The sequence below is a fragment of the Denticeps clupeoides genome, chromosome 18, assembly GCF_900700375.1.
Source record: "Denticeps clupeoides chromosome 18, fDenClu1.1, whole genome shotgun sequence".
Classification (NCBI taxonomy): Eukaryota; Metazoa; Chordata; class Actinopteri; order Clupeiformes; family Denticipitidae; genus Denticeps; species Denticeps clupeoides.
In genome coordinates, this window is record NC_041724.1 from 9,068,482 (window position 1) to 9,126,671 (window position 58,190).

The 58,190-nt window shown below is 44.7% G+C and overlaps 1 protein-coding gene across 1 annotated transcript; it reads left to right on the forward strand.

Annotated features, from left to right (window-relative positions):
• The first annotated feature begins 15,454 nt into the window (after positions 1 to 15,454).
• On the forward strand, positions 15,455 to 56,091 carry LOC114768470 (ephrin-B1-like). The gene is made up of 5 exons (XM_028960784.1): positions 15,455 to 16,213; positions 33,875 to 34,152; positions 48,558 to 48,650; positions 51,793 to 51,900; positions 52,908 to 56,091. The coding sequence occupies exons 1-5, from the start codon at positions 16,098 to 16,100 to the stop codon at positions 53,276 to 53,278; spliced, it is 966 nt and encodes a 321-aa protein (XP_028816617.1). The 5' UTR covers positions 15,455 to 16,097; the 3' UTR covers positions 53,279 to 56,091.
• The last annotated feature ends 2,099 nt before the right edge of the window (positions 56,092 to 58,190 follow it).

The window sequence follows — 58,190 nt, forward strand, 5'->3', positions numbered from 1 at the left end:
ATGAAGGCCCACCCTGACCCTTTGTGTTCGGTCTGTCAGGAAGTCCTTAATCCAGAATATCTGCTTACGTATAGAGAGAAATATATAGAGAAAAAAAGTGAAGTGACTGTCACTGTGAAACGCTGCAGCACAGCACACGGTGACACAACCAAATGTGTCCTCTGCTTTTAACCATCACCCTTGGTGAGCAGTGTGCAGCCATGACAGGCACCCAGGGAGCAGTGTGTGGGGACGGTGCTTTGCTCAGTGGCACCTTGGCGGATCGGCAACCTTCTGATTACGGGGACGCTTCCTTAACCGCTGGGTCTAGTGCAAGTGTCACTTTAAAACATTTAGATTTGTGGCATTTACCAGACGTGGCATAAAAAGCAATAGAACTGCCATTCTTCACTCTCCATCAGCAAAATGTGGTTTCAATCATTTCAAACTCTGTCAACGGAAAAAGGGAAAACGGACAAACTGATGCACGTACACACCAGTTATCATTAACACGCCCATACACTGTCCTGAGTCAAGATTTTATAACGTTAACCGCAGTGTAATCAGAATTTACTAGCCAGCAACTCAACCTGTTTTAAAACCTGTTTCTACAGATTTACAGAAAGCTTTTCGTGGATTATGGCGACATCTGCTGGTAAAAAGACATTATTTTTCACTTTCAATCGGTAATTTATTCATTGACCCGAATTATATTGATTATATTTTTTCCTCTATTAGGAAACTTTAAACCTTCTATAGTTGTTGTCACGAGTGGTATCTAAACAGAAAAATAATGCGCTGGTTGTATAATCACATGATGCATTAATTCATGTTTTATTGTGGTTAATTGCATTTCCTGAGTGTTAATGATGCATTTTAGTTTATAAGAACTAAAGCCACAGGGCAAATGCCTGAGATCTATAAACACAGTAGGGGAACCTGGGCCATAAAGCCACGTGTTTTGGCTTTTGTTTGAAAAGAGAATACAAGGAAACCTGCTCCTGCACATAATTAATGTGAGTGTGTGTATGTGTGTGTGTGTGCCTGAGATATTGTAAAAGTAATGTTGGCAGGGGATGAAAGCACAGTTGCTTGTAGTAAACCCGGCTGAGATCAATGCTGCCTCGTTATAATGATGTCATTACAGGTTGGCTTTATGGCGTCTCTTGTGTGTGACATCTGACTGGGTCTCAGTCATTAAAAAAAAAGGAATTGGGCTTTTATACAAAGAGCAGCTATGTGTCTGTATGGGTCCTTTGGTTTGTATTAACAACAACATAATAATTCTAACATTTATTTCTATCTACGACCTTTTTTTTGGTGAATAGAGCACTGACTGCATGGGAAACTAAATTTATCTTGCCGCTGAAATTGGTCAATGTATTTCACACACTAACGCATATTATTATTCTAGTCTAGAATTATTGTTGACGTTATTATAAGATATTAAATTATTCAGTTAAAACGATGTATTTTTATTAAAGTTCTAAAATGAGGTTGTCATGTCCGTGCCGACTCCACCCCCTTCCCCTGAGTATTAGGATCCGTGTCTGTGTCAGTGTGACGTGCCACTTGTAGCCGCAGGCGCCCTGGTATCATCCCAATCATACAGTATGCACTTGGCGGTACGATAAACTCTGTTCCCCCCTCGACCGTGCCAGAGTGTTGTAAATTTTTAGTAATTATTGCAAATGTGTCTATTTAATTATTCAGGAGACTAAAGATCTCCAGTGTGTGTAATTGTAGTGCATTTTTAACTAACACTTTACTCTGATTGTGTGGAGAATGTGGTGCTGTTTCAGTGATTTGTGATGAAAAGAATAAATAAAGCATCAGGTCATGCCTCCACCCATGAGAAGCACCATACACTTACATTCACACTCACGTGCACTCGTGCCCATGCCGTCTGATGTGCTCTACTGCTGAAATGCGTACAGTAGGCACTTGTGAAGCGGGTTAATTGTTGGGTCAGGCCGACGTTGGATGCTCGGCGACAGACAGCACCCAGGCACCTTGCTGGCTGCAAGCCGATTCATTCCATGGGTGGCCCACCGTGCTGCCTCTCTCTCCCTCACCGCACATTTGGCTGCGGATCTAAGCCGCACGTTGATTAGATGTGTAATTATTCTGCATATTTTGTGCGCCTGCTGATTTCAGCTTGGCACACACCAGAGAATATTAACATTTACTCAGTGGCACATGCTGTCTGCTTTAAAAAAAATAAATAAATTGGTGCAAACAATCAAACAGGGGGCTGAAAAGGCTGCAGATCACAAATTAAACACAAGAACCCTCCAGGTGATTGACAGTTTTATTGATTGTTGCAGTGTGAGAGTTCTCTCTAATGCACTTTAAAGTGAACAGAATGAATGATTTCATTTTGTCCCGAATGGGTGGGCGACCTAGACAGATTCTGACATGGATTAGCCTCCTTCTGTGTCACTTGTAACCTGACCACACCCCCTCCTGTCATCGTGTCATCAACACCCCCAGCTCTCTGTGCTGAAGACCAGTCATCCCTCGGAGGTCACCTCCAACATGCCCTGCCCCGTCAGCTCTGGGGCTTAATGCTGCTGTCATCGCAGCTTTTTACTTGGACCATGGCAGCTCAGAGCATGGGTCTTCTGGTACAAAATTCTGCTCTGTTATTTCGAAGTCATTCATATACAGAACTTTAACATTTTTACACTCAGCCACTCATCAAAATAGAAAGAGCTTAAAATATCCAATTAAATATATAATGGATTACAACTTTCATTAAGATGCCACTTACACTGATTATAATTAGTGTTATTATAGAGAAGGTAGTATTCATATTATCATGTGGATTACAATAATAATTCTTCTTCTTAGTAGCAACACTTATATTTTACTTTTGATTGTTCCTATTGTGGGGCAGTGGGTGGCCTAGCGGGTAAGGAAACAGACTAGTAATCAAAAGTAATTATGACAGTGTCACATAGCAGAGCACCCCACACACTGCTCATGGCTGCCCGCTGTTCACCAAGAGTGATGAATTAAATGCAGAGGACACATTTTGTTGTGTCACTGCGTGCTGTTTCAGATTTATAGGATTGCTCTTAGTTTCCGTAGCAGTAGTAGTTTTGTGGATTTGTTGCTCTTATATTACTTATATAGTGGGGACTAGTATTCGTATTACTGTTCTTATTCTTCTACCCTTTTTATGGGCTGGTCACGTGATGCGCCCCTCCGTCTGCAGTGCTATACAGCCTGGTTTGGACAGGTGTGTGATAAGAGAGAACCTCCAGCGTTGTGACAGATGGACTTGTTTTGCTTGAGGTGATTGAGTCATCTGATAGGAATCAACTTCACTTGTCAGATTTGGTATTCCGCTGTTTGAGTGGGGGGTGGGGTCGGGTGTTGGGGTGGTGATGGGAGTCCTGCATGTTTAATGTGCAATGTGCATCGCTGCTGCGGATCTAACCTCACCAAGACTGCATTAAAAGCGAAAGCAAAGTCAAGGGCATACACTGTAAAAAGCCGTTCTTGAAATCGGTAAATATAATCCGTTTAAGTTGACAAAATATGCTTAACTATATTAGTCAGTGAGCTAAATCTGACATGATTGGGTAAATCATACCCACACTACTCAATTTTTAAGTATAAGAGCAACTGCATAAATCTGAAAGAGTTATGGACCACAATGTGCACATGCATCATGCACAGCATGAAGTGGGGCGGGATTCTTTTGCATGGTTTAATTTGCATGCGCCCGCCTACTAGGGATTTACAGTCATGGCTTGTGCATTCTGTGTCAGTGGCTTCGCAGCCATTTTTTGTTTCTCAAAAATTTACTTTTTTTTTTTTTACAGTGCAGTAGCATTCATTACTGCATTGTTAGCATCGGAAGGGGAGGGGATGTTACTGGGGAACACAACGTTTAGGTGATTGCAAGTTTGGTGGCTGGGTAGGTGACTGTGATCATTTGGAGTGCTCCCATCTGTCCCTGTATTATACAGCCATAGCTGAAATAGCCATCACATCTCATTGTCTTTGTGATCATTTTAATGATTAAAGATGCTGTTGTTTTCAGCCGGATATGTAAATTTACTGAATAGGTGGGGACTAACAAATGAAACAGACTAGTTATTAGTAAAGTAGTTGTCAGGATTGCCTGCAGCTGGGCTCCACACCTGACTCCAATCCTGACGCCCCATAAATGCCGGATGTTTCCGCCCCTTCTAGATCTCCGGCATTTTCGTGAACTTGACATTGTAACCGTGTGTTAGTATTTTCAGTTCTGGCAATCGCCACACGCCTGCGGGTTTGTTTACGTTTATTCCCTTTTATTTCCCATTTTTCGCCACCGCGCCATTGTTTATTTGTATTTGTTTGTTTATTTAATAATAATAAAACCCTTCCCAGCATGTCAGACCTCTGCGCTTCCTTCTCCCGTAAGCCCGAAGACGTGACCGTAGTTTTAACAAATGTGTACAAAATAAGTAGTTAGCTTCATAATGCACTGATAAGTATCAGTGAGATTTTACCAAATTTGTTTAGGTGTTTCTTATCTTGTAATTAAGGTAATAATATTTACTATTAATATGCAGATAAGTGTTAGTTGGATTGCAAATTGTTACCTCCATTATTGGGTACGTTCTATAGGTTGATTTTTATAGTGTACTCCGTAGCATCTGGGATTTCCACAACATACATTAAAATATATGAATGTCAACTGAGGGTAATAGGCTAATTAACATAAACAATGAGGCTTGTAAAAGGCTTCGAAGATTTATTGTTACACAGCAGATCATCGTATTTTCCTGATGTTCAGCATCTGCCTTTCTGTTCCTGCTTGACTAGAACGTTCAAGGCAACACAAGCAGATTAAAAAGGAAAGTCATGTGAAAACGTGTTTTTAATATTCATGTTTAATATTCATGTTAATATCTGTCATCGCAGAGGTCTAATGTAGTGTTTCCCCATTGCATAATGTACTTTTATACTCCGAACTCCGTTGTACTGAAATACTTTCCCTACAGCAGGCAACATTTTATACTTTTTCTTATGTTTGATTATCATGTTTTCATTTTTCAAGGAAGTATAATTAATGATAATTTGCAATGCTTCTTGAACAGCACAAATAATAAATTATAATGACTGTAAAGTAACAAATTTACACACAAAGCAAAAAGTTTTATATTTTAGGACTCAATAGGCTCCAGATTTTTGACTTGAAGCGAAACTGTGTACTTCATAGGATATTTAGGGATATGCAATGACTCTATATGTTTATATACATGAACTGAGACAGGAATGATAGCTCTCTGTTACTTTCTTTAGAAAGAGAATTATTTATCAGCCTAAGATTACAGATGGCCTGTCACCTCATTCAAGTTTTGTGTGCTGAAGGACCCAACTCTGTTTAAACACACACACACACACACACACACACACACACACACACAACCTGACCCTTCTTTTACCTTTGTTCAAACATGTCTCACAGCTGTCCACCACACACAGACACACACACACTCTCCTTTTATCTATTTAGGCTGCGCAACTCCTCTGTGGTAAACAGCGAATGGCTTGGTGTATAGCTGGGAAAATATCAGATTAGCGATCTCAGCCTCTTCATCCCGACCTGCTGCCGCAGCAGATTGGAGCACATGAGGATGTGGACACTTCAGACGCTAAAAAAATTTGAAAGGTGTGAGACAAGCCAAGGGATTAATCGAGTTTAGTGGGTGCAGAGGGATTCATCTGTGCAAAAACTGGATGGACGTGTAATTGGATATCATGAGAAATACTGAAATGAGGCCCGGCCCAGTGGTGCGTCACACATCTAACGTCCCTTTCCAACCCTAATCATGATGTGTGATCACCATTTTTATCTAAATACGGTGGTGGGTGAGAATAATGTCAGGTCCCAGTTGCACTCAGCTCATCGCCCCCGCCCCACGGGACGTCTTCATTCCACACAAGAGCCTCGTTAGCACTCCATTCATCTCCACTCTTTGTTCCGGAGGGGTGGCTTTGCCCTCAGGGCGTGTAGGAGATGACCCCGCTTCTGACCTCAGGACCTGCAGGCATCCACCTGGACACATGGCGTGACGCGAGTCCGCAGGAGGCGGTGTGACCATAACCGACCAATTGGGGGCAGTATAGAACCACATTAAAGGTCTGTGCACTGGGCTGCTGAAGGAGTTTAAAGTTTTCCTCACTTGAAGTTAATCATTTTATTTAAAAGACAGAGGTAGGAGCAAAGGATTATATGAGGTCTGATTATTTTTGTGAAATAATTGCATTTACAAGTCAGGATTTAGGTTTTACTTTCTTGACAAACTAGACTACACAGGATGACAACTGCCTGTTTAAAGTGTATTAATAAGAGGAACCAAGACATGCATGTTTGAGGTAAAATTATAGTGTTTTTAATTTATTTTATTTTCTGCACATTCTCATTAAAAAAGCTGAAGTCACTTCTCATTTAAAAAGCCAGAGGGTCATGTGACATCCCTGCATTCCTGCCTTCTGTGATGGTCAGAGATGCTCTGGCTGATCCGTCCACCTCGTCATGAGAGGCAAGATAAGCTTTTCTTCTACTTGAAGTCTAAGTCTGGTGAGCTCTGCTGAAGAGGCTTGTTGAGTGTAACCCAATAATGGACTGGATCACAGACACCTCCTCGGCCTCGGAGCTTGGTATACTGAGGTCGGAAGTGTTGACCCTTGCCTCTGGAAGTGAGGGGTCGGGAGAACGGGGAACGACAGGGTGGGAACAGGAGTCGGCGGGGGCTGGTCGGGTCAGCTGAGACAAAGAGGACGCTGGCAGGGCAACTGCACCGGAGCTGTTAGTTCAGGCGGAGTCTGAACACAATAAATGTCTTTCTTAAAATAGACAAAAAAGAAATGTTTTCATACCACCATGGGGTCTGTTGTGCCAGGTGAGAATGCTGGAATGGACACACCGTTAAATACTGCCACTGCTTTGGGCCTAGAGGAGTTTTCAGAAATCAAAAAATCTAATACGAAAATGACAACTTTGATATAGAAAAGGGACTTCTTAGTAAATAAGAATAAATAAGCATTATGCAATAACATAAAAATAGATATTTATTTTTCCCTAGGGGAATCAGAATTGCACTTTCAGACCCTTGGTAAACATAGCCCCTCATAACTCAAATGCAGCAGTTCATGCTAAAATTTGCCTCATGTCTTGGCCTGACACAGGCCACCCCTGTGGCATATTGATGGAACAGAGGGTGATCTATGCTCTTGCTGTGGCACCAGTGGATGAAACTCTAATCCTTCCTAGCAGAATAAATCTCTGCTGCATTTTATTTATGCCCTCTGTGAGCCTTTGTTCCCCTTTTAGTGGCTGCATTGGAAGATAAAGCAGATATTCAAAAAATTCGTCCGTTCGAGGGCTGAGATAACACAAGATTTATGTCCATGTGATGCATGCTGGGAGGAGTAATTGGGAGTCCTTTGATGTGCCAGGGACATAAGAGGTTGGGAGTCGCCCAGGACCTTCAGCTGCTTATTAACCTAAAAGTGACTGTACTTTTACCTGATGTAGAAAATACACACCACAATAGTCTAATTAGATTCTTTTGTGATATCATGAATTTGGACAATTTGGACATAAATTCAGTGTTCTCAGAAGGCATTGTACCATATGTAGTTAAAATAACCTAGCACACTACTTAATGGAATATTAATAACATTTTACTACTATTTTTATTTGAAAATAAATTCTACTGTCTGGCAAAATGTGTTAAAATTGAAGATAATGCAAAATAGAGCACTTTATTTTCCTTTAGTCCCTAATTTAGACATTTGGAAAAAAAAAAAATAAAAAAAAAAAAATATATATATATATATAATAAAAAGTAAAAAGAACATTTAATTTTTCTATTAGATAACAGCTACATTTATATAAAAAATAACACAACATAAAGATATTGTAAAGTGACAGGTTTACTTATTTTTATTTGTCCTCCCCAAGTTTCTACAGGGAAGAGAAATGCGGGTGTCTTTACATACCAGAGGTGTGGGAGGAATGAAGGGGGGGCAGGTCATTAGACTGGATCCCAAAACCAGATTAGCTTTAAGATGAACAAGTAATAAAGTCATTACGGCATCTTAATTATGGGCCTTGTCTGGCAGCAGGATTGGGCTGAATAATAACAGTTGTCTCAGTCAATCACCGGCCACAGCACTGCCACCCAGTAAATTCTGCCACAATGTAGACAAAGTCTTGCAGCTTCTGTAAACACCGCCCAGCTTTTCTCTTCATCTTTGTTAAGATTATCCCCGCCTCAGGTGGTGAATCTTCCTCCCTCTCATCTTTCACCAAAAACTTCCTCCCATTCAACCGCCCTTTTATTTTGTCTTCCTGCACAGCCGAATGTAAACAGACTTGGTGACATGTTCAGTTTGAGGGGGCTGAGGCGCAGGCCGAGCTGCGCCAGCTTCATACGCCGTCACCTGAGAGCCTTCACAAACGCCGTTGGCGCTGGTGACACTTTAATCCCGTGGTTTAGGCCTGGTAACTGAGACATGACAGGGGGAAGGCAGGAAGAAGAGGGGGTCAGGGCTCCACAAGCTCTACTAATCACACCCACTTGCGTTCAGAAGGGCCCTGACCTTTCCGGGGGAACCTTTTTCTTCTCGGTACATGACTCTGAGCTCCCACAAGAGAAAAATTATGACCCTATTCCACCCCTCTCCAAAATATGTTGACCGCAACTTTTGACCACAGTTCTGTAACAACATTTTCGGTTCTTCTGTTTTCTTCTGGTAAAAGTAGAAGGGAGGAACCCAATTAGGTTAAAGCATTCAGGGTAGCATTCGTGGCATTTTTCTGGAACAGCTTCTTGGTGGGAGTCCCTTCCTGATTGTGGTAATGTCACCGTCTGACCGTCTGGGCTGCTTCTTTGTGCAGTGTGCCCAGAGGAATGCTGGGACTTTTCTTTTTGTGTTTTGTGTGTGTGTGTGTGAAATACTACTACAATTTGTGCCAAGGCCAGATCGGAAGCGCTCTTATACTGCCGCGGCCCTTTTTTAAAATATGGGCAAGGTGGTGCCAGACAAACAGCCATTAACGCCCCCACCATGACCATATGAGCTGAACAGCGGTGTCCACGAAGGTTTGCGCAGGCTTGTTCTAAAACTGTCACCAGCTTGAACTACGGCACAGTTGCCATGATGACTTCACACTGGCCAAGCGTCCCGCCGTGGCCTCACGCATGATTTGCGTATCGCAGAAATGCGCATTAAAACTACGATGAAAAGATGGCTCAGAGGACCATCTGTCCCAGCGAGTGGGACTGCAAGAAGTCGAACCAGCAGCCTCGACTCCGGGGTCAGGCCGCAGTGCTATCACGCTGACTGACGTTTCCTCGTGATAAACAAGGGGCTTAGTGTGTATACTGAGTCTGCGCTTTAATTCACAAAGCTAATAAATGAGATTGCAGCACTTGCTGACCGCTGACTGAACCTACACTCCCACAGAAACTGCCGGAAATAAATACATTTTAAAAACCTGCCCATTAAAATGAAAGGAAACTGGACGGAACAGGCCGATGACTCGGACGCTCGGCGCCAATTATATTAGAAATGCATGTATAATTTGAAGGCACCCTTGCAAACCCACAAAAACACAGCAGGGACCAGATGACCGACAAACAGGGGCGAGCAGAGCCACATCAGAGCGCCTGGGCATCCTTTCCATCTCCAAGCCTTTTCACACAGCAGCTTTGAAGTCCCCATTCACTGCTTTGTCTCCTCCACCAAACGGCTGCAGACATCTCAAAAAAATGAGAGAGAGAGAGAGAGAGAGAGAGAGAGAGAGCGAATGCAAGATGGAAAAAAGCGCTCACATCCCTTCCCATCATTACGTCCCTGCAGAACAGGCCACTTCTCCTTAAGTGTGTATTTCATTAGCATTCTTACAGAGAGCTACAGGGCTGAGGATAAAGGAGCCACTTCTACGGGTCCTGCCAATCACACATGAAATGAAGGCGCCTTAATTAAACTGGATTAAGGCACCATCTTTTGTTGCTCTCTAATCCCCATTCTTGGGCATTCTTTTAGCCCCGGTTTCAGGAGGCAGGGCCTGGAGCCCACACAATCCGTAATTTTCACTCGATATCTCAAAGTGGAGTTTGACCTAATGTTTGACAGACACGATGCACTTCCAATGTCTTTTACTTCTATTAATATGGCATACATCCTGGTGCACACACAAAACCCATCTCCCGTTATTAACTTTACAGACAGTCACAAACACATTTGGGAAGAGTTCTCGTACCTTCTGCTTGAGTTTATTGATCTCATGGTGTGGTGGGAGAGAAGCAGATTTCTATGGTCATTTCTTGCTGTAATAATCATCCAAAATTAAGATTTTCTTAATAAATATATAGATCAGTGTTGACAGCAGTTAAAAATGGACATTTTTGACATGCACACAGCTGAGATGTACAGAAATGCTATATAAAGGGAATATTCACTTCATGCGCATGACTGAGTTTAGGGTCCTGATGTCTTGTGGATCCTCCTGAGCCAGTCGTTTCTGGCCATTAGGCTGTAGGACATGTCATGTGGATCAGTTAAGACACTGAGTGGCTGTTGAGGGAGTGTTGACAAGGTTGCTTTCTGGGGCAGTTGTGGTCGTCAGCACCGTTACTAATCCATTAGAGACAGGAAGAGGTCTGCATGATTGAGAAGGGAGTTGACAGTGCAAAATTTCACACAGTAATTCAGAAAATCTTAATATCGCTAGCTGTCAAACACAACTTCTGCTAGCTGTCTAACACGATTTTTCAGAAGAAATGATGAACAAAACCTCTCCAGACATGATACTGTATTATGCTGCACTGCATTATACCTCGTTGCAAATCGTCCCATTTTTACGTATCCATATTTAACATGCCGCTTGCTTGAAACGTTTATTCTAAAGCATAGTCAATTGTACCAAGCAAATGCAGAGCCCAAAATACACAAAAAGGCACAATAGTGTTAAGATTAATGAGTAGCTTAAGCTTGAGTGAACAGTGACAATGTGGAGGCATTTTCAAGCAAAGCTAATTGATTTAATGAGCTATCGTTCACAAAACAAAGCAAATGTATTTGCTCTGTTAACTATGAAAGCTGCCATTTCTGCACAATACTGATTTAATTTACAGCTACAATATATAATATTATGAAAGTACACGAGTATTAGGAAACTTATCTTTTGGTTGAAGCTAGAAAAAAATTTAGATTATAAAATGGTTAGCTTGGTAGCTTCAAAAATAAGTGCAAGTGATAGCTCAACAACAAGCAAGGACTGTGTTTTTAATGGAGCTAAATCCAACTTGCACATCAAATAAAGCATTCTATATTGGGGTTTTCATAAAATAATTCCTTACTGTAGTTTTGACTGGTTAGACTGGAACATGTTTTTGACTGGTTAGACTGGAACATGTTTAGTTTCTTAGCTTGTTAGCTGGGATGCTAGTCAGTGTGAAAATACTAGAACTGCTAGGAGCCAAACACCCAGGAGGTAAATTATGTCTTTAAGAAAAAATACAATATATTATAGGCTATATCAGGGATTTCATTTTTCTAGGCATTTGCTAGAACACCCAGGCGCTCTAAGAAAGAAATACAATGAATTTGAGAATAAATTATTATAGGCTATATCGGAGATTTTATTTTTGATAATCATGAAGATGTTTACCCAGAGAGACATTGGTAAAAGTGCCCCCCTGTGCAAATTCTTGTTTCACAGCAATAAAGTCTTATTTGGCAGCATGTTCTAACGTGGCAAGACCTCTCATTGCATTTTCGATATTTGAACTAAGTAGAAAGTGCACAGAAGCAACACACTGTGATGGAATAAGTGCATGAGGCTGTCATTTCTGCCTTTTTTTTTTCTCTAGTGAACATGTCAGTGCACTGACACGACTTGAATACATGTCTGCTTTCTGCTACGGCCATTTTTACCTTCCCTGGAGCAGTTGGCCTGATTTGTCTGCGTCTTTGTGTCCTGTGTAAGCCTGTGACAGCTCAGTCCCGACCGATAGGACCCACGGGGTAATCTTCACCTCCAGATAAAGAGAGATAAAGTCACTTGACCCCAATAGTGCCACTATGATCCTGGAGCCTGACTGAATTTCACCGTTTTGCAATGGCCATCAAACTGCAATATTCTGTCTTCTTCGTTCATCTTCTTCTGCTTACACATATGTAAAACATGGATCCCTCTTTCAACAATGGGCTCATTGTCTTTTAACCCTTTCAGCTTAACGTGCAATATACAGAATAACAATGCAATATTTTCTATTGTTACTCTCATTGTTTCGAGGGGGAGTAACGGAAAGAAAAAAATCAGTAAAGGTGACACTTAGCGAATGCTGAAACAATGTGGGCATGACAGAAGCCAAGACCTCTGCCTCAAGGTCAGGGTGCCGGACGTCTATTAATAGCCGATAAGCGATGCCTTCATAAACTTTCTTCAGATAGTAGAGCGCTGAAGCTGGAGATGGTGCTGTGTCTTTATTCTTTGCTATTTTACACAATGTGCCAAATATTACACGGATGATGGCTGACAACAAGAGTGGACAACCAACATTTGCTCACAGGCAAAGGCAATTCAATATTTTTGAAACCCTCTTTGCAGTTTGTGCCTTTCAACAAACTTATGAATATTGTGAAAATGGTACTTAATTAGGGGCTGTGTTTTAAACTTCAACCCCAACCAATCATTGACAGAATAAATGAAGACACTTTCCAAAAGTTGGACATTTCTGTATCGTGAATGCTGTTTTGACTGATCATTGTAATATTCTAATAATTTGAGATACTGGATTTCTGATTTGCAGGAACATAAACCCCAAAATTTCACTTGTAAAAGATTTAACATGTATGAAGATATATCTCTTATAATTAAATTCTGAAAACAAATGGCCTTTTGGAGATGCAGTAGCAGAGTGTGGACTAGAGATGAAAAAGAAACACAGAGAATAAGTATAACATAAGGGTGATCAAAATACAGTATACATTTGTACATTTTTTTATGTACATACACACCTGTGCAAATGCAGAAAACCAGTCATGGGATAGTAATAGTAATCCTGAACTCAAATAAGCAGCCATGCCTGAAGTTCACAAGGCATGAGCTTCTACATTTGTTCACACACTGTTATGGCAGATCTATGCTGCTATGTAAACAAGTCCCGTGATGATAATCCAGCTTCGGTCCCCGCATTGGCTGCACACTGAGGCCTTTTGTAAAGCTGTGGTCAGGGAATGTTGTCTCCATTATGTATTATGCAGAACACATTTACCGAACAGTGACGTTTCTCACACAACTGGAAAAGATGTTCTGTGTGTTCCGCATTCATAAAACCACGAAGGGCCATTGCATTGCCGGCAGCGCTTATGACTCATGGCCTCCTGATATGAATTATAAAACACGTGCATTAGCAAGGCTTCCATTGCAATGCTCCACCCATCAATTATGCAAAGCTTTATTTGTTTTGGAAAAAATGTACTGTTGTAATCCATCAATATATGTTAACACATAAACTCAGACTATACACAGGTTGAATACATCATCGTTCATTCAGTAATTCATTCATCATAAAATATGATTTATTGAACAAAATACAGTGATCTTAATAAGAAGACAGATTTAAATATGACATATTAACTGGGGATGGATGAGCTGCTGAACAGCCAAGGTCTGAGGCTGCATGTCGCCATGGCATGTGTAACGTCACTGATATACCCATCTCTTCACACTGGAGGTGTGAGGCTGGGGAAGGTGCCAGAAGTGTTCAGCTGATGCGGCAATGTCACAGTCCCATCGGCGGTCCATATCTAGCAACAACCCCCCCACACCCACCCACTCATATCACTTTCCCCGGCAAATTACGCTTGTGCTAAATCAATCCGGCCGCTGAGGATCACTCTCAGACCTTAACAAAGCACATTAAGCTCGGGTAGTGGGAACGCGTCCATGTCATTGCCATGTCATCCCAACCTCGGGTCTCAATAATCAAATCTGCTTGTAGGCGCTCCCTCAAGCCACCACTTCCCATTCTGCTTGAGATCAGGATCTTGCACTGCTGGTACTGCCTATGTCAGTGTCCGGTTTTCAGTGCCATTACGATGGGACACTGAAGGACCTTTTGTAGCCTCTGTAAATCCAACGACTTTGAAAAACAATCCAATGTGCCGTTAGCAGAATATGTGCAAAAGCTGTTTTTCTACTGAATGAGAAGCAGGAGATGAAGCCAGTAGGGTTCTCACACCTCCACCAAACCTTCCTTGCCTCGACACCTGAGTTGGTAACAGGACCGACTTGCCACAGGCCCATGCCGGCCTTCTTTCATGGAGGAGACGTCTTCAGAAGCATCATTAAACCACTTTAGGTCCGGCGGCCCGTTCCGGTGTGTTCTCTCGTCCTTGCCAGGCCAGGTTTGGCGCAGCTGTGAAACTAATCAGCGGCGGTGGGAGCAAGCCGAGCCTTCCCCCTCCGCCAGCTTACGGGCGGGTATCAGGTATCTCCGTAGCCTGTCTGCTGGGACATGGCAGCCTCTTTCGTCTGTGGGCCACTGTTTGCGGTCGCCATGGAAACGCGGTGCGCTCTCCCCCGCGGCGCGGGAGCTTGTTGATGCGGATTCTTGGCACTCGAAGCTCGCAGTCATCTGTTGCCACTCTGACAACCGCCAGCCACAAAGGCTTTGCCAAGAGGGATGGGCTCATGCCACCAACAACAATAACCAATGTTACTGGGAGATTATTTTTCACCCCTCCACAGATTCATACCCCTTGATTTGAAAAAAAAAATGGCCATGATTTTCGTCTGTCTGCTCACAGCATATTGTATTGCAAAGTTTGGCTTTTTGGGTGCGCTGGTCTATCGCAGAGCTGCTGGTCAATGCATCTGCTTCCATCTGCTCTGGAAGAGGTTCTTCCTCTAATCCCCGTTCATGCTCAGATGGCACCTATCTGACACTAAGGAGAACCCCCCACCCACCCTGCCTCTCGGGTTCAGCATCCCAGTCTGCTGGTAAATCAGCCCGCGACATCAGGGGGGACGACGGGTATCACAGGCTCACAAACGACCCGCCACCGGACCAACCAAATCGACCAACAGGGGGCGACATGACCTACAAAAGGCAGACGAGGGGAAATTTCTTACATTTCAGCAAAGAGATAATAATCTAGAAGACAAAGGAATATCCTTATTTTGTTTTGGAGGTTCTTATTACAACATTGTAGATGTTATTATTTAGCGACATATCAATATATTATTGTACTCGGAAGGAATTTCATTTTGTCCGATTAATGTATATTAATTATGAACTCTTGTTACTGAGCATTTTATTGCAATAAAGCAAATCCTTTTTTGTGTAATTTTTGTTATTTGGGAGTTGCAGGTTCTAGATTTGTGCGTCTCCACACAGGTGCCTCGGTCGGAATCGCCGCGAACAGCCGAAATCGCAGCGCGCCCTCTGATTGGTCCAGAGCAGACGCGCAGGGCGTCGGGTTACAGTAGCAGCTTCTCTCGCACGGCGATCCGGCGCGATCCGCCAGATCCCGCTTAACTCTCCCCGAGTGTCGGAGACTCAGCCCGAGCCGGGGGTCGCGCTACCGGAGACTCAGCCCGATCCGGGGGTCGCGCTGCCACAGACTCAGCCCGAACCGGGGGTCGCGCTGCCACAGACTCAGCCCGAACCGGGGGTCGCACTGTCGTCCGGTGCCACAGACTCAGCCCGAGCCGGGGGTCGCGCTACCGGAGACTCAGCCCGAACCGGGGGTCGCGCTGTCGGAGACTCAGACCGCCCGGAGCCAGAGACGCCGGCGACGCGCGTTTGATGGAAGTCGCATCCCTGACACCGGAACCTGCATCCTGACGATTTGGACTTTTGCGCGTGTTCGTGGTTTTTTATTCTTATTATTTATTTGTATTCATTTTTTTCGGCGCTGGAGGAGGATGCGGCCGATGCGCGTGAACTGAAGAACCGGAGGTCACCTGCGAAGTTCTCTCCCCCGGGACGGACTTGGCGACGCGCACCGCGGCCGCCGCTCCGGGCTCCAGGCGCGACGCGGACAGGGACATGCGTCCCCCGCGCCGCCGCTGACAGACGACGCGCACCATGGCCGGACTCGGCTGCTGGAAATGTTACCTCTGGATCTTTACCGTGGCGTGCAGGGCGGCGGTGCCGCTCGCCAAATCGCTGGACACGATCATCTGGAGCTCCCAAAACCCCAAGTGAGTGTCGGAAGCCCAAATTCTGTCTGGCCCGGCTCATGCTCTGCTTCATTAGACGATTAATAATCAGCTAAATAACCAAATTCGAAGCCTATCAATAAAACATAGTTCAAGGTGTCTGATACACCTTACTTGGCATTGTTGTTATTAAGTAGGAGTTGCACCCAGTTTACAACTAATGGGGTGTCATCTCTTTAAGTCCGTAAATTGCGGCCTTTCGGTGCCCCTGCTCCTCAGGAAAGGAGTGGAAGAAAAAGAAATTACAAAAATAATCAGCTTCAAGGTCAAAGGTCAGCCACATGAACTATCTTTGCGACAGTTAATTAGCTCCAACTAATTGGTAAGTTTTGCAGCCTCTCGGTAGACTTCGGCGAGCGGTCGGCCCTGACGTGCCGTCGGTAATTTCTCGGCTCGTCTAAATGGGTCTAAATTTTACGCTCCATAGAACGAGACAAACTTTACCAGCTCCCGCAGAGACGGGTGCTTCTGCAGGAGACCCGAGTCAGAGACAATTATTAATAGTCATAATCTGGCCTTGTGTGCATTCGTCCGGTGCCGTATCACAGTTTAACTTCGCCACCCGCGACCGTGTTCAGAAATGAGTGTTAGAATTGCCACGCTGGGCTTTAGGAAATAATCTTTTTTTTTTTTTTCGTAATCGTAATGCTTGCATATGGGGGGGGGGGGGGCATAAAGAGAAAGAAACCAAGAACAAATAACAGCTTAGAACCTGAAAATTCTGCATTTGTATGGTGGTCTGGGAACTTTGGAATGAATGTTCTAGGCCTGCTGTTGCACGAATCCCTGAAAAAATATTTCTAACACTTTTATTAATGTTAAATGATGACAGAGACATAAAAAATAAAAATGGTATTCAGGGCGTATCCAAGTATCCGTACACGACTTCTCAAGGGTTTGTGAAGGATTTGAACTACATCCCGTCCCCTTGATACTTTAATCCCCCCCACACACACACACTCACACACTCACACACACACACACACACACACACACCGGTTTCTGGTGCTGGCGAAAATCAATTAATATCCATTTCCCTGTTTTCATGTATGCACCTGTGAGCCGATGAGTTCCATTATCGCTCGGCAACTCATTAAAAACGAACGGCGCGTGTTCTGTAACGCCGCGCGCAGCCCCCGCATTCGAGGCGTGGCAGAAAGCATGGGGTCTACCTGCCTGCGAAGGCCTCGTTGTTGATGCACCACCGCTCCTTAGCCGCTCGGCGCAGCCAGATAACGCCGGGGAGAGTGTCCGGTGTCCCGTCTAGATTTACGGCCCGCTGGATCCTCTTCCCGCTTTAGGGACCGCTACCGCCGAGCGCAATAAATGAATCCCGCCCGGCCCCTTCCCCGCCTGAACAATAACAGCGCGATCCCGTGCCGCACTTCCAAATACGCCGTGAGTTATGGTGCCGGCAACTCTGCACCGTGGCCTTCTGCTTCCCTCCGACTCTGCAACTTTGGCAAGTTAGTCTGGATGAAGATCTTGTTTAACGGGGGGGGGAGGGATCCCTCCTATTCCCAAAAGCAGGGGTTGACTCAATTAATTTTAATCTCGCATATGGATCATTTACGGGCGTGGAAATGTAAGCACCGATGGGAAACGAGAGAAGAAGAAGAAGGAAAGAACGCGTCTCTTTTACACGGGGCTGTCAAAACAGCAGCCCCCCAGCACTAGAAAATAAATCAATATCCCAGTACACACGAGACCCGCTTATCGTAGCCGACATGTTCGTCATCATATGGGTGAATGCCTGAGAAAACGAGTCCATGATGCATGGATGCAAAGCCATTTTGGGGTTACAATTACCGATACCTTCTTGTATAAAGCCATCAGGTGGAGGGGAGGTCCTGTAGAAACGGAATATTATTAATAAGCATTAATATGTATGAATAGATGTAATATAGGATGTGTGTGTATATATATGCTGATTTTGTTGTGGTTTTGGGTAAGTAGCTGGCTGGTGGATTTGTAAGCTTTAACATGCATTAGTGAAGTGAAGGGATTGTCACATGTGATACACAGCAGCACAGCACACGATGCACACAGTGAAATTTGTCCTCTGCATTTAACCCATCACCCTGAGTGAGCAGTGGGCAGCCATGACAGGCGCCCGGGACGGTGCTTTGCTCAGTGGCACCTCAGTGGCACCTTGGCAGATCGGGATACGAACCAGCAACCTTCTGATTACGGGGCCGCTTCCTTAACCGCTAGGCCACCACTGCCCCGATTATTATGATTAATATTAAACATCTGTCCAACAATGAATCGTATAACTGGATCAGGTATCGGTACCGGTGTGCCGATCTACAGAACCGATCTACTCAGCCAAATTGTAGGCTCGTCTGTGGTATCGGTATCGGAACTGAGGAAGCCGGATCGGTGCGTCCCCAGCCATGTGTTTTTGGTGAGAAGAATAGTGAGATACATATTGTGGACATGTGGACAAAACCTAACGGCTTGTAATTCTCTGTACCCTGCTTCGATGAAAGTTGCCAAAGTCATCCTCATTTAGCTCCCCTCACATCCTTCCCCCCTCTTCTCCCTCTCGCTATTCCCTCGTTTTGGCTTCTGTGTCATATGTAATAAATCAGCCGTCACCGGCTGCGCTGTAGTTAACACATTAAAGTCAGGACAGGACGCGGAGTCCCGACACGGCCTGTGATGTTACTGTGATCACCGGTGACAGTCTGGAGATGGACTGGCCCTCGTCCAGCCATGAGACCTCCCCTGGAAACCTGTTTCTTTCCTCCTCCGTGCAGAGCGAGGTGTCACAGGACCGTTTTTGTGCCCCTTCGCCCCTGTGGCCTACTGCCCCTTCCCCCCTCCACCCTTCTTCTCCACCAGCCGGACTCTGATCACATTTCCCAGTGATACAGATCTCATTACAAAGACCAAGGACTTAGAGCCTTCTCAGTACTACTTAGCTCAGGAATAATGCGGCAGTAGAAACCAGCTATTGTGCAAGATCCTGGACGAACGGCTATTCCACTCACAGGAAGCAACTGGTCCGGCCGCTTTAAAGGGCTGCTCAGCCTGGGGCGGCCTCAGAAACAGCTGCGCCTGTGGCCAGGATGCTTTTCCCCTCAAAAAACATGAGCTAACTGGATCCAACCTTTCATGGGAGACATGGGATGGAGCTGCGATGCTAGTAAATCACTCTTAAATGTTCTTGTATTTGCTCGAATGAATATAAGAACAAATATCAAAGCTACCAATAGCCAAAACTGCAATGAGCAAGAACCTTTTGTACCCTACGTGTCCTCTTCATCTGGTTCTCAACTTATATTGCATTTGCTTGTATGCTCTTATATTCTTATAAACAATAGGCATCGAGCGGTTTGGCATGCAGTTCCTTCTGGGGCCCGGGTTTGGCCACAATACCACAATAAATATCTAGGTTCATACCAAAGCATTACATATCCAGGAGGAGACATGAATCATTGTGAGAGTTAAAGTTTTGTAGTACCAAAGCTTTAATACTTGGTGCATGTAACATTGTGCAATTCATAATAGTCACGACATGTATGTTCTATTTTCTTAAATATCTATTCTTTTAAAAATATCTAATTTGCTCATGATAAAGTATATATATATATACACACACACACACACACACACACACACACACACACACACACAGTACAAAGTACAAAGGTTTGGACACACCTTCTCATTCAATGTGTTTTCTTTATTTTCATGACCATTTACGTTGGTAGATTCACACTGAAGGCATCAAAACTATGAATGAACACATGTGGAGTTATGGACTTAATAAGAAGTGGAGACCTGACCTCCACAGTCACCGGATCTGAACCCAGTCGGGATGGTTTGGGGTGAGCTGGAGCGCAGAGTGAAGGCAAAGGGGCCAACAAGTGCTAAACACCTCTGGGAAGTCCTTCAAGACTGTTGGAGAACCATTTCAGGTGACGACCTCTTGAAGCTCATCGAGAGAATGCCAAGAGTGTGCAAAGCAGTAATCAGAGCAAAGAAACTAGAATATAAAACATGTTTTCAGTTATTTCACCTTTTTTTGTTAAGTACATAACTCCACATGTGTTCATTCATACACACACACTGGCATTACCTGCCAGCGATGGTGAAACACGGTTTCTTACTGCTACTTGTGGCTCTGTGGTCAGAACTCGAACCTTAATGGCTTTGAAAATAAGACCTCATATCTGAGCACAAACCGGCGCCGCCATGTGTAGGTGGCGGATTTTAAAGCAGGCCCACCGCGGCGCAGGAAAACAATGTGGTAGCGCTGTCTGCCTCGAGGGGGAAACTGAGGGGGTGAAAAAAATCGAAATAAAAGTGGCGGCCACCCCAGGCGGTAGTGCGAGTGCCCCCCCTCCGCCTCCGCCTTTCCCGGTGTCTCCGTCAAGCTGGAAGGGGCACTTTGCTGGACGCCATTCCGAGCCTCGGGGACGGTGGCAGCAATTTAAATGAGGGTAGCCCCGAGGACGTTTAAAGAAGGTCTCTTGCGCAGGAAATGGCCTTCAACACTGAATGTGCAAATGAGAGGCCGCGATGGAAGCGGAGGGGGTGTCAACACGGGGCCGGAGCGGCGCGGGCGCTCATCAGCTCACCCCTTCAACGCGGCGCGGCCAGATTACTTCCATGTGTTACGGCGAGGAGGAGAGAGGAGGGGAAGGAAATTCTGTGTGAAAGGGGAGGGCGGGAGGGCGTAGGAATGGCATTATGAGATCACGGCACTGTGGCCGGGCTCGTAGGGGACGGGGCTCCGTGGAACGGATGGATGTGACAGGCATTTCAAAAGCCATTAGAAGCCGCTCTTCGGCGCAGATCTAATTGAATAGATGATACCGTTCCTGCTGGGAGGACTGTAAAGTGTGTCACAGCACCAGATGGACCTTCGCTTACAATTCTTGATATTAATTATAAAACAGTGCTAATCCGTCCGCCGGATAAAGACGGAAGAAATGGAGACCATTAGGCATGCTTGGAAATAGCGTAATCCGCTGGCAAAAAGGGGAAAAAAAAAACCCAATAATTTCCCCATTAATCTGTTTTAAGGAACTTATCCCTTATTAAGCGCACTTGTCAAACGGAGCTGGATGTTTGATTTATTGGAAGTGTTTGTCTCTCTTTTTTTTTGTGTTTTTTTCCACTCCCCCCTCTTTTCTCACTGCATATCTGGTTGGAGAAGGGCAGACATCACAAAGCCCAGCGCATTCCTCCGTGTCCCCCGGCCGGGGGCTTTCTTTTGGCTCCGTTAACCCGCTTCGGCGGGACTGGAAGGCCTCAATGCAGACGCCCAGCATGAAATGGTGCTAGGTCCATTGCGGCGGGCGAAGAAAAGGCTGGATGAAAAGTCATGCTGTTAACGTCCCTGCCCGGCTCCCAGGACCGGCGGGCTCCGAAAGCGGCAAGCTGCGTGGCAGCTGTGACGGGGGTTTCAATTGCGGCGCTATAGGAGGCTGCTGTTGATCCGTACCCCCGCCTGCTTTATTTCACACTATAGAAAATCTGAAAAGCGAATCACACCCAGGCACACCACAGAAAGCCCAAAACCCCAAATCCTCGATTTCTTTTTAAGTCCCACCTCAGTCATGGGTGCATTTACATACCTTGCAGGGTATGTGGACTTGTCTCCCCCATGAACTCGTGTATTTGAGTTCTTCTTTTACTTCGTTTTAAAATACGATTTAAAACTTTCTCTATTTAAAACGGGACCACAAATCCCTTCGATTCCCTTTGCATTTGAACAATGGAAAAAAGACATCAGATTACATATATAAATAAAAGCATTGTCTCTCCATTAAGGGAGGTGGCATGTAAGCCTGTGGGGGATTTGGGGATTTCATAATTGAATTATTTTGATTGCGCCCCTTGATTGATGGACTCAAATGTTCACAGATTTTCTTTAGCTTTTTTCCACCCGTCTGAACGTGGTTCTTTCTCCAGTGGAGTCCCATCAGTCAAGCACAATGGGGATCTTTTTTTTTGGTGGTGAGGGGAGTGGAAATTAGTAAATCAGCAAAAAGCCACTGGGTTAAAAGTTCAAAGTTAAAACTCGCGCCATCCTATTGTGGCATTTCAAAATGTTTAAAAAATTGCTCCCAGTCCCACAACCTTGATGCAAATCGGCTTCACTTTTCGATTTTTTTTTTCATTTGCGCAGAACACGAACTCATTAGTCTTCCGTATGAAGATGTCACTGTCAGTTGTTGGCATGAGCCACACAGAGGTAGCGTTTTTTTTTTTTTTTCTTGGCAGAACGTGCAGTGGGACCCCCTCCCCACCTTATCCATTGGAAATGGCAGGGACCTGCCATTTCCCCTCCTTCCAGCGTGCGGAGGAAGCCGCTTCATCCGCGGCTCATCTGGTTCGGATTACTTCCCGTGTTTGTTTTTATGATGTGTTTGGGGTATTAAAGCCTCGTGTTTCCAGGAGATTTAATAGAGGGAGGAAGAGACGGTGAAAGGAGTTTGAATGCTACTAGACGAGGCCGGACAATGCGGACAGTGTAGCGGTGGGTCCCCGAGCGAACATGGACATGGCGCTCATGTGCCAATCGGACGCTGGCATCCGCGGGACACCCCGCCCCCCGCACCATAGTCTGCAGCACCGGGCCTAATCTGTTCACAGGCAATCGGCATTTCTGTCACTCAGTGTTCAACCCCCCCCCCCCCCCCCCCCCCTTCATCCCATTGTGCTCATCTGAATGGCCCGTGAGAGTCATGAAAATTAGAAAAGATGGAAGAGGATCAGAAAAGGGTGGGCGAGTGGGTGGATGGCGGCGGCGGCGGCGGTGGTGGTGGTGGTGGGGGGGGGTTGAATCCCCTTACGCTCAGATTGCTCTGAGGACTTCTTACGGATGCAGCCGCGCCTGCTAGAGAGCCTCGACATTTCAAAGTTTATACACGTAAAGTTTCTTCCCGCTCCCTCCGTCGCCGCGATAAATATTTGATATTTCCGGCTCTTCGAGAGTTTTGAGAGCCGGAGCGACGGCACACGTGCGTCCGCTCTCGTGCACGATAACGGAGTCAGACGCCGGCTGTAAATTGTCGCTCCGTAAATTCTTCTTTCTTTTTACGGCCCGCGCTCGTATTTCCTCCGATAACACTTGGCGAGTTTAACGCGTGGATCACCGTACGAGAGCCCCGGGTGGCGGGAGGCCGGGGAAGAGGGAGGGAAAATAATTTGTCCACCTTCCGAGCTTTATAGCCCTCCTTCAAAGCCCCCAGCTGCCCGCGGCCCCTCGGCGTCGGATGTGCGGCTCGAGCAGGGGCTTTGAAGGGGCTCTCGCTCTTCTGCGGGCTCTCGAGTAGGGAGGCTCTGACCGGCGGCGAAGGTGGTTGGGCCCCGGTCAAGTGGGCGAGGATGGTGCACGTCCGAATTCGCGTCGCGTGACACGAGCGCAGCTGCCGGCGCGAGCGGGAAGGCGGGAGCAGGGGCCGAGAGCGCCTGAGGTGTCAGCTGAGCCACTCGGCGGCCGAGATTAAGGCCAAGTGTGGGGCTACAGATGGCCCGGCTAATGATAATATCACCTTGTTTTCCAAGACCCCTGCACTAACGTGCCCCTTTGCAGGATATGTCTTCGGATGAGCAGGATCATTTTCCGAAAAAAGGCCGCGGTTGTCGCTGAACGGGTGCAAAACGGGGATTAGAAATAGGCTCTGAATACGAGACAACCCCTTTTCAAGACTAAAGGTCGTTGTGCGTACATACGGCCGCTGTCTGTTTCCTGCATTATTTGCGCCGGTTTTTGTGCATACGGATACAGAGTCAATACTTCAGTCATTTTATAAGGGGAAGTGTTGCGAGATCTGTACTCGAAATGATTTTAAGATACAGGCATTCATTCATTTATTTGGTTTGCAGCCTCGACACTGACCCCTGGTGGTAAGGAGTACACACTACAGATTGCGACACACTAATGTTAACGACGCAAATTTGTACGGATACGCATACGTAGTTCACAGTATATTTGTGGCTCAACACTCAGTACAAATAGAAACACAAGCAAAATGTTACCGATTCAGATTTGGTGAATTTTTGGTCCGTTTTTAATTCCAACGCATTCTATGGTGTGGACTACACAAACTGCTCTGTTTAATTGTTGTAAGTATGCAACTGGAGAGGCAGTTCGCGGATCACAGGAACAGGAAATTAGGAAACTCTTCTTAATCCCTGGAGGTAACATTGTAATAAGCGCTACTACACATACGGCATCATTTGTTCCAGTGTCTGTTTTTATTCTGTGGCATTTTTCCACAAATTAATTGGACATTTTGTCGAGCTGCAGAATGGATTGGGCATCCAGTGACTTCATAAACGGAGTCCTCATTATCTGCGACCATGGCATAAGAAAGCTGAAATTGGTTCATAGAGAAATTTAGATATTTTTTTTTTCTCAGTAGGACATTGACACTAAATGTTTTCACATTTTCACATTAAAATGTTCTAGTCCTGCTGTAAACTATTACCATGAGAATTGGTGTTAAAAAATAGAACTACAAAGCGAAATGGCAACACCCATTACCAGTGGGCTACGTTTAATGTAATATTAAGAATGCAGTACATTTTAGGAATTGAAAGACTGCAGCATTATTGATTTTTATTGTTTTGAGGAGGAATCATCTGAGCCTTTTTTTTTCCTGAACTATGACCTTTTGAATCTATTTTTCATATGCCCTTCCCTGACCTTACTACTAGAAAGAATATTAATATTGCCAAGACATGACATTGGTCATTTAAAAGTGTTATGCAGTAAGAAGAATGCAAACGTGACTAAATTAAGTTATTTAGCAAAGAAAAAAAACTTTTTTTTTCAATGTACCCACTGTGTAAGGCCAGCGTCACACACCTCTCTTAAATAAACAGGAATCACACTGGAGATCATCCTGATGACAGATTGAGAAACCATATTCCAGATTCTGCACAGTCTATCGTCCGCAGGCCGGTCTTGGCTCATTTATTTCACAGGCACTGATTATCATGCGAACATGCCTGCACAATGCCAGCAACGCCAGCGGCTGACAGATGGGCCCGCATATCATTTATCTCTGTCATTTGCAGAACGAAATAGTGTTTGCCACTGGTGTTACTGGTAATTGCTATAATTGATTTATTATTTGACGGCGCGTTCCTCCGGATCGTACAGTCCGCCCATCTTGAGTCGAACTTTTCTCTTTTTTTACGGGGAGGGTGCCAAAAACCAGGTGCTTACCAGCGAGCTGCAGGGGCAGGGGGGCGGGGCGGGTGGATATGAAAGACGCTCCTCCCTGAGAAAAGGCTGGGAGGCTCATTAACCTCCTATCAGCCTAATCTCCGCTCTAATTCATTTTGTCCTCTGAGCTTGTGTATTAATATCCTCTCCTTTCTTCTCCTTTTGGGATATTGCGTTGTATCCATGGCAATGATTGTGTGTCATTATTTTTCCGCCCGGCCAGATGATGATATCCCTGGAGGATGGCGCTGGCTGTTTCTTGGCTGCCCAGACTTGTTGAGGGGGCGATTAGAATTGCTAAATCCCCCCGGTTTGTGCTTTTATTGTGAGCTCAATATTGAAGACAATCAAGCAAATCAAAGGCTCGTCATTAGAGAGACGAGTCTCCACAATTGGCCCCTCCAGCCTTTTAAATTCAGAGGCTGTGCGGCCCGCACATATCCGCGCCCTTTGTCTGTACGAGGCCGGCCGCGCTTTAGCCAGGGAGACAGCCCGATTATGGAGCGCGAGAAACATCGTCGGAATGAAAGAGCCTGCCGCGGCAGGAACACGTCAGGCGGTGGCATACGCGGTTGCGGAGAAAAAAACGCAGAGATGCCGCGTAGCAGTGCGTAGTGCAGTAAAAATTGCGATTAATGGAGTTGTGGTTTGTATGCATTTATTTATTTATTCCGCTGACGTTTCCATTTGCTCGAAGGCGGTTTGTCAGATAGGCAAATGTTGTCGGAACCTGGACGGATCAAAAGAAACGGGCGAAACGGCGAAGACGGCTTCATTTTATTCGTCAGGTGACTCGTTTTATCTCCTCGCCTCGCAGTGAGCACGCTGTTTTCTCCTCGTGGAAATTAGCCCGGGGTTATGGGTGTTCCTGAAAGCGCCTCTGTTGCCTTTGTGCACATATTTGTGGGAAGCAGGCAAGCGAGTGATGATTTAAACAGGTAGGAAGGCCCAGCGAGAAGATCTGTCCAATCATGTTTGCACATTACTGCGGAGAGGTCCTAGGGACGTCCAGAGAGCGGTGGCATCGGCCGGCCTTAGTCATGCTATTTTAAAAATGCATGAAGGGAATGAAGGGGGGAGGAATGAAGAGGGGAGAAAAAAAGAAAAAGTTTTGGGGCCACCTCAGACGTTATTGAGCAACATTAACAAGTGTGTGAAATTGTCTCATTATGGCCCAACAAAAGAAGCAGGAAGGCCCCTCGCTTGCTTTTTAATGTCGTTTTGGACCATGTGCTCGGAATAATTTCTCAGACTGGTTGCGTTTGATTGTTGTCTCAGTTGCTTTTGCCCCCTCGCACATAGGGAGAAATGTCTGACCCAGTAACAAAAACTTAATAAAAAAATAGTTTTGTTATAAGGTAGGACAACCCATTAAATCAGCTCCTTTTATCTTTTAGATTTGTCACATTTAAATGAAGTAACATGAATAAATGAATGTGTTTCAAAAAAAGAATAGCAGTAGATGGTGCAAAAATATTCCTGTTTTTTCTAGATCCAGAATGTAAGATGACACCAGTTTTATGCATCATTCACATTTACATTTACATTTACATTTACAGCATTTATCAGACGCCCTTATCCAGAGCGACTTACAATCAGTATTACAGGGACAGTCTCCCTGGAGCAATTTAGGGTTAAGTGTCTTGCTCAGGGACACAATGGTAGTAAGTGGGATTCGAACCCGGGTCTTCTGGTTCATAGGCGAGTGTGTTACCCACTAGGCTACTACCACCCTGGCAGTTTCTCAATACAGTGTTCACTCTCAATACAGTGTTTTTACTAGTACTAAGGAAGATTTTCTTAATGTAACAAGTTTCTCTGGTTACATTTATGAATTTGGGACGATTCGGTAATCAAGTGGAACTGAATTTGTTGAAATCGAGTTGAAATTTCGAATTGAAGTTGTATATGTATGACTACTGTACTTTACTGTAGTGTACTGCATTAATTTTGAGAAACGACCAGGCACGACCCAACAGAAGGAGAGTCTGCTGTAGCCTGCAATGCTAAGAGCAGGAGAGATGCATACGAACGATTCGCCTTCACCTGTTGAGTCCCAGTATCAGCAACCGCGCCGTTAATCCCCCACGGTTGCTCACCACGGTCCGAACACAATAAATGCGGTGAGTCATTTGGCAAAGGGGATACGCATGATGAATACCGGAGGCGCACTCCTTCACCTCTTTCCCAGCGGCTGTGTCTCCGCGTCTGACACATGAACAATGGAAGCGATTTGAACTTGGGGGCAGGCTATCTTTTACTTTTGTCTTTGCTGAAGATTCAATTGAATCTGTCAAAGCGGAGGTTTTTCCCTCGAAGATTTATCGGCCGCCCCACTGCAATACCGCTGCCCCCCCCCGCGAGTCTCCGCTTCCTTTTTTGTTCTCAAATATTTTTGGTATGGGCCCGGGATTATGGGTTTTATAACTTGCCGTATTAGGTTAGCACCTGTAAAAAAAAAAAAAAAAAAAAAAACCTTCACCTGGAGCAGGAAATCGTAGATCCCGCCCGCGGAGAGGCGGTGTGGCGACTTCCATCGCAAAGGACATGGAATCACTTTGTGAGACACTGGGCACACTTTGGCAAATGCCAGTCATGTGGAATTATGGGATTTGGGACCGCTGTGCGCGCATGGGTTCCTTTTTATTTATTTACCTTTTACCAAACCACTGTCCCTTGCAAGCTGTCCCTCCCTGAGCTTTTTGCTGTTGTCCGGTGGGCCGACTGCCTCTTGTCCCTCTTTGTCTCTTCACAGTTACCAGCATCTCAGAATGTGTGCTAATGATCCAGTGTTTTTGGGGGCCTGGGGTACCCAGTCATGCACCATAATCCCCTAAGAGCTCACTGGCATCCGACGGCGTTTTTTGACGCAGAGCGGTTTTTGGCCCCGTCGTGTCCGCCTTGGCCGCCGCCGGGGCCTCGCCTGCAGCGGGGATTTTTTACAGACCATGAAGAGTCCATCTGCGGCTGGGTTCCTTCCATGATGGAAGGCAGCTGGCCTGGGCCTGGCTGCGAGGCGAGAACCGGGGAGGGAAGAAAGGGCCCTCTGTGTGTCGGGTTCAGGGAACGGGCCCCGGCCCCCGTGTCTAAATCTCGAAAAAACGGACAAAACATAGAATTCTGCCCCTTCCCGCCACCCATCCGAATACATTCTCCTCAAATAACTGGAAAAAAATCCAGGAAGAGCTTCTTCAGCGTGTTGCTTTACTTTGCTTTTTTGCAACAGCATCTGCAGAAACCGAATCTGCCATTTGTCTTTCCGTGGCGAATCGAACGTCGAGCCCTCATGTGATCCTGATTTGAGATAATGGCACTTCGTCAATTTGCGGAGATTAGTTACGCCACGTACGACTCTCGCCACAGTTCACTTCCAACTGATCTAACAGGCCACGTTCGGACATGGACCCCAATAAAACAGCCTGAGGGATGGCGTGAGTGGCAGAAATCATTTTTGTGACATCTTCTATGCCTTTTTTACTGGTCTGTCATGGTTCGTCAAGCCGCGTACGTCTGTTAAGCCTTCATGTTATACACGACTCGCACTTTTTGAACTTTTGATGCTCACTGTGTTTGCATCATACTGAACAAAGAAATGCTAATTGCAACATTAACGTCACCCTCCATTCGCCTTTGCTTGCTCATACTTACAGATGAGCGTGTGCCCTTTGTTTCAATCAATGAAGACATCAAGATTGTCATCACTGATACTCATATTGCGTTGTATGTTGTCATAATGGGCAGTGTGCATGCATTTACGCACTCATAGACATACTATGTATGTGTGTGTTCATTTCAAGGGCTGAAGTCAAGAATCAATTTCAAGCACTTACACTGTGACTATTATAAAATCCCCAAAATTGAGCTTCATTATAATCACGATACACACAACCACAGATAAAAAATGAGAAGGCATCACAAAGTAATAATATTGAACGAATATGTTAAAAGAAATTAATTAGCCTGTTTATTTCTATTCTTTACATGAAGAATTCTGGACTTTATTGGTGTTCTAGTCTGTCTGCCAGACTCCTGTGTTATTGTGAGTGTGAGTTTGCCAGTAGCTTGTGTTTGGAAGCCACTTCTCCACATCCTCCAGGTTTTATGAGTGACTTTACGAGTGCGGCATTTGTTGTTTGGACTTGTCATCAGCAGGAATTTTTCCTGCCGCTTAAACACTATTTTAATACTCGGTTTAATAGGGGAAAGGGGAGCTGGAAAATTAAATGTGGCCATTTTTCCCTCCTCGAGTCACCGCGAATGTGACTACTGCAGCTTAATTGTTTTTAGGGGAAGCCGCGGTGTAGGCGCGCCGATGTGTAAGCGAGGAACCGACACTTCTATCTAATCCACCTCGGAACGGAGCGAGTGCTGATACAGTCAGCACTAAATTCCCCTGATGACCCTCAGCACAGCTCAGCATTTCCTGCTTCTGTTCTTTTAATCCCAAGGCGGCGGCCGAAATGCCCAGAAGTGCACGCTGTAAACTGTAAAAACACTGGGATGCCTGACATCTAAATCAAGAACAGCATTTACTCTTGGACAGAAAAGCACATAAATGCCAAGCAGGGCCCTGTTCCCCATATTCACTTTGACCTACGACCTCAGACATTTTATCACGCTTTGTGATACGAGCGTGTGCAGACAGGAGCAGGAGGGGGTTGTTTGGAACTTTAAATTAGATGTGAGGACACAGAAATGCGTTGAAATGTAAGAAGTACTGAAAAAATTGGAATTCGTTGTGTGGGACTTTTGGTTGACGATGATAAGTCAGTAGTCAAAGCCAAAAGGAAAAAAAAAACCTCAATGAAAAAGGAGGTTCCTTTTACAAATCTTGTTACAAACCTTGTCCCAGAAGTACAGTAAGCTGTGGACAGCAATTTGTATGGTTATTCTTTCCAAGAATGACCATCTGCATGTTATATGGTTGTTTGTAAAACTGGGGTTGAACATACTTGACATTGCTAAAGCAAAAACCATGAAGCCATGGAAACACATTCATTTACACTTGTGGTTGGTCCATCTGGCTGATGCCTGTATTTAGAGAACAGACCAGCCAGTGGATGTATACATTACAACTTAGTAATAATAATAATATGCTTTAATTATTATATTCATTATACATTACATTGAATTTTTCTTGAAAAGTGAACTGAAAGCTGAATGAGACGTTGTAATTCACCCTTTGGGTGCAGGCATCAGCCAATAGCCAGTTTACATGAATCAGCTTGATTAATCATTTGGTCGATTAATCGAGCCGATTAATGTGCTCTGGCCATTGGTGAATGTGAGTAATTGAAATTGGCGTGTTCTCTATTTTCATTTGGCTCATATTGCGTGGCATGTTGCGGGAATAACTGAGTTAAGTGATGGCTGAGTGATGTGATGACCTTTGATAGCAAGCATTCGAGATGAATCATGACCCCAAATGCCGCAAATCGCCTGCAAATATTGCCGTCGTATTCTCTCATTTTTTCCCCGTTCATCTAATGATACGCTGTGATATTTGCAGACACGAGAAGATAATTCAGTAGCATGCGATAATCATGTTCCAGACATGCTTTTGTGTAATTCTGGAGCGGGGGTTGGGGGGTTCAATAGAGTACCTGTGTTCTCCATCATGTGCTTAGAGCAGACAAATTAACTCATCAGTGGTGGTGGTGGTGGGGGGGCTAATTAATTTTAATTGATATATGGGCCGTTCATTCCTCTTTTCAGAACGAGAAATCGGTTTAGGCTAATTTGCTTCATATGGATGTCTTTCCCTATTTAGCACCAACTGAGAGCTTGGCAGTGCTTGCCAGGCTTTGGAGACTGCCGCACCTCGCTGGGTGCCTGGGAGGGGCGGATATGAATGGATATGAATGGTGACGGTTGAAGGGGGCTCGGCTGGGCTGGGACTGCCTGTGACCCCTCCCACACACACAGCACCCCACTGTTCTTTTGTATTGCTGCTCCTGCACAGCGGCATTTTGGGTTGGTGGGGCCAAATTGTGCCAAATTTTGCTCCTTATATTCTTCCTTACAATGTTGATGAGCAAGCGAGTTCTCTTTCTCTTTCTCTTTCTTTTTTTTTTGGTTTTCCTGTGAAAGGGCAGGAAATCACATTAGCATTTCACAGGTTAACAACTGCATGCAATTAAGAGCTTTTTTGTCCATTCATATAATTATTGTTGGCGAACTGTCGCACTGGCGCGCTCCTCATCATTTCATTCTTTCCTGCGAAGTGCAGACATGTAAGCGTACGATGAAACCCGCAGTAGCAGACTCCTCATCGTGGGGCTCTGTTGAGAGCCACTGTATTTCTGGAAGGCCTGGGCAGCGGGGAGCGGCCGCATGGCGTGCCCTCTGCGGTTACGTTAGCCGCCCGCCTTGGACGCGTAGTTCGGATTACAGATGACGAGTGGTGGGCCTTTAAAGCGGGGGGTAAAGACTAATTGCTGCCCCATTTCTTTTATGCCGTGGAGCCCACATCTGCGACTGTGCTTCAAGCCTTCAGGTCGAGCCAAAGACTCATTACACTCGGCACTTAACAAAGGCCTGGGAAACGGAGCCGGCAGATTCACTTAGCAGGGTTATTTGACCCAAAATAAAGAGTGTTTATTAGAAAATGACCCAATAGGACTTCCACTCGAACCCGGGGGGAAATGGAGCATGTTACATTTTTCACGTTGGTCCTTGTAGCTTTTCCAGGTCCAAAAACGAGCTAAATGTTTGCCATGGGATGCCTGCGGTCATTAGCGGCTCCAAACGACTGGGGGTTACTCTGAGAAAAAAGTATTTATGAAATTAATCTGCAGACGACTGGCCATAGACCTGATATTTTTAGGATATTTTTTTCTGATACATAAGGATCATTGCCATTGGAATATGTGTAAGAAATATGCGTAAGCAACAGTTACAGCAACAATTGTAACAATAGAAAATACTATATATAAAGAATACCGACAGACAGATTAATTACTTAATATCATCGTTATTTAACTGTACTGGAAACCATATTATGAATATGGTAAATAAATAAATATGAGAAGCAACAGTCAGCGAGTAATCATATAGAAGAGGGAAAGAAATGTTAAGCGAGGGAGTGAGGTGAGGCGAAAGAAAGAAGGAGCATCGGAGAGAAAAACGAACGGGGGGGTTCCATCGGGGGGTTCAGCACCAAAGCTTAATGTTGCCATGGCAACTTGTTTATGCCTCACTGGTGCATCTTGTAAATCTAATTAGAGGAAGATTGAGGCCTTGTCTTCCTGAGCACAAATGGGCTGGGGAGTTTTTTTTTTTTTTTAAAAAAGGGCAAATAGCTGGAGAGGTTTGGACAAAGGACGCCTAGTTTCCTCTTATCTCTCAGTGAATTAATGGCCCCCTAAGCACTAGACAACTAACGGCCCTTCATTTGCAAGCAGTTATTCCAGCCTGATGGGACATTCTTCATATCTGCAGCTTCTTTCATCACCGTAATTTGCAGTGGGGCTCTCAGCCAGACTCTCTCCTCCATTATCTAATTTATTTGAGTTTTTTTTTTTTTATCTGTTCATATGAAGATGTTCTGTAATGCCAGCCATTTGGAAGAACAGAGTATTGTGGTCTCTGCCGGGGCTTAATCCCATAAAGTTTTTTAGTGTTCAGATCCTCATTTCATAATGGCGCTCACTTCATATGCATATTTGCCATATATTCCATATTTGTCGTTCAGTTCAATGTTTCAGAGAAATCTCAAATCCGACATTTATGTGGGTCAGTTTGGGGAAAATCCTGATTCCCATTAAGGAGTCACGTATGCCAGAGTGGTGGGATTTGTAAGGAACGGTAGATAGAGTGAGATTTATTCCAAGCTGATTTGAAGCAGTAATCAGTAAGCATGGAGGCAGTGACATGATGGACGCTTTTCCCAGTGAAACAACGAGGGGTTAAAAAAAAGAACGTTTTCTTGTTTGGAGGCGGCGAATCAACCCCAAAAAATCGACACAGACAAGCCCGAAGTGTTCAGCGCTCAAACTAAAACGTAGCACCAGCCTGTCTGGGTTAATCGCTCGGGTAACTGGGACAGCGAGGCTGAACCCTCTTGACATTTTAAGCTCACCAGAAGTCCATAACAATGATTCACCATGTCTGTACTGAATCAAAACAGCGCACATCATGGCTTTTAGAACAGGCTGGGCTTTTAGCCGCTGTCAGCCTCGCCGTGTTAACAGCAGACACCACCGCCCACCCCCCCTCCGCTGGCCCAAATAAAAACTGCAAATGCAAACGGCACACTTATTTACTCATCTGAGTTCGGGTGGTATGCTTGGGGGGGGGGGGGGGCAAGACAAAATCCATATGGTAAGGAATGTAGGATTATCTTGTAGCCTGAGGGATGATCTGCTTCTGAAAACGGGCGTGTAATCTGCACGATGTGGGCTAAACTCATAGACATGGATGTTTCTCTTATTTCTGTTATGATGCAGATTTCAAAGCGGGAAGGGCCTTGTCATCTACCCCGACATTGGGGACAAGTTGGACATCATCTGCCCTAGGGCCGAGGTGGGCCAGCCGTACGAGTACTACAAGCTCTACCTGGTGAAGAAGGACCAAGCCGAAACGTGCAGCACGGTGCTGGATCCCAATGTGCTGGTCAACTGCAACAAACCCGAAAAGGACATCAAATTCACCATCAAGTTCCAGGAGTTCAGCCCCAACTACATGGGACTGGAGTTCAAGAGGAACATCAACTACTACATCACATGTGAGTGGCATGCCTTTTTCCCTGGCTTTTTCACCTAGTTTCCCATTGGTTCATGGTCAATTGGTCAGTTTATATGTTTATTTGTGCTCAACTATCTTATATTTTGAATGAACTAAGTTTGTATTTTATTCACTCTCCCAGTGGACCCAGAGATAATTACACATAAATTAAGCAGTAATGTGCATAATGAGATCTCACTGTTGTGCTGAGGTCATGAGGATACGAGGCTGAAGGTAGAGTTCAGTGCTGAATATATCATGGAATTATATCAAATTGAGTGCATTGTTGCAATTATATTATTAAAATTGATTAGTATTTATTACTGTTATTGTGATATTTGGGGTTAGATGAACGATTTCCATGCAAATTGTTAAAAGCAATTAGGCTCTCAACACATACCTCATAGTGATTAGTAAAATGAATGGACAAAGCACTCATTGGCTACTGGTGTAAGATAATTCTATAATGCTTGGCTATGCCGGTGTCCTGCAAAGTACAGATCTTGGTCCACTGCAGTTTCCCCCTTAACTTTTCCAGCTCTGTAATGTGTAGGGTCAGGTAGGTTTGCATGGTTCAGACTGCAACATGGAGTATTCAGGGAAAAGTACTCACACGGGATAGGTTGTTGTAACCGAATCCTCAGGATGAACTCCTTATTCAGAACTGAACTCCCTGTGACGTCTTGACTTCATGAGTCCGGGTTCTCCAGTTCAGTGGAAAGATTCATGGGTCAGTAACTTGTCCGGTGTTAATTACACTTGTGAAAAGTAGCAAATAATAACATTTGACAACAGAATTGGAAAAAAAAAGTTGTTTCAGTAGAATGAAGAGGTCTTTTGTTTTGTAGTTATTTACTCCATGCACTTATATAAATGCATGAAACTCCCTTCTTAAGGAAAATAAAAAAATCGACATGCGCATTCAGTTTTGAAAAATATGAATTCATTTATAAAATGAAGAAGGAATACAGGAATAACATATGGGTTATGTACATTCACGAGTACAATAAAGAGATAAAGAGCACATTTTCCCAGAGCCATGTGCTCATCCAAGCAGCAGCTCACGGCTGGATAATACATGCTTCAAGTCTATTATTTCAGAATTTGTTCTGAGGCGTATAATATGGTGACATTTTCCAAAGCATTTCCATGCTCTGCTTCATCTTTATATTTTTTTTTCGTTTTATGCAGAAAGTTGCACACGCAGAAAAGAGTGGTTTATTTTCACCCACAAAGCTCTGTTAGTGACACACATCATCTATCTTTTACATAATGGATGTGCTTGTGCATTCATGTAAGCACAGCCTGGGCCATAATGAGCTTTGTTGCGAGGGAGCAGACATATTTGTTAGGATGCGTTCGCAAGAAAAAAATAAAAATAAAAAATGGAACGCTGAAGGGCTAAATCCTCCTGGTTACGTAAAAATGGGGAGCAGAAGCCTCGCCCCGGTGGATTAATGTGAGAATCCAGGCAAGTGCTGCTGGACGCGGGCCGCGAGCTTTCGCCGATGGTCGTGGGAGGCAGCGGGGGTGAGGTCAGGCTAATGACATTCCCTCCTGCTCTCCCCCTGGCGGGAGGGGAGCGAAAGAAAAACACCAAATGGTGCGAATGTCACAGGTTCGGGTCTCACGCGGACCCCCCGCCGGCCCCATCGCCCGGTGCATACTCGCCGGTGCTGCTCGGCGTCCTCATTGCCTCCCAGGGTCAGTTGGTCCCGGTAGGGGGTGCCCACCAATAACCACTCACTCATCACCTCACAGCCTGATCTAAATTCCAGCCCTGCTGCTGCCATTTGGCAGGAAGGGGGGCACAGGGGTCAAAAGCCTGGTGGCCCTGCTCACTTCGGGCTGGCTGATGGGTGGAACAGGGCTACTGAAGTCATAAAACTCGTTACCAAAACATTATTGCTTCCCTGTCTACCAGAGTCACGCAGGCTGGCGCCGTAGTCTGGTTTTTCTATTTAGAGACCAAGAAAACAGCTTTGTTAACAAGATCAACTTTAAATGCAGTCAGACTCCGAGATGTCAGGGGGCTAAGGGTGCCCTGTCGTCGGCCCCATGTTGATGCCCCGACAGCTGCCACTCCGACCCGCGAACCGAGCCAGCCAGGCACCTTGTTTAAAACCCACAGGTTGACGCGCCACGAATGCCGCCTGATAAGGAGGCGAGTCTCTCGAAGGGCAAGGTTAAAGCTGTCAGTGGGAATGGTAGATGGGGGGACGTTTAATGTACATTTGGATGAGGATGGATTTGAGGGTGCGTGTGTGTGTGTGTGCGTGGGTGTAATTATCTTTCTCGGCGGGTTCTGTAATAAACAGCAGAAATCTACTAACAGGTCATCTCGACACTTATTAGTGTGCATTTCCTTATTTACATTTAATTTGCCTGTCAGGGTACGTATCTCTGTGAAACATTTTTCCACCAATCATTATTTCTGAAACTGACAAAATGTTCTCTGCCCCTCCCCCACTTTGGGTCGCTTTGAACCATGACTGTGTCTTCTGATGAGGGGGGGAGTGAGTAGGTTTCACAAAAAAACAAAAAAAACAAAAAAAAACTGAGACCCTCGGAGAGATAATTCTGTGTTCATTTACCCTGTGTCAATTAATCTCGTCTCAGTATCGCAAACGCGGCCACTCATCCCCGTCTCATCCGTCCATTCACTCACGCTGATCCTATTACAGCAGTTCCCCGAAAAAGAAGGGGCAGAGACTCGGCCCTCCCAGTCTCTCTTACGAGGTAACGGGCCGTGTGCTCCACTGGGTTATACTGGTTTTAAAGCTCCCCTCTCCTGCAAAAAAAAGGAACTAGAACGTTCCGAGTGGCTCATCCATGAGTCATATCGTTCTGCATTTTGCATGATTACATCTGTGCCGCATTTTGACGACGTGCAACGGAGGTTGTCGCTGTGAGGTAACCGGCATCATAATTCCGTAGTGCAGGGGGTTTAAGCCCAGTTGCATTTTACTTTGTGTGGTTTGCTCTTTTTTTATTGCCCTGACATTTAGCCACGTTGAATTAATGAGCCACATTACACAGCGCAGCTAAACCTTGACGGTTTTATTACGTGTTATTTTGACAGTAAAACATCTCTACTTTTCAGCCGCATCAGTCTCCACGTAGCGGAAGATCCAAGATTTGCTGACCCATTTTAGGTAGCTATGCCAGATTCAACCCAGGGTGGTCGCATGCATACACACACACCACATCAAACTCCCACACCCAAACCCACTACCGCCCTACACACTATCTCATGCTGTTGGAGTTGTGAGGCCACGTCACTAAACGGCATGCCTAAACAACCTAAAGCAACCGCTACGATAGCAGACACGGGCCAGTGGTGGCCTAGCGGTTAAGATTTACATTTACATTTACAGCATTTATCAGACACTCTTATCCAGAGCGACTTACAACCAGTAGTTACAGGGACAGTCCCCCTGGAGCAACTTAGGGTTAAGTGTCTTGCTCAGGGACACAATGGTAGTAAGTGGGATTTGAATCTGTGACTCTGTAGTCTTCTGGTTCATACCCACTAGGCTGCTACCACCCCAAGGAAACAGCCCCATAATCAGAAGGTTGCCGGTTCGAGTCCCGATTCCCCAAGGTGCCACTGAGGTGCCACCTGAGCACCGTCCCCACACACTGGCTGCCCACTTCTCACCAAGGGCGATGGTTAAAGCAGAAGACACATTTCGATGTGTCACCGTGTGCTGCGCTGCAGTGGATCACAATGACTTTCACTTCACAATTAGCTTTGTTGCAAACCAGTGTTGTAGATTTCACATCATGACCTTCTGTGTTTGAAGATGTTTCATCAAGTGCACTGCTTAGTAGAGCAGGGGAGCAGAGCTGGCTGGCTGGCTGGGCAACAGGCAGGGGCTTGGACCGCCGGACCACTGGGATGTCTTCCAGTCCTGCTTTTGTTGGCTGGCGGGCTTCTTCCGTATGCCCTCCAATATGCCAAGAGACATTTCAGGAGCCTTTCATCAACAGCCAGGCTCTTAACTCCAATCGCAGCTTGAATTCCTGTCTGATTCTTTCTTCTTTTTTTTTTTCTGGATATGATTAGGAAATATCTGTTTGTTTTTGTTCACCAAAACACAATGAACAGTGCTCTCTCTTAAAACACCCAGAAAGCAAATGCATGGTCAATCTTCTCCAGGTTCAAGTCTCTGCGAGTTTTTTTTTTTTTTTTTAGTTTTTTTTTTAAATAAATAACCAAGCAGAGCGGACGTGAATAATTGCTTAAAGTGCTGGTTTGATGCTTGCATTCTCCTGGCTGGACGTGTGGAATGGCCTGCGTCCTTCTCCAGATAGACCACAAGCTGGCCGTCCTGCACCGCTCCCGTCTGGCATAATAGGGGTCTGCTGCTTGAGAATTTAGGGTTCGCCTCGCTGCCATGATTGATGATTCTGAAGAGGGAGTAGCTTGTCTCTGCCTGCATCCTCTTGTCTGTGGCTCATCACTTGTAGGGCGGTGACACGTCCATATGTTTTATCCTTGCACCGCTGCAGAACTGTCACTCTGTGGCGGCGCCACTGACCTTGCCTCCTGCACGGGGTCTGCATTTCAATGCAAGTTACGGATCCCACCGATGACAATAAAGTCTTCATTCAACGAGACTAACGAATGCTACAACGAGAGCTCCCGAGCTCGGGCAACGAAGAGGCAAACTCTGCCCGGCGCTGCCGCTTCCACTTTTTAACCATAGCCGGGATTATGTATCGCTCGGGGCAGGAAATGCTTTCTTCATTTATCCAGAAAAAAAAAAAAAAAAAACGTCCCTTCGTACTGTAAATCTATACGAGCTCCACTTGGGCTTGAAGAGGGCTGTCTGGACTTGTCACTTACTCATTCGGTAACATCGTTCAAAATGTGTTCTCAATTTCACCGCCAGACAAATGAGCACATTTACTGGAACAGAAGAGGCTTTTTTTTTCTTTTCTTTTTTTCTCTCTCTCTCTCCCGCTCTCCTTTTTCTTCAAACGCTGCATTCCACATTACACCGAGGATTCAATCAACAAGAAAATAGGTGTTGTCTTCAATTCATTTAGCAGAAATTTCCGAGAGCACGTACAGGAACCCTGCGAAACGCAGCGCCGCCACGGGCATCAGCGGTTTGACAGGCAGCATAATGTACATTAAGTCTTGGCGGGGAGAACCAACTTTCCTTGAAATTGCTAAGTTGCTCTTAGATGTCTGTCGACACATGCGGAGCAGCATGGGCAGAGGTGTTGAGCAGTGTGGTGCTGGTGTGGAACTGTTAAAAATATATATTCATACGTGTGTGTGTGTGTGTGTGTGTGTGTGTGGTGTGTCTAGATAGTGTGTATATGCATACATACATACATATATACATACATGCATACATACATATACATATATACATACAAATATATTAGTGGTGGGCCGTTATCGGCGTTAACGTGCTGCGTTAACGTGAGACTCTTATCGTGCGATTAAAAACATACATATATACATACATACATATATATACATATGTATATATACACACACACACACACACACACATACATATATATATATATATGTCACCTCTTTTGCCATACATAAATATATACATGTAAATACACATACACACACACACACATATATATAGTTTTTTATATATAAAAACTGGCAGTGGTGGCTTAGCTGGTCACGAAGTGGACCCGTAATACCCCCGGGCATCTCTCATGGCTGCCCCTTGTAATGGTTAAATGCAGAGTACACATTTTGTTATGTGAACCGTGTGATGCGCTTCACCATCACCCGTTATGAGCAGTGGGAGAGAGAGCAGTGGGGAACTAACTGTGGAAATGTCCATCCAGTACATGAACATGGGACAGACAGCAGAGGACCTTTAACATGAAGCACTGAAGACGTTCTGGCAAAACCTTTATGTCGGCCCTTCCTGTAATTTGTCACCTGTCTACTATATATTTATATATATAATTTAATAGCACCAACATGCGCATCTGTTTCCTTGAGATCCAGGGACCCCCCCCAATCTGTGCGTCAGAACCTCACCATGTGAATCTTTCAGAATTTTCATAGCGCCACATGTTTCGTATTTCTTCTCAGCCCCTCGCTGTTGTCCAGCCGTTATTCCCTTACAGGCTGTTACCCATTAAGAAGAGTAAAAAGTAAACATATTTTTTTATACTTCAGTATTGCATTATACATTTTGGGGGCGACAACGTCGCTGACTTGTTTTCTTGATTGCAGGTTAAGTTGCGGTACCTTTCTGTTTAATGTGCAACGCCCGGCCTTGCATCTTTCCTGTCTCAGTAACCGATTCCAGGGAAAGCTTAATGTTTGTATGGATTGTAATCAGCAACATCCATTCTGAGGTTGTATGTGATCCCTCGCTCCCTCGCTGGGGTCTGGGCAAGTGAGGCAACGGGGTTTTTGGGAGAAAAAGAAAAAGAAAGTTTCTGTCCTTTTTGCTGCGCATCTCGTGTTTCCCTGACGGCGCCTCTGTGTGGTTTGTGCTTCTTTTTTTTTTTAAACCGCTGTGTCCCTTTCTGTGTTCTTACTGCTTCTACTGGAGGAAATGATCATTCTCCGTCCGGATTCAACTGAGACCAGCTGGAGAGCTCAGGCACCTGAACGGCAACCCTGGAGGAAGTGACTGTCACCTCCCCAGAGCGCCACTTCATTTATCCCGGGCCCACTCGCCTCAAAGGACCATTTTCTACATCCACCAAATCTAAAATGGTTTTTCTTCAATCTTTTGAAGTTGTTTGTAATAATAAATAGCATTGAACAAAGTAAAAACAACTTTATTCTATTAGTTGCATGGTGGTTCTAATGGTGGGAAATGAGCAGCTACCTACTCAACTCGTAAAAGAAAAAAAACGTGTAAACAGCATTAATTATTTTAACATATTAAATTGTCTCCTAGTCTGACCCTTTGCAGCTAGTTGGTGTTCTGCGATTCTACAGACATTTATGTCTCAGTAGTAATGGCTTAAAAACACGTTAATACATTTTTAACAGCAGGAATGCTGTTAACGCCCTAATTAAAACATTCACTGCCTCTTTCCTCGTGGACAGCAAACCTCCAAAGCCAGACTTCGAATTGGAAAAGTAATTCTTTTTTTTTTTATCCCCCCCAAAAAATGCCTGTTTCCTCTCTCAACACAGTGACTTATCTCTATGGTGATATGAATTTGTTGAAAAACAGCACAATTTAATGCGGGATCCCCCCCAAATATGATTATGTGAAAATGAGATGTGAATATGTTGAGTTGTGTTCATTATGCGATACGTTTGTCTCTCCTTCATTAGAATTGCATAAGGCCGCTCGCATACGTTGTGATGAATTTCTTGATATTTTGGGGGCGCCGTATTGCCCAACCCTAGCAGCAGTTGGTGCTGGAGGGGCCGGTAGGCCCTCGCTGGCGTACTGCTGGGCTACCTGCTCTGGGCGTGCCGTGACAGGGGTCCCCTGGCAGGCGCAGTCAGCCACTTCGGCTCTGCTGGATGTTAACAGGGCTGGATGGGGGTTCTCAGGGGGGCGCTGTCACGCCTCACAGATCCTGCCACAAAGCCAGGGAGGAGGGGCCTTGCGAAAGAAAAAAAATTTTAAAAAGGAGGGGAAGCGCCGCTCTGGAGGATCTAGCTCTTCTTTTTTTAAATCTGACTTTTCACTATTTTATCTTGCCTTACTATCTTACTATTCCTAATTATGTGGCCTCCGCAGTCATAATTTCACCATTTATGTCTTTTTTTTCGTTTATTACACCTCCTTCACACTCCCTCTCTCTCCCTATCTTGGTGTCAGTGTGCACAATGAGTCCCTGAGGAGGACAGATGGTTTGTCGGTGTCTTCTGGAACTCGTGCTCAGCCCTGCTTGACAGTGTGTGTAGGTTTAATGAAATGTGACCGTCCTCATCAGAGAACTCGTTCGAGGAGCGCGCCGCCACGCTAAAGCGAGTCGACGGTAGACTCGCTCGAGGATCCGGTCAAGAACCAGGCGGGGAAAAGAAATTTAAGTTGCCAGGTGATTACGTTCTCTTTTTAACCCCAAACCTTGCTGTGTGTTTTTCCTGAACCCTTCGCTGACGTCAAGCAGGTGGCAGTCAACAAAGAACCAACCTGGAAGCCGCTTCTGAAAAGGTCACTGCAGATGCATCTGAGATACAGGGGAGGATGAATTGCACGAGCACACACACACACGCACACACACACACACACACACGCACATGCACACAAGCAATAAAGTGTAATAATGTGCCTTAGGCAGTAGAATAGATCTTTCTTTCTTTCCTTCTTTCTTTTTGAGAAGGTCTGCCAAGCCGTTCTGAGCCATAAATGTTTTTCCCATACATAATGTGAAGTGTGAAAATGAAAAGCCGCATAATTATGATTTTTAAACATGTGGCCGTTTCTCACATAACAGAAGGGCCTGTGTTCAGGCACCGTTTATGGGTTTATCGGCGAGAACCCGGGTCTTGAAAACCATAGCGGTGACGCATTGTTAACTTTAGGTTAATTACTTTGCCATAACCTGCCATTGCGATTCATACGCGAGAGTGATACGCTTTTTAATCGACTGTTTCGCGCTTTGTCTGGCTTTGACTCTTTGGAAAGTTTAAGTGCGGATATTTAATAAGAATCCTTCAGCACGTAATGCAGCAGGTACCATTAATGAACCAATTAATATGGACAGCTAAAGATCCGTGGCTCCATATCAGCTCCATAGATGAACTCGGTAATGAAACGGAGAAGCGGAATGTGGGGGAAATGTGATGGGTGGGAGTGTTTGTGGTGTGAAAGTCACTCGGATCAAGAATAGCGACTACAAGAGCAGCAGACGTAGGCTTGGTGAGGGTGCCTAACAATTCACTCACCACCCGTTGTTTTAAACATCTTAGTGGTGGAGTCCAGGCTCACTCCGGTTGATCATCTGTATCCCACATCCCCCCTAGCAGTCAACCATGTTGAGAACTCAGTTCCCCCGTCATTGACCTTCCGTGGTCACTAGTCTCCACATTGCTTCTTTTATGTCAACATGCCCCTATGCTGGTCTTTTTAAAATTACATTTACAGTAGCTGACACTCCATGTCGGGGTTAAGCGTCTCGCTCAGGAACACTGTGGTAGTAAGTGGGCTTCAAAACTGCGAGTTGCATGGGGTTTATTTTCCCCCCCAAGTGTAAGTGTAGCTGTTCATTATGCAGTACATCTAGTTTAGATCGCAGGAACACAGTGGTAGGACGTGAACTTCACAAGTAACTTCACAACAATTTTGTTTTTAAGATTACGAATGCCTTCATGGGCCTGAAATGAGCAATGAATACATATCATTAATACACATTTACAGTATATTATGCTACATTATTTTTATTATATATTAACAGTAGGTGAGATCTTGATTCTGTGGCGGAGGGGGGTTGAATTTCTCACCTGAACAAGAATCGCATGTTTTCATCAAATAGATGTTTAAAATGGAACTGTTTTATTTAGCCTGTGTAGGGTACAGTTAATTTTTTGCAAAGGTCAAAAACATCAATTAGCGTATGAACTGTGCCGGTGTTTGAGGCTCTTATGTAACAATGCAGGAGAGCTGTGAACCCTCCTCGCTTGTCCTCTCAGGCTAATTCTGGAGCTCTGATTTATCTGCCGAAGCCATTCCACTCCAGCCCATAAGTTCTCGGGGCCGCCTTCTCCCCCGCCACGGAGCCAATTAAGCCCCGACTCAGCTGCAAATGCGAGATACCCTGTTGGTCGCCAAGATAACACAGATGTCTCTCCTAAAAGCAACGTCGCTTTCAGGCAGATCGGGACATTCTCCCATCGCAGCGAAAGGAGGGGACTTTTGGCAGAGGCTCCCGCCTTCGACCATGGGCAGGTGAAAAGCCTCTCCTGCCTGCCCGCCTGCACATCTGGTGCCACGGGGAGGAAGGGACCTTTACAGAAGCAGAAAGATCATTACAACGACAACTGGGAGACTTGAGAGGCTTCCTGGAAGAGCGGCGGTGCTTTGACAAATTGGCTTTTATTCTTTTATTAGTCCGTAACAAGAAAGGAGGGAGTCTGAGAATGTTTTTCTTTATATTTCTTCCTGACGTGGCACAAGGGCTTGGTGTGAAATGCAAAGACAAGCCCAGTCAAAAAAAAAAAAGTGTTTTCTGTCACCGGTTTCATTACACAGTAAGGAACATGTATGATAAAGTACACGAGAACTGTGGAAGGGTTGAAGGTCATGAAATCTGGAAAATGCACGTCCCTTTCTCCCCTGGATTCTAGGTGGGGGGGGTTCTCCTCTAACAGTCTGATGTGGTTTGAGACAGATGAATAGTTTTGCTCCCAGAGGTCTGCATATTATTCCACATCCTTTATTTCAAAAGGCTGATTGTGTGTGTGTGTGTGTGTGTGTGTGTGTGTAGTGATTGGCATGCAGCAGGTCTTGTTTACCTGTTCTCACTGAAACAAAGGAAAATTGCAAACCTGACGAACAAATGCAACAGTGAAACACTACCGAGCGTATCACAGTATTCCCCCCCAAGACCTTCTCAATGGTGGTTAAAATCCCAGAAGCCCTCAGCAGAAGGCTGGCTGGTGTGTCGCGACTCCCTCTTCTAACCACTAGGGTGTTAATGAAGGGGCTCCACTCCACGACTGTTCCTCAGTCACGTGACCCATGATGCCTACGGGTCCCCGCGGGCGGGGGGCGGCCTTGTGTAATTCTGTGGCTGGAGATGCCTCCAGGTCGCCGCTCTGAAGCTGCAATCTTCCGGTAGCTTCTGAGATAGATCTGTAACGCTCCTGCGGGCCAGTGACATTGACGGTGCGTTGATGAGTTTTTTTACGGTACGATCTTGTATCTCCCACAGTGTCTTGCAACACTAAACAAGCCTGGATCAGCCCTGCGGTCCCACAACTGCGCCAGAAAAACAAATGATTCATGAAATCGGGGTGAATTTTGGTCACATGATTAAAACTGCAACAAGCCAGACTGGATGGTGGAGAAATCTTGGGTTAATGAGCAGTTTTAAGTGTCCCAAATTGTTGCATGTAAACGGTTTAATAGTCATTTTTGGGGCTGATTTTGTAAAACTTGTTTTCCTGAGGAATTAGAAAATGCCTACTGGTCGAGGTCGAAAATGACTCACGTTTGTTCAAGCAGAATTAAGTTTGTGCAAATGGAAGGAGTTTCGCTCTCTCTCTCTCTCTCTTGCTCTCTCTCTCTCTCTCGCTCTCTCTCTCTCTCTCTCTCTCTCTCTCTCTCTCCCTGATCACATTTTCTGAATCCTGCTTTCCCCTTGTCTGAGAAGCCTGCCAAAAGAAACCCTATTTCATTTCCAACATGTAACAATAAAAACAATGTAATAATCTTGTAAACATTAATTTACAAACATGTAAATTAATAAATACTCTAGAATTATTATATCATGTCAATAACATTTTCTGATGAATGCTGTTTGTTTTCAGTTCATTATTCATTTCTTACCCTTGGTACTTCAGTGCCTGTCAGCTTGCTTAGTGTTTATTTCATTATTAAAACATAATAGATTTTTTTTTCTCGCCTTGAGATCTCTGCCGTGGCCCTCGTCAAGCCGAGACCCAAAATGCGCACCCAAAAATTCCATTTAGTCACTCAAATGTGCCGCCTAATGAATTCCATATCAAACGAAACCAAGTTTCTCCCTGTCAGACTCCCTCAGTCTCAACATTTGTTTCATTATTCGACTCAAATGACTTCAGTTTGAGGGTGGAATGGAGAGCACCCTCTGGGAAACGTTGTGGAAAAAAAAAGCTCTGTGGCTCTCGCGGCCCGTCCTATATTTACTCTATCTGTGAAAATTAGGTCGTTCAGGTGACCCCGCTGAATAAATTCGTCGTCGCTATCATGAATCATTTGCTGTTTATAAGGCCTTGGGAGTGCAGGACGGAGCATTAATAAAGAATGTGGGTGGGGGAGGGGAGCCCCTCTGACGATGCAGATCTGCGTCAAACTCTTCCTTTTTTGCCCGACATTTCACGTCTCCTCTGGGTGGCCAGGCCCTTTATGTGATCCCCGTAGACTTCTGCCGTTGAAGAACAGACCCTTTTTCTCCTCTTTTTTTTTTTTCTCAAGTGGGAGAAATGAGAAACATAAAACATTCAGCGGTTTCAGGTTGGGAGGGACGGGCGAACACCGTGTTCTGCTTGTGCCCTCGTAACATCCGTCCCTGTGCCTCTGAGGCCGTCATCGATGGTGTGTAATCCCCACACTTCTGCCTTTCCTGATTCAAAAACATGACATGAAAAAGGCAGCGACAGCTTCTAAAATTACAGGCCTGAGTTAGCAGCCAGGAGGCAGAATGAAAGGGAAAGAGAGGACGGGAGGGAGGGAGGCGTTCAAGTTACAAATGAACGTTACAGGCCCCGCTTCCAGCACCAAGAGTATCAACCTTCACCTGCCACTCTTTCATTTAGTCACTCTGTTCAGTCTAATGCTCCAAAAATGAAAACGTGAAGTCCATGTAGAGACGTTACATAAAAAAATGTGTTTTCTGTGAAAATGAGAACCTCATTGCGGAGTTAAAAGTAATTTTTCTGTCAATTTAATCCAAAAAAGTGATACGAAAAGGGAAAAAAATGCACTGTTGAATAAGGCCAATTCCAAGAAACAAAAATGCCAAGGGCAGTGATATCAGTGAGATTGCTTCAGTGTGTTGGCAGTACTAAACTCACCACAAACCCATGGAAGTTGTCATGTCTGACAGCCAAAATCCTCCCTGCAGCCATCTCTACCCTATAGCAAATGTTAGAGTTAGCCATCTAGTTACCGATGCTAATAACCAAACCATTGTATTAACTTGACATTTTAATGGATAAAAGTGGCGGCACAATCACATCAAGTAATCATTTTTAGCATATTAAGCACATTAAGAAGCTATTAAGACCCTGTGTTTTATGGTTGCAATGCACTTAGGCCAAAGGGGTTGTCTAACTTGTAAACGTTACAAAAACATTAAAATCTAATTAAAATCACATAATTTAACATGGTCAGTCTTTTTTTTGACTGCTCAAGGATAGGATATTTGTACCCAATTTATGATTTAATGTTTTTGTCACTGGCTGATTTGAGCAATGGAGCTAGCTACGAATGCTAGGAAGGAAGCGATGTATTTACTGCGTTTCCCACTTATCTCGACGGTTTTGTTCATGAAAGAGGAGTACAGAATTTATTTCTTGGCGCACTTTTTGTGGTGATAAAAATTCCAAAAGTGTGACTGTTTCACAGCTACTTCCTGATTAGCTGTAGCTTAGCAAAATAATTTGTTTGTTGTTTTTTTTTATGAGGAAGTGAATGCATCACCATGTCAATTAGCTTTACGTTGTGCCTTTTTGTGACTCATAAATGTCTACGTTAACTGAATGACCCTGATTGTTTTCACCGTAACTCACGAAAGTGAGCGAATTGGCGGAATTAGCACTAATAATGCCTGTAAGGTTGGAGCAGAGGAGGATATTTATAGATGGCAGCACTCACTCATGGGAGAGGAATTACTGTCCCTGAGAGGCAAATAAAAAGTCTGCACTCGGTGCTGTGTTACTCCGATTACGCAAGGACACTTTAGCTCAAGCTTCAAAGAGTGCCCAGTTTTTGGTGTAACCTTGCTTCTGAAAGTTAAAGCTTCCAAGTGGCAAATTGTCGGTGTGGGACACTGTGCTGTTTGCCAAAGCAGAGCTCTTGCTACTTCGAATGTCCTCATGGATGCAGAGTAGTCAACCTAATTAGACAAGCGCCTTTTGAAAAGGAATTCTCACAGCAGCCTAAATGTTGCCGTTTGAACGAAGCAGACAGGAGAACCTGGGGTATGGACAGGCGATCTTAGGGGATGGAGTAGAATGAAAGGTTGGCCTGTAAGGGGATCAGAGATCAAAATAGCTGTATTCACTTGTAAAAAAAGTGGGCCTAAAGAGAACAGCCGAAGCGGCAGAACCTCTTTCTCGGGCCTTTGCTCAACGAAGCCTCAGTAATGCGGCCGCACTGCAGGTAATTTTCGCCCCTCACTCCACTGTCAAAGACTTCATCTGTCGGTGAAGTGAAACGTGACGGCGTATAAACAGAATCCATCTCCGCCCACTCGATCGACTTAAATGGAGAGATGAGCTGGGCCCCTACCGCCCGTCCCACCCCCTCGCCTCCTCAGGAGGAGGTAGGGCCCGCGGCCTCAGAGCGCCAACTGGTTACTAATTACAAGCCGCGCGGAAAGGAAGAGCTGGTGTTATGTATTAACGTATAATAAGTGTACCAGAGTTTTTTTTTTAATCAGCCCCCTTCCTCACTCTGCTCGCAGGTAAACGTATCAGTTCAATTATTGATGTGGTTTCTATTGGTTGTAGCATATTGTACTTCTAAATGGTGTTGACGAAACTTTTTCTTTTCCCTCCTTAATTCTCAGCTACATCCAATGGCTCTCTGGAAGGCCTGGAGAACAGGGAGGGTGGAGTCTGCAAGACCCGCACCATGAAGGTGGTCATGAAAGTTGGACAAGGTAATTACATCTCTACTGACATTCTACTCCACTGAGTAGAAAAACACTTTAGGTTCTATGACTTTTACACTAAGGACCTTCTTAACCTCTTAAGTTGCAACTGCGTATCATATAAAGAAAGACTACTAGGTGGAGCACCCTGATTTTGAACAGGGAAAGGAGGTCCTGTAGATTTAATTTCTCCATCTGCTATAATTCCAGTCTGCAGAATGAAGTTCATCTGAATTAATTGGAAAGAACATGTGTTTACCTGGCTACGGTATTGTACCGAATATCTTAAATTCGGTTCTCATGTAAGAGAGGTCTGTTCCCTTTTAATCAAGAAACATCCTGGAGTAGTTTTTGCGATGTTTCCAATTTGCAGTGTTCATAGTCGCACACATGTGGACTGTGACGCAATAACAGCAATATGTTGTGTACGTTTTTTTTTTTTAAACAGGAATGCATTTTAATCCATCCTTCTATGCAGGGCGTAGAAACAAACCTGTTTAGAATAAGATTATAATAAAAGGCATGCATAGCTTATGTGCCTTTACCTCAGAATGTTTTATTTGACGTGACACCCCGGTAAGGGAGTAACATCTGCGCACCACGGCGGCTTAATTGCATATTTAGATTTGGCCTGGACACGTGGGAAACAGTCCTGTGCGTTTGTGGGAGAGAGGCGGGGGTATGGCGGACAGATATGTGTGTTGTAATGTAAGGCAGAAGGCCAGTGGCACGGGTGAATGATAATGAACCTCTTTAGATGAGCCTCCGCGACCTCGGTGCGGCGGCGGAATTTAACATGCCTCTCGTCCACAAAGTTCATCGCCTGAGGCGGAGGAGATTTCAGGCTCCGTTCCCTCCGTATGATGTATGTAAAGCAGCCCAGCGGCCTCGCCACCCTCTGCACCGGTTGTGGTGCAGCCACGCCGCATCTATTTTTACACCCTGGCAGGAAATTTTAATGCCACACTTGTTTACAATGGGCCACTGTCATCATACATTTTTGTGACATTATACGGGTGTTCGCACGTAGTCACATTTTCCCCTCTATTTCAAAACGCTCGTTCTCACCAGAATTATTTCAGGAAGTCCGCTGAGGTCAGTCCCACCGCACTTTTCCAGCGCTCTCCTCCTGTACGTAATTCGGGGTGACACGTGCACACGGCGACCGGCCGGCCGGCTGTTCGATGCATTACCGCGGCGACACTCTCACTGCCTGCATACCACGTCGACACAAGTGGGGATACCATTATCCAGGCCTGAGGATTTTTTCCACTTCTTTTTTCTGCTTCTTATTTTTCCTTTAAGCGATGAACTAAATTAACACTGTGGTACTGGCGTTTTAAAATATCTCTCTCTGTTTTCTCACTTTTTTCACCTGAAAATTGTAAAGTTTATTTATGTGTATTACAGTCAGTGCTGTTACTTCAGCTTCTTTCTATCATTCTTCATTTCATGGAAAAAAAAAACTTTCACCTCTCATTACATCATATAATTTAGCTATTACTAGAAGAATATTTCATACTTGAATTAAAATGTTTATGTGGAATTTTTAATTGTGTAAAATGAAGTTATGGTTTAAATAATGAAAATGCAGGGTATTATGCCCGCACATTTCCAGTGGTTGTGGGTGGATATCCTCTCTATCCTCTCCCATGGTAGTGAGGCGCGAAGGAGAAGTGCTAGGTGCCGAGATGCCGATCGAGAGCATCCTCATCTCGAGCTGATCGATCCTGTGGCTTGACTTGCTGATGCCCTTTCTAGCTCTGAAGGGCTGTGAATATTTAAACCTGAGAAGGAGGCATAAAATACGTGAAATTGCTCTGCTGATAGTGTACAGGCGGGAATCCAACATCTCCCAGCAGAAGATCTGACCTCTCAGCAAGTCGTTGGCCCCTCTTAAATACCTATCAGCCATCGGGACGGCCAGCGGGCCACCCGTTACTACCACAGACGGAGGAGATTGTCTCTCAGTTTTTTTTTTTCTTCTCCTCTTCCTCCATCACCCCAGAGGAAATCAGCCACAATGGAAAGAGCAGACCCTGCAGCTAGTCCTGCTGGGCACATGCAGATGAGGCCTGAGAGCTTCGCCGAGAAGATTCATAAGGCCCGAGATTGCAATTATCCCTATTTGTCCTCCCCCTTCTTCCTCAGACAAGCACGCCTTCTCGTTCTTGGGCTCTCGGAGAACATAGAAAAGAGGAAAAAAAAAAAAAAAAAACACTTCACAAAGCCTGTGCATAAAATAGCTACAAAGTGGGTCTGGTAAAGAGCTGACATTTCATCTCTGCAATTCCCCTCAGATTATGATGTAAACTCCGGCTTGTGCAGGGGAGTCGAACTCCTCTCTGGGTCTCAGGCATCGGCCCTTCAATAAATAAGACATATTATGGCCTTTTAACAGCATGAATAATGAATAACAATAAAAAGTCAATATATTACAGCGTTAACCCCATTCTGCCATGCTGGAGCGTGCACCATCGGCGTGGCCAGAGCGGCCTTTTTCTTGCACGCCTTTGCCGAGAGATTAATCTCCTCTGTCCGCACTCCTACTCTCCCTCTCTCCATGTTCCTGCTGTATATTTGTTTAAGAGGAAGGTAATATTTAGATATGAAATTGCTCATATGACTGAGCCGCGATGGCTTATGATGGCTTTTGCAGGTTCGGCTGACGTGCATTTAAAACAGACCCTTATGCTCTTAGCGGGGTACAGCAGATGGGGGGGGGGGGGGGGGTTTAAACCCAGCCGGACTGTTTTTACGGGCACGTGGCCTGTTGCGTTATGGCACAGAACCGACCTCTGTGCTGTAGCATCGAACATTCCTGATCCGCTTGTTCGATTCTCTCCCATCCTGTATTCCCCAATGCAATAAATGCAATAAATCAGCTGAAAAGTTTGCTTTTATGAGCCATAAAACGGAATAAATATATCTGATGGGATATGTTAAAGCATGCTATTGACTAAGATTTTGTTATCCATAGATTTTTTTGTATTTTTTTATTATTCGACTAACAGCTACTTGTAAATCAGCCTCACAAAGTGTCATAATCCAGCTTTCATTTCATGCCAGACTGGAATAAATCTATTCCTCTCCCTCGGCACACGTTTGTTTGTTCTATTTATTTATCTGCTTGTCTGTCGGCCCCTTGCAGATCCAAACACGTTCCTGCCAGACCCTGTGATCACAGAAGGGCCCGCGTCGGAACCAGGCGGCAGCACCAGCCCGCCCAGTCCAGATGTGGACCGGCCGCAACAGCCAGGTAACACGGGTCATCCAGGACGCACATACACTGGTCCGAAGAGACATTCAGGCCAGTCTGGGAGGACAGGTCGGATCTTCTGTTCCAGAAGGGAATTTCTGGCATCCCTGGGCCCGAGTGCTGTGTATGAAAAAAAAACGGGTTTTGCTCTCTCCCCCTTACGCTCGGATTTCAGTCACTAGAGCAGTCATTTCTTTGTCAAGCTCTGTCCATCCAGGACGTGAGCCAAGAGAGGGGATAAAACAAAATCAGATGTGCTGGGAAATTCCGCCTTCGCTGCACATTTGGGTCCAAGGGCACCAACGATTTTACCTTATCCCACATTTCAGATTTTTTTTTTCTTGTTTTCTATTTAGTTTGTTAGTTTTGAAGTGAAGCAAAGCTTTTATTTAGACATTGATCTTGGAGCACGAGGATCACTATTCAGAAATTGGCACTGAGAGCAATGATATGTGCGAATAGTGGAGCTTGTTGCACTTCAGGATTTACCAAACTTGAAAAAGAGAAACTAACTACCCTTTTTATTGCTGTGTAATTATATTTGCCACCTAGAGCATGGCCATTAATATTAACTCAATAAATGAAACCAAAATTAGTAAAATTGTGGTCCCTCAACTGCCAGAGACCTTTAGGAATTGTAATTCATATTTGGCATTAACAGCAAAGTTTGTTAAAAAGTTCAATAGCTTTTCATGTTACTAAAGCAACTTTGAGGTAAAATGAAATAAGACACCTTGTTTTATAATCTGAGTAGTTGATTAGTCGGTTGAAAAATATCTGTTCTAAATATCTGTTCATTTGAAAATAATTATTTGTTGCAATCCATATGATGTTGAATTAAATGTGTGTTTTGTTTTATAAAGTAAAAATTACTGATAATTTTTTTATTAATTTGGCTAAGGCCCTTTGCAAATTTTCCTGACTTAAATAGCAAATTCTATAACTTGTGTTATGGAATATTTACATTAATATAACATTTTTTGAAATAATTGTTATTTATGCTACAGGAACCTCAGAGAACAAGAACCACAGTGAAAGCTTCCTGGGTTCGAGGATGGCAGTCTTCTCTGCTATCAGCGCCGGATGCATCATCTTCCTCATCCTCATCATCCTGCTGGTCATCCTGCTGATCAAGGTCAGGAAGAGGTCCAGGAAGCCCCTGCAGCCGCGGCCGGCTGCCCTCACCCTCAGCACGCTGGCCAGCCCCAAGTGCTCGGGCAGCGCCGGCTCTGAGCCCAGCGACATCATCATCCCGTTACGGACAGAGAACAACTACTGCCCGCACTACGAGAAGGTGAGCGGGGACTACGGGCACCCGGTATACATCGTGCAGGAGATGCCCCCTCAGAGCCCGGCCAACATCTATTACAAAGTTTGAGGGGTGACAAAGGCCGGCGAGGGAAACACGCCATGATATGCCCAGAACCTGAGCGTGAATTGGGACCTCAGGACCTGACGAGAGGTTCGACGGACACCAGCAAAGCCCTTTTCTAGGGCTCAGGCCTCCCATGCTTCATCTCTTTCATTTTGTAACTCCTGGTGGGGGGGAAGTCACCCGAGGTTTGTAACATGCCACTCTAAACTCCTAGAACAAAAAGAGAACCTTTTCCCAGGTTAGGCTTTAAAGAGACTATTTTTTTTTTTCGCCTGGACTCAAACACAGATGAGGAACAAGGAGAAGAAACAAAAAACCCTGGTGTACTTGGCCGCTCGTCAAAAGAAAAATAAAAAAAAAAACGGAGCCTTTATTTGCTCAGGTTACAGGGCGCAGCGAGATGACAGACTGTACACCCTCCTCACGCCTGTGGTGTTTGCCTTACTCTTTCTAAAACCTTCTCGCTCTTTCCTCACAAGTATTAGCTTACGAATATGTTGTGTTGCTTTAAAAAAAAAAAAAAAAAAATCATTCTTTATTACGATATCCAGCGGTGAGTTATTTACCTTTTCCTTTTTTTTTTTGTTTTTTTTTTTTTGGTTTCCATATCACTCTTGCTCGAATGTGTTCCTTGGGCGTCCTTCTGCGTTGCCCAGATGGCCCCTGCTGTTTGCGTCTCACTCATTCGCTCGTTTCTTGGCCACCGTCTTTTTTGGTGGGTCTAGGTATTTATGACCTGGTTAGCTTGCATTTCGCAAGGTGTTGCTGAGCGCAAGCCCAGGCAGGATGTGGCTAGGAACGCCAGCCCGCGGCGAGCTTCCTGCCCTGCCGAAAAACGTGGGCCGATAAGTAAACCAGAGTAGAGCTTGCTGGAGAACTAATAGGGTTCGGTAACAGAAGGTTACGACAGACGACGCCGAAATGAGTTGTTAAAGGGGACGTCAGGCACTAGTGAATTTGGCGCTGCTGTCGCTGCTTACAAGGAAGCCATTATTACCCCAAAATGTCCTTCTCATTATAATAATGTTGAGGAATCTTTGATGAAAGTGTATTTATAATACTTAAAGAGTGTCATTTCCCCATGCAGCCAGTATGTGCTTTTGAAGTGTCTTGAAAGTGATTTTTTTTTTTGTGGGTAGTTGGGTCTTAATAGTTTATCTTAAAGTTTAAATTCAAATACCAGTAATATGTAATTAGGTAAATCCCTCTGGGTGAAATGATGACTTTTTTGGAGCATTTATGGTGAAGTGTATAAATGTTCCGCCTTAAGTTGAACGGGTTGCTCTGATGCCATTAAAACCGTTCTGTGGTATCTGATACCGAGGAGCTAGCAACAGATCCTCTCAAGGCCTGGTTTCAGACTTGTTTTTCCAGCACATCCCACACATGCTGGATCTCAACCGGGATCTGTGGAATGTGGAGGCCAAGTCAGCACCTTGTACTTGGTGGACAGGGGTCAACGTGGGGAGGATTGGCCTTCAGCAATGCAACCCCCATAACGATGTGTTTTTCACCAATGCTACAGTATCTTTTGTATGGGTCAGTATTCACTGTCAACAGCATCGGTGTCCATGACCCTTTGGAACACCTTTGGAACTAAGCAGCGTGTAATGGGACCAGCTTGAATGTCGTGCCTGACTGCCGATGTTTCTCATAAAAAAATTTGTAAAAATCAATAAATTAAAATTCCTTATTGTTAATAACAGCCTTCTCTGTTTGTCACATTCTGGCTAAAGGCAGAAATGGCACTTTTGACTGTTACTGAAATGTCTGAGACATGAAAAATTCTAGGAGAGAATTGGCACTGCTGTAGTTAGGCATCTCGTGAAAAGGAAAAAAAATCCACAAGGGGTTCCATTCATGTGGAAAATAGTTATGACTGAAGCAAAAACACTCATTTGATTTAATCGCTTTAATTTCTTCTATGCTCTACCGCTACTGTGATCAAAATCACACAGCATTTATCTATGCCAACTTTTTGCCCTAAATTTGACCGTCTGGTTACAACATAACAAAAGGATTTTTTTTTCCCATTAAAAAAAATAAAAATTAATATCAAAAAGCCAACGTGTGATTTTTTTGATTTAGTAGTTTATTTTAGACTGATATTTCTGGGGCTCTTTGGTCAAGGATGTTTTTCACATTTCTATCATTTGAAGAGTGTTTTGCGAATGACCGAAGCACCGATGCTTGGCTACAGCCGTGCCGCTGTTTATCACGAGGGGGAAATGTTACGGCATGATGTGGGGTGCTGAGCCGAGTCCAAATCTGTCACTCACTGAAAAAAATAAAAAGCTTCGGCGTTGTCCAAGACTCTTATTTGTGCCGATTGGACACTACTGCTGGAGTACAAAGTTGTCCTAGAGTCTCTTTTGAAACATGCAGAGTGATTTTTATTTTTGACTTATGAAGTATGCTTCAATTTATTTTTTAATAATGAAAAAAGAAAAAAAATTCATATAAAAAAAATCATATAAAATCAGGCAAATACATAAATATGTACAGTGACAAAAAAAGAAATAACTTCCCTTGAGCCCTGTTTGTGTAACAAATAAAAAAAAAAAGATTTTTGTAATGAAGATGTTTTGTGTGTAAATAGGTGTGTTTTTAATTGCATTTTTGTATAAATTGCGTTTAGTTTCCTTTTATCCCCCCACCTCATGCTTTTTATTGGTGTCACAGACGAACAACTACAAGGTTGATGCACAATGAAAATGTTTTAACACACATATCCCATATACTGTTCCTAATGCACACTGCAGTCAGAATTTATTGAAAATGAGTTGCCCTTTTATTGCAATAAATTTTGTATCAAATTTCTTTTTTTCTGTTTGTTTTCATATGTAAAACCAGAAGCCAACGGAGAGCACAATCCCTTGCGTTTGAAAATGAATTAAGATCACGAATGACAGCAGCAATATCCACCATTATTATATCTCTCAAGCAGCACTTAGGCCTATTTTTGCTATCGACTACGTATTATTTCATTTCCTCTTTCGGGCAAAGTAGCCGACAGCTCCAGATCCATTAAATCGCCTGGCCGAGCTTCTCAGCCTCCACGCGTTCATTTAATCTCAGCGCCGCTGAAACAGACGAGGCGGATTCCAGACCGACTTTGCTGTGGCTGCTGCCCGCCGTGTGATGAATCCGTAATACCTTTATCTGAATCATGAGGTGAGCACAAGCTATGATCTCATTGACGCGTTAGCTGCCCAGGTGGCTGCTGGGAAGCATGCATGCATTCATATATATATATATATATATATATATATATATATATATTCCTAAATCCTCTACCATATTTCATGGCTCTGTTGTGGGTTAATCGCTTGTTTCATACCACGTGGAGAAATGTTCAGCCGTTTTCCCCCGTGATGCCGACCGCAATCATCTGATGTCAGTCAGGGCGGAAACTGAGAACCAATCCACTCAGTCATACGCCTCATACGCTGCCAAAAACGGAGCGCTGGCACGGGCCCATCTTAGCAGTTGTTTTGTAGGCGACATTTTACTATTTTCATGGTTTTTATTATTTGCTGCTTGTTTTATAATGAACCATTTGCAGCCCACCCCCTCCAAAGAAAAACAGTGGATCACACGTATCGTCGTCGAGTTGTTGCATATGAGTGCACTGTGTGCCAACGATAAGGCCTGGTTGTGTTTGTCTTAACATGCTGTAATTTTACTGAAGATTTATATCCAAGTTTATATATATATACGCACACACACACACACACACACACACGTGTGTGTGTGTGTATGTGTGTGTGTGTGTGTGTGTGTGTGTGTGTGTGTATATATATATATATATATATATATAAACTTGAATTGTCCGGCATTGACACACCGTAAGAAAAAGTGGTGCAAAACGTCAGGTGACATACGACGATCTTGCGCACTTTAGAGCTCAAGACCCGTCCTTTTGACTTTCTGTAAGTGTTCATACTTGGATTTCAGTTTAACATGCTCGGCCAGTGTGGCGGTAACAATGGCAACTGCGCTCAAGTGAAATGAAAGTGAAGCGATTGTCATTGTGAGACACTGCAGCACAGCACACGGTGACACAACAAATGTGTCCTCTGCTTTTAACCATCACCCTTGGTGAGCAGTGGGCAGCCATGACAGGCGCCCGGGGAGCAGCGTGTGGGGACGGCGCTTTGCTCAGTGGCACCTTGGCGACTCCGGATTCGAACCGGCAACCTTTTTACGGGTCCGTTTCCTGGGCATAACAGATGAAGAAGGCCTGGGTTCAAATTATTTCCGTCCATTACACCCTCCCATCACCACTAAAAATTCTTGATGATCTGAAGTGATGTTTGCGCATGTGTCATATTGTCATGTGTTGGTTTTTATAATCTATCATTTTTATAATCTCCCATTTTAAAATCTAATAAAAAAAAAAAATATGACAGTGTTCTGCATAACAGAAATAATTACATTTTAAAAAAAAGATTCTCTTCTTCATGATACGGAGAACTACCACATAGTAACTTCTTGTTTTGTCCACTTATGTAAATCAGAGGACGCCTGACCTTAGGCCTCATGACCAGCACATCGTGGGCATTAAGCGGGTAAGGAAGGTTGAAGGTTACCCAAGGGTTCCCCAAAGGTTCCACTGAGGTTGAAGAATGCATTTTTATATCCTGGTTGGTTACAGGATAAAGTTTTGGTAATTTTCTTCCTGCTGCGGATCGACCCCACCTTCTCAATGCTGCCTTTTGTCTTTGTCGGAGAATGAGCCATTTCTAATCATATTCTTCATTTGCTGCCGCTGCACATTAATTTAGGCTGCTCGCTGGAAGGCATTGTGTGGCATGAAATAAAGATTATCCGGCATGTTTTTTTTTTCTGGTCGGGGCCGGGTGCTCGGTTCAGGTCCCAGGCCGCAGAAGCCGACAGCGTTCATCGCTGGCAT

Bases quoted from the DNA above. Each gene is read 5' to 3' on its own strand.
- LOC114768470 (XM_028960784.1), top strand. From the start codon at position 16,098: ATGGCCGGACTCGGCTGCTGGAAATGTTACCTCTGGATCTTTACCGTG. The intron at 34,153-48,557 runs GTGAGTGGCATG...CTTAATTCTCAG, and splicing joins CATCAACTACTACATCACAT to CTACATCCAATGGCTCTCTG. The intron at 51,901-52,907 runs GTAACACGGGTC...TTTATGCTACAG, and splicing joins GGACCGGCCGCAACAGCCAG to GAACCTCAGAGAACAAGAAC.